A 72089-nucleotide genomic window follows, 5' to 3' on the forward strand; every position below is an offset into this window, starting at 1 on the left:
AGTTTTTAAGATTCACAGGGCTGGGGTGAGTGGAGAGTGCTATGGCTCCATGGGCTCTTGTCTTCATGCTCCTGATGGTGGCCTTTAGTATGGAGTTGCTGTTGGTGGTGATGAGGAAGTCTGATCCTTTCTCCCCAATGATTTCTCCCCTCAGTGATGGCTATGGGGACTGGGCTAGAAAAAGGTCCGGTGATTTGAAAGGCACCATTATCCCCAAGACTCTTAGGTCTAGAGACTGGAGGTTCTGGGCTCAAATCTGACCTCAAACACTTCCTAGCTGTGTGACCCTGGACAAGTCACTTAACCTCCATTGCCTAGTTCTTCTGCCTTAGAACCAACACACAGTATTTGATTCTAAGATGGAAGGTAATGGGTTAAAAAGAAAGAAAAATACCTTGAGGCTTCTTGACAAGCCCAATATGAGTCAGTAGGCATATATTCAGCATACAGTAGACACTTAATAAGTGTTATTACATTATGTTATAATATTATACGAGTAAATGGTATAATGTGGCTGCTTAAAGAGCTAAAACAATCATTGGCTCAGCCTGCTCATGAACAATGAACAGTTTTGAAATTATTTAGATGTCTCTATTTCTATATGCAGTGTTTTTTAACTAAACATTGTTTCAATTACATGTAGAAACACTTTTAAACAATTGTGTTGTGTTCTGACATTTTGAAATAGAAATTCTCTCCTTCCCTCCTTCCCCCCTCTCAGAGATGGTAAATAATCTGATCCAGGTCATACCAATGCTGTCATGCAATACAAATTTTCATATTCCCCTTGCTGAGACAGATGGCACATATCACACATACAATGAGAAGGAAATTTCATGAAGGAAATAAAGTGAAAAATGGTATACTTAGATCTGCAGCCAGACTTCTTTGGCTGTGAAGAGCATTTTTCATCCTGGGTTCCTGGTGGCTATCTTGTGTCCTTACCTTGCTGATAATAGTTTAATCCTTCTTGGTTGGTCACCGTACAATATTTCTCTTACTTGTATACATTGTTCTCCTGGTTCTGTTCACTTACCTTGTGTTGGTTCAGGTATTTTCTGAAATCATCCTGTTTGTCATTTTTTGTGATATAATCCTATTTCATTTCAATCATATGCCACAGCTTGTTTAGCCATCCCCGTTGATGGACATCCCCTCAGTTTCCAATTCTTGGCCACCCCAAAAAGAGCTGCCACAAACGTTTTAATACATCTATATACTTTCTTTTTTCTTTGATCTCTTTGGGACACAGACCTAGTAATGGTATTGCTGGGTCAAAGGCTATGCATAGCTTTATGGCTCTTTGGGTGTGATTCCAGATTGTTCTCTAGAATAGCTGTTTCAGTTCACAGCTCCACCAATAATGTATTAGTGTATAAGAAGTGTTTTATTTCAGATAGCTCTGATGTGCATCTTGGCAGGTAGACACCCATATAGTTTATATTTTCTGTAGTTATTTTAAGTGTAATTTCTCTTTCCATCTTTCCCTGATGAGTTTTATTGGTAATATACAGAAATGCTGATAATTTGTGTAGGTTTATTCTATATTCTGTTATTCCACTGAAGTTGCTATTCATTTCTTCTCCCCACTCCCCACAAACCCTTTCCTACTGTACTACGTATTGCTTCCAAGGCAGAAAAGCCACAAGGAGTAGGCAACTGGGGTCAATTGATTTGCCCAGACTCACTAGCTAGGCAGTGTCTGAGGCTAGATTTGAACCCAGAAGTTCCTCTCTTTAGGCCTGACTCTCTATCCAGCCCTCTATCTAGCTGCTCCAGTTATTAATCATTTCAATTAATTTTTTAGTTGACTCTCGAAGGTTCTCTAAGTAAACTATATCATCTGCATCATAGTGATAATTTTGTTTTTGTAATTGGAAATCTTGTACCTTTGAACTACATTGCCCAGGAGCCCACTCACTTCCTGTCATTATGTGCTGATGTAGACAGAAGAAAATTGGGTGGAGTTCTGTGTTTAGCTCTCTTTCCTGGGTCGGGAGCCTGGAGGAGTGAGCTATTTGAACAAGGTAGATTAACCATTTTATTTTGTTACTTCTAGTGATTATTAGTACATTTTATAAAATACAATACAGAAATTATTATATATTAATTTTAATAGTTTCCTTTTTTGCTCGCAATTATTCCCTCACTTTTTTCTTATTTGATTGCTATAGCCAGAATTTTGAACATTGTCAAATAGCTAGGTGGCTCAGTGGATAGAATACCAGGCCTGGAGTCAGGAAGACTTATCTTCCTGAGTTTGAATCTGGCCTCAGACACTTTTAGCTGTATGACCCTGAGCAAGTCACATAATCCTGTTTGCCTCAGTTTCTCCATTTGAAAAATGAGTTGGAGAAGGAAATGGCAAACCACACTAGTATCTTTGCTGTGAAAACATCAAATGGGGTCACAAAGTCAGACTCAACTGAACAACAATAACATCAAATAGTGAAAGTGAAAATGGACATCCTTGTTTTGCTGTAGATCTTGATTTAAGATCGATACTAATTATATTAACAAAAGATCTATTTATTCTCAAGTTTTCTAGTGTTTTTAACAACAGAAATAGAAACTTTTATCTTCTTAAAAGTTTTTTCTATATCTATTGATATAACAATGATATTTTTATTCCTATATATAGTCAGCTGTCCTTGTAGATTTCTTAATATTGTATTACCCCTATATTCCTGGTTTAAATCCAACCTGCTTATCATGTATAATTTTTGGGATATGTTGCTAGAGTCTCCTTGCTAATATTTCATTTTAAAAAATCGTACCAGTATTCATTAGAGATATTGGCCTCTAGTTTTATTCCTGTTTTGATTTTCCCTCATTGAGGCCATATTTGTATCATAAAAGGAATTTCTTCTTTTCCTATGGGAAAAAAATAACAACTGTATATAATAGTGTTTGATAGACTTTGGATATAAAATACAAGTAGTCCATAGTTTTTTCTTTGAGAGCTCATTTATGACTTGTTCAATTTCTTTTTCTTTTTTGAAATTGAGTAATTTTAAGGCCTCTTGTTATTGTTCTGTTAACCTGGGAATTTTATAGAAGCTACTTACCCTCTGTTTGCCTCAGTTTCCTCATTGTAAAATGGGGGTAATAATAGTACCTACTTACCAGGGTTCTTGTGAGGAACAAATGAGATAATTATTGTAAAGTGCTTAATACAGTGTCTATATGAATGTTGTCATTATTATTTTTATCCATTTCATTGTCAAATAATTGGGCAAATAGTTCCTAATAATTTCCTTTATTTCTTGATTTGCTGTGAATTTATCCTTAGAATTTTTGGCAATTTGGTTTTCTTTCTCTTTCTTTCTTTCTTTCTTTCTTTCTTTCTTTCTTTCTTTCTTTCTTTCTTTCTTTCTTTCTTTCTTTCTTTCTTTCTTTCTTTCTTTCTTTCTTTCTTTCTTTCTTTCTTTCTTTCTTTCTTTCTTTCTTTCTTTCTTTCTTTCTTTCTTTCTTTCTTTCTTTCTTTCTTTCTTTCTTTCTTTCTTTCTTTCTCTCCCCCCCCCCTATTTTTCTCTCTCTCCTTTTTTTTTTTTTAAACTTTTACCTCTGTTTTAAAATTGACTCTAAATATTGATTCCAAAGCAGAAGAGCAGAGAGGGCTAGGCAACAGGGGTTAAGTGACTTACCTGGGGTCACAAAGCTAGAAAGTGTCTGAACCCAGGACCTCCTGTCTCCAGGTCTGGCTCTTTATCCACTGAGCTACCCAGCTGCCTCAGCTCTATTTAAAAAAAAAAAATCAAATTAGCTAATGAGCTTATCTATTTCATTTTATGAAGAAAAAACCCAGCTCCTGATTTTATTTTTTTATTACATTTTTCACTTTTAATTTTATTTTTCTTTTTTAGGATTTGTATTTTGACATATAATAGTTTTTTTAATTGCTGATTTTCAATTTTTTTAAAAAGGTCCATCCCCAAATCATTGACTTCTTTCTCTCTCTTTTTTAATTGACTAAAATGTTAGTGATATAAATTTTCCTCTAAGGATTGTTTTGGTTGTATCACAAAAATTTTGTTTGTTATCTCATTATTGCTATTATCTTTAAATGAAATCACTTATCATTTCCATTATTTGTTTTATCCCTGAATTGTCTTCAATTAATTTTGACAATTTCATCAATGGATCTCTGTTAAATATAATTTTCTTGAATTGTGGTCCATAAAGGATAAGTTTAGTATCTGCCTTTCTGCATTTGTTTATGAGGTTTTTGTGCCCTAATTCAGTCAATTTTTCATGATCAATTTTTATATACAAGCTGAAAAATACAGATTATAATTTATTTACATACATAAATATGTTTATGTAGTACTGTGTATTTTTTTTTTTAGAACCCTTACCTTCTGTCTTAGAAGGCAGAAGAGTGGTAAGGGATAGGCAATGGGGGTCAAGTGACTTGCCCAGGGTCACCCAGTTACGAAGTGTCTGAGGACAGTTTTGAACCCAGGACCTCCCATCTCTGGGCCTGGCTCTCAATCCACTGAGCCACCCAGTTGCCCCCAGTACTGTGTATTTTTTAATACACATGTAACAAACATTTCTGTTCTCACCTAATATTTTCCAGAGAACCATGATATTTAACTTTTCTAAAACTCTGTTCAGGTCTTTAACTTTGTTCTTATTTTTATTTATTTATTTATTTAGCTAGATTTGTCTAGGTAGGAAACAGAAACATTGAAGTCCCCCACTATTACAGTTTACTGTTTATTTCTCTTTGTAACTCACTTAACATTTCATTTAAGTATTTATATGCTGTTGAATTAAGTGCATATATGTATAGTTTCAGTACTAATTTTTTGTCTGGTACCTTTCAGCAAAATATAGTTTCTTAGCTGGAGTACTGTGTTTAATTCAGTGTATCATATTTTAAGAAAAACGTTGACAAAAGTGCATACACAAAGGAAGGACGAGCAGGCTGGTGAAGGGACTTAAAATTATTCTATTTGGGGATCAGCTAAAGGGACCAGGGAATATAAACTTGTAGAAGGGAAGACGTAGGGATGATATGATAGCTACTTTTTTTATTTGAAAAATTTTATTAATTTAGAATATTTTTCCATGGTTACATGATTTATGTTCTTTTCCTCCCCTTCTCCCACCCCTCCCCCCCTCCCCCCATAGCCAATGAGCAAATCCACTGGTCATTGATCAAGATCTATTTCCATATTACTGATACTTGCACAAGGGTGATCATTTAGAGTCTATATCCCCAATCATATCCCCATCAAACCATGTGTGATCAAACAGTTGTTTTTCTTCTGCATTTCTGCTCCCACAGTTCTTTCTCTGGATGTGGGTAGTGTTCTTTCTCATAAGTCCCTCTGGATTTGATTGTACCACAGCGTATCAGTCTCTGTGTACAATGTTCTCCTGGTTCTGCTCCTCTCGCTCTGCATCACTTCCTGGAGGTCGTTCCAGTTCACCTGGAATTCCTCCACTTTATTATTCCTTTGAGCACAATAGTATTCCATCACCAACATATACCACAATTTGTTCAGCCATTCCCCAATTGAAGGGCATCCCCTCGATTTCCAATTTTTTGCCACCACAAAGAGTGCAGCTATGAATATTCTTGTACAAGTCTTTTTCCTTATTACATGATAGCTACTTTTAAGTACTTTGAAGGGCTATCATGTGGAAGAGGGATTATGCTTATCTCGGTTGGACCCAGGAATAACAGAAAAAAGTTTAATCCATATAAGGAAAAGCTTTCTAATGATTAGAACTGTTCAAAACTGCAATGGAATACATTCAGTAGTAATGAGCTTCCCATCCCTGAATGACTTCAATAAGAAGCTGGGGATGTCATATAGGGTTTTCTAGATGAATTCTTAGGTTCCTTCCAGTAGAGAGTTAGATGGCTCAGTGGATAGAGCACCAAGTCTGGAATCAAGAAGATCTGAATTCAAATCTGGCTTCAGATACTTCCTAGTTTGTGACCCTGGCCAAGTCACTTCACATCTGATTGCTTGACAAAAAGACCCACTGGAGAAGGAAGTGGCAAACCACCCCAGTATCCTTGCCAGGAAAACCCCATGGATAAGCTATGATCCATGGAATCACAAATATTCAGACACGAATGGAAGGTCCCTTTCAGGCCTAATATTTAATTTTCTTTTTCTTTCTTATTTAGAAAACACTTTTTATTCACTCATTTTCAAAGAATTCTTAGTTCCAAATTCTTTCCCTCCCTCCAGGCCCTTCCTTTGAGGAAGCAAGCAGTACATGTGAAGTCATGTAAAATACATTGCCAGTAACATCTAATTTTCTAAGTTCTTTTCCAGCCTTGACATTCCTCATTTTTAGACTTTTTCCAGCTCTTACATTGCCTTAATGCATCATCTATAAAATGAAGGGGTTGGACTCAGTGGCTTCTATGGTCCTTTTTAACCCTAAGTCTATGATCTTAGAATTATGATAATAATTCTGATCATTGTGCTGATAAAATCAACACTACACGTACATCGAGTGGGCAATGGAGACAGCTCTTTTTCTCTAGAACTTGGTAATGGTTACTAATAGCCACTTTGGGTGTTACAAGTACTCTTGAATCTTTTGACTAGATTGGTGCCAGACTAGGGAGGAGATCATGTTTGTAGTAGATTTCTTATATGCTATATTTATCTACTATACATATGGTACACATATATACGAGATATAAAATATACATACACATATAATTATATACTTAGCAAATCAATCACTTAATCATTAAACATTCATTAATTGCCTACTATGTCCCAGGCATTGTGCTCGTTCCTGAGGATACAAAAAGAAGCAAAGGATGACCATCTAACGGAGGAGACAACTTTCAAAGAAAAATAGAGGCATGCAATAGAACACGCAATTAAGTGGCTGATATAATATCACCCTGTAGCAAGGGGGATGTCTGAATTGAAATCCCCCTTGTTGCCCCTGGCAACCACTGTACTTGGCAAGAACTGTTCCCATTCAATTCGGTATTTTCTTGGAGTATTGCCCTACAACCGGGGATTTTACATTATTTAACTTTTAATTAATTAACTTAATTAAAAGTAAAAATATTAATAACAAGATTATACTTGAAAATGTTTTAAACTCATTTCCCTTTTCCAGAATATTCCTGAGTGGAACCAATACTTTTATAGCCATTTTATAGCCAAAGAAAGAGGAGAGGAAAAAGATCAAGTGATGTGTCCCACAGCACACACTTTGTGAGCCCTCGGATATAGCTTGAATTGGGCAGGACCTCTGACGTCCAGGCTCTCTTGGTTTTTGGATTGGTAGCTTGAATTAGATAGGAGAATGTCATTAAGATAAAAAAATCTGATCTGTAAATAAATCAAGCGTCTGGAAAATGACAAGTACTCTATGAGAGGCAATGGGTTTGGTGGGGAGTACCAGTTTTTAGATTCAGAAGTACTGAGTGTAGGGGGCAGCTGGGTGGCTCAGTGCATTGAGAGCTAGATCTAGAGATGACAGGTCCTGGGTTCAAATATGGCCTCAGACACTTCCTAGCTGTGTGAATCTGGGCAAGTCACTTGACCCCCATGGCCTAGCCCTTACCACTCTTCTGCCTTGGAGCCAATACACAGTATTGATTCTAAGGCAGAAGGTGAGGGTTTAATAAAAAAAAAAAGTACTGAGTGTGAATCTTGGACCTATCCCGTTCCTGCTTTCCCAGGCTCCATACATTTTATTTTACTTTCTTCCAAGCACTCTATATTCTGGGGACACTAATTAGGCTACTCATTCTTTAAACATGACATCATTACATCTCTGTCTTTTATTTTTTTTTAACTCTTAGCTTCTGTGTCTAAGGCAGAAGATAAGGGCTGAGCAATTGGGATTAAGTGACTTGCCCAGGGTCACATAGCTAGGAAGTGTCTGAGGTCAGATTTGGACCCCAAACCCCATCTCCAGGCCTAGCATTCCATCCACTAAGCCACCTAGTTCTCTTTTCCCAGGCAGTCTCCCCTGTTTGGAATGCTCTTCCCTCCTTCCTCCCCCTCTCAGGGCTTCCCTTAGCAATCACCCTCATTTACACCCTATATATCTTACACGAACAGCTTTTACTTGTCTAGTCTATTAGAATGTAAGTTCCTCGAGTGCAGGGAGAGTGTTTTTGCCTTTATATCCCAGGCGCTTGGCCATTGTCTGGCACCAAGTGTTTCATAAATGTTTGTTGACTGACTTGTTCACAAGGTAAATGGTAGTGGGTTCTAGAAGCAGAACCAGGTATTCTGGGTTAAAGAAACAAGTTGAATTCAGCTCAGCTTACCTCCCCCAAGCATTGCACTAGCCTAAGATTTAGCAATAGAGATTTAGTGCCCGAGAACAAACAAGTCTTGACTTCATCTGTGGCACAGTGGAAAGAATTCTGGATGGAGTCCGAGGGTCTAGGTTAACATTCTGGCTGGTTCACTTCATGGAATGCCACACACTTGAAACTGTTCTTGAATATAATTTTTACTCAGTCAGAGCAGAAATGTCAAACACATAACCCAGGGGGCTGATGTGGCCCATGACAATCCCAAGAGCCCCTGAACCAGGTTAAAATGTAATTGGGAAATATTTAAAAACATAAAAAAAAATTCAGTAAGACAGAAAAAAAAAAGTTCTTGAATAAGTTTCTTTCTCCATCCCGTCCCTGAGCTTGGCCACAACTTTCATCCCCATTTTATATTTAGAGGACAAAACGCCTCTGACCCAAGCCAATGCACACACAGTGCACAAACTCCTAGGCAGAATGAATTGAGGAGGGACCCCAGGTGACCTCAGTCTCTACTGGTTTTTGGAAGGTCATCTTGGAAAAGTCATTTCCTCTCACAGGGTCTCAGAGTCTCCAACTACAAAATGAAGATGTTATTCCAGATAAGTTAGCATTTATTTATGTGCTAGGCACTGTGTTAAGCACTTTACAAGTATTAACTCTTTTGATCCTTCCAACAACCCTGGGAGGTCAATTCTATTATTATCACCTCCATTTTATTGTTATGGAAGCTGAGGCAGGAAGAGGTTAAGTGGCTTGTCCAGGGTCCAGACTCCATGCCCAGCATTCTGCCCATTGTACTCCAGTTGCCTCAGCTAAGCTCTAAAGGCCCTTCCAGACTTAAATCCAGGAACGCAGGAGCAGCTAGGTAGTTCTTCGGTTTGAGAATTATGTCTCCAGATGGAAGGTCCTGGGTTCAAATATGGCCTCAGACTTTTCCTAGCTTTGTGACAAGTCCCTTAACCCCCATAGCTGAGCCTTACTGCTCTTGTGCCTTGGAACTTATACACAGTATTGATTCCAAGATGAAAGATATGGGTTAAAAAAAATGGACAAATCCAGGAACGCTTGGAAATTCAGAGAAACTATGACTATTAATCCAGACAAGAAACATTCCAAACAGGTGAATATTTAGATTGTCTGAGAATGAGACTAGTACAGGCCTTCCCTGGCCCAACCCCTTTGGTACTGGATTTTAGCACTGCCCTTGCAATGAACGTGCTTGGTACACCTCAGCGCACTCCAGCAGTCCTCTTGGGAACTGTGGAATTATTGTAGGAGTTTCGTGAACTCATCAATAAGCAAGCCTATCTCCTATAGCCTCAATAAACACTTGGTATATATGTTACTATTTTCCAAATGTATACGGATGATGTGATGATTAAATGCCAACCCCTTTAAAAGGGCTTTTGAATTTCCAGCTTTTGGCCATTGCTCAAAGAATACAAATAGTATTCTTATCCTGCAGATTGGGGCACTCCATGAAATGTGTTTGTTGTTCTGAAGGGGTCCTTCTACACAAAATGGGTGGAAACCATTCATTTCTCTAAACGTGAGCCGCTGTTAGACTTCATCCCCCCAACCATTCTCAGTTGACAGCATAGCTAAGGCCTCAGGAGTAAATGGCCAACAATGGCTGCTACAAAGCGGGTGATTAGGTTGGTCAGCAGGGGCTGGGGAGACCAAAGGGGAGAGCTGCAAAAGTGAATGAAGCCGAAGCAAGGGAAACGATTCCATCTGGACCCAAATGACTCCTCCAACCATTTCATTGCTACTCTATCCCAAGTGTCATGCTCTAGGCAGGCACCTTCTCTTGAATCAAGAGGCTTACTCTTGCCCCCAGGTCTTTGCTGCCAGTTCTCCCTGCTATCTTTCAAGGCCAGTCCAATGCCCACCTTCTCTATAGCTCAGTAATGAAATCAAATGTTTTAAACTGCAAGAGGCCTTAGAAGTCATTTCCTCCAAATGAGGCTCAGGAAAAGGAAATGAGCTGCCCAAGGTCACATAGGCAATAAATGAAGCACAGGTGACATTTGAACTCAGGGTCTTAGACACTAAATCCATTCAAATTCTAAATTCTCTCACTATCTTCCCAATGTGATTGAAAGATTCTTGAGAGCAGCCCCTCTTATATGGAGCTAATGCTTTAAAAATGTAATTACATTCAAATTCATCAATCATATGAAGGGAACAAAGTTATTTATTGTTATACAGTTTTGTTAAATAAATAGTGGTGTAATTTACTGTATTGAGAAGCACATTTTCGATTTACAAGATGTTAACAAAAGTCCAAGTCCAAGGTTTCTTACAGAATAATGCCAAGTACTCCGCACTGTTTGTCCGTGGCTCAGATTAAAATAGTCCCCTTTTACTTCTGAAGGAATGTAGCTAAAGACAATGCCAAATACTGACTGGAGCATATGACAGAATTACTTGGTAGTTCTACATTTTACTAATCGACAATGGTAAGGCTGACTTTACCTATAGCAGTATTTCACTGTGTGCATAATGAAAATGCCTCCCTCCATGAGTTATCTTTTCACCATATTATATAAAGAACAAGTATGCCATATGCTCATTCTCTCTTTCGAAGAAATAATGCTCGATTACATTTCATTCATATATATTCCATAGTAGTAATCAAAGTTTGAAGGAGGAATAAGTAAAAATCTTGAGGATTAAAAAAAGGCATCCTTTGGCTTCTGAAAGGGGAAATGATTTTGACAAATCACAATACACTCACACACATACACACATACACGAGGATTTGGCAAGAGTCACATATGCAGCATTTTCTGCCAGTTTTGTTTTTACTGAAATGTTTTTTAGTACTTACAAGGGAGTAAGATCTGATCTTAGAAATGTCAATTAATAAAAATGGAAATCTAGTATTAAGGCCAACTCCGTTTCCTAAAATCATGAATAACATCTGAGGATCTCTTTATCCACCCATATAATTTTGCCATTTTTTTTCCTGTTCTTTACTCCAATTTCACAAAAAGCTACCATAGCAACAGTTCTGATGCTATAGGAGATTAGGACTTCAGGAGCTCAAATCAAAGGGATTGCATTTTCAAAAGCAAATAAGTTGTTTTTAAAGGAGCAAAAACAAAAAAAGTTTAGGTAATAAATTTAGAAAAAGCATCTGGAGACAAAGTTTTCCATGATACCATTCATCTATCTGAAAAGTAAACTCTTAAGTCAAATCAGTTAATTACATAAAAGGAAATAGCTGAGGAAGCAGCCTTAAAAGACAAAATAAGTGGAAATTATTTTAGAGGAAAAACAGCAGACTTCCCAACTAGAGGTGTGCTGAGGTATATTCTGAACAGAACCAATTTTAACTGTTAGGATCCAGGTTAGAAGGGATCTCAGAGCCCTCACAAAATCAGAGAGGTAGAGATGGAAGAGACCTCATGCCATCTAGTTCAATGCTTGGGACAGTTTATTAGAAGGCCTTTGTCCTAGATCACAAAATTAGTTGAGAGGTCCTGGGGCTTTAGGGTCCTAGCCTGGAGCTCTTTCCTCTTAGACTATATCTAGCTATCATTTACTGACATCCTTCCCTTGGGGGGAGGTGGGAATAGATATCTATGTAGTTCTAACAGACAATTAATTGCTCTGATTGAACATCCAGACACTACCTCCCTGTACATGTTTATTTCACTCTTGGAAACTCCTAATTGCTAGAAGGTAATTTCTTGAATTCCAATTAAGTTATATATTTTTTTCTAGGCCATTTGAGGGTGGTAGTGACACTATAAACTCTCTAACTCTTTAGTATTTACCTTTTCTAACTTCATAGGGTAAAGTCAAACCTTCTTATTGTTTTTGCTTCTTTGTATATTTGTATTTTATCTTTTCTCTATTTAACTTTAAACATATGGACCCTCTGGAAAAAAGATTAATATACTCATCACATTAGTTTTTTTTTACATGCCTTCAAACTAATTCTTATGTAAAAACAAAAATGGTCAAAACAGTTCTGTCAATTCCTTTTAGCCTTGACCTGTAGCATATTCTAGTTTCTAAAAAACAAAGTTTGATATGGTGATTCCCCCCCCCCCCCCCCCGCCCCCTTTTTGAAACAAACAAACAAACCCACCAGGAACAGATTCATTTAAAATATCCCACTTGTGGTATTCTTGGCATCTGAGTGCAGATTAAGTTCATTGATATAACTCTCTTTTGTGTCCAGAAATTTTTATATTTGTTCCTCACATGAAATAGGTTTATTTCATGGCTGTAGAGAGGTAGCACGGTGTAATGGAAAGAACACTGGACAAGGAGTTCAGAGGTCAGATTGGAGTCCCAACTCTGCTATACTTAATAACTCTGTGTGAGCGTGGGTAAATCACACAATCTCTCCAAGAGCCTATTTCTTCGTTTACAGATTGAAGGTCCTGTTAACAGCTCAGCTGACCTCACAGGTGCCTGTAAGTTTCAAATAAGATAATGAATACAGAGGGCTCTATAACCATAATACCCTATATAGAAAGCTATTCTTTATGGAATGAAAAAGCTGAGAGCCGAGGAAAGGGAAGAAGAGGGAAATAACATCTGCAAAAACATGGTGTGTGGTCAAGATTACTGGATTTGGGGTCCAAGGAACTGTGTTTGCCACTTAATACCCATGTGACCTTTGGCAAATAGCTTATCCTTCCGAGCCCTCAGTTTCCTCATTTGTAAAAATGAGGGTTTGGACTAGAGGAATTTCCTAAGGTCCTCTCCAGGTCTAAATCTATGACCCTAAGAGGTCATAGACTAAAGCATGCTTCTTGAATATGATGGTCCAAATGATTTTTTACTGGTTAGAGTAAAATACCGAATGCTATAAAGTGAACCCTTTTCAAAGATCATTAGGTTCAGTCAACTGTTACAAGTTTTCTCAACGTAGTAAGAGGAGACTGACAATAGGAAAGTACATTGAACACTGTACAAAATAAGTACTAGAAAAAGGAACAATAAATGCAATGGTGCTATAAAGTTTCCCATCCCTTTTGTAAGATTTTGTTAGAAACCACCAAACTGATAAAAAAGATACATTCATTTTCTCGTTCAGATTTATGATCTGAAGTTTTTGCTCTAAATACAAAAGCAATGGCAATTATTTTGAAGAAATTTGTTAGAATTATTTGGATGATCATGCAAGTGAGGAATGCTTAATGTTTTTCAAAAACCAGAAAGAGACTGCATCAAATCCTAGCACAATGCCATGTTGTCTCCAACTGTTTCTGGATTTTAGAGCTTTCTGGTTGATTGCTATAATGCTGTGCTCTAAGCTGAGTTCTTGGGACACAATCCTTGTTTCTGCCCACAACTTTAAGAGTAGTTTTATTCCCACTGTGACTTTTTGAGTAAATATTGCTTTAAGTAGTATAGTCTTCTATCCCAAACATGCTCAACTGCTCTAACTGAGATGCCCAATTTGCATAAGTAGTTGTGTGGGGTAGTGGCTTGGTACTAGGGTATCCATAGTAGATTTTCACACCTCGTTCTAAGACTATATTTTATAGTATGGACTCAAAATTCCCCAAAACATTCATTAAAGGATAAGATTTGTTGTTTTTGGAAAGATAGTTCATAAGTCTTAAAAAGTATTCTCTCAAGATTATAAAAGGTTAGTTAAAATCATTTAATAGGAACAATCTTGGACAAGCAGAAATAGCTTTGATTTTGAAGGTTAGAGCAACATACAACTGGGAAAGAATCCACAGGGATAACTAGACTTGACAGTCTGTATCTCCTCTAGAGATCTTTGTTTTAAAAAGACAACTGCTTAGACACATTGCCTCTTTGAAGCCACATGCCATTTCTTAAAACTGCTGCCTTTCCACACAAGGTATGAGATATTATTCTATTTACATTTAAAAATATTTCTTTTTTCCTCTTCAGTGTAGTGGAAATGCCCATAAATCAGTCAGTGGAATCCCTCCCTAACATAGGTGTAGAACAGCTTTATTGATCTCTGGATTTGTCCAATCATTTCGGATGTCGTCCAGGTGGTTATCAAAATCCACAAGGGTTTCATAAGACCTGCTGTCCAAGAGAGATGCTGAGATTCTCTGGGCTTCTGGCCAGTCTTCACAATAGTCACTACAAGGTCAAACAATTTGGAATTAATAGTCTTTTCAAAATGAAAATAAACTTCATTGACTCTTTCAGTTAAGGGGCATGGGGAAAAACAGCTACAAGCAAAACATTACAAAAAATACACAGGATATTCCACAGAAACAGGGCTGCAGAAAAGTTAAACCCTTCTTCTGAAAAGCTTATTGTAAAGAATAGTAAACAAATATTAAAGAGATACTACATGGATGATTTAAAGAATGAGCTGACAAATTTTAAGTGAAAATGTTGATTTAAGATCAGACTCCACCAGAAACAGGGACTACTAAATGATCCAGAGACAGCCCTGAGAGTGCAAAGTGACTTAGAAAACCACAAATTAACATTATGCAGGATTTATCATATTTAAAAAATTTCATTAACTATTTCCCAATGACATTTTATTCTGGTTTGGGCTGTACTTGGAACTGTTCTGGGCTATGTGATGCTCCTAATTAAGATGACTGTTGAAAAGAAATCGCTCAACCAATGATGAGTGAAAAAACCCAAATGATAATAGTGAGCAAAAGAGACTCCTCAGAAGTGTTGAAATGAGAAGGCTAAAGCTACAAACACTATCTTATATCAATAATGTCAGAAGATTTTGTAAATGGAAACAGGAGGATGATATGTGGGTGGGAGAGTATAAAAAACCCACCTACATTCCAGTAGCTCCTCACATTTATAGACTGCTTTCAGGTTTACAAAGCATTTTCTATGAAACAAATCTGGAAGGCAGGTAGGGTAGGTATTACAGCCTGGGGGAATGCAAGACATGAAATAATGTGAAGTGGCTCTCATTAAGTAGCTAGTTAGTGCTGGTGTCAGAAATGAGACTTGACCCAAGATCTTCGATCAGAGCTCTTTCCAATACATTTTTCTCATTCTGGGAATTAGGAAACCTTGAAATTTATATGGACAGAGTGGAAAACATGCTGAATCATACCATACAGTCTAAAAATAACTTATAAATAAAGTAACATCAAGAACTCACTAGTGTGGATCTCTGCACCTCCATTTGTTTTCATGATGCTCATACACATGAATGGTAGGTTCTATGCACTCCATTGTAAACTTTGTGTTGTCTACCTAAGGTACAAGAATAAAAATACTATTGTGAACAAACATTCAGAACTGGGTATCTAGAAAGTAGCTGTCGTCTTTCGATAAATCTTCTGCTATCTCTTAATATCTCATAAAGTGGCAGTGTAAACAATGACTGAAGGCAAAAATATTCCTCCTAAAAGATGCTGATGCTGAGTATCTGACATGTGGACGTGCAACATAATCCTTCCCAAGATAAACTGTCTACTAGGCAGAAAATATTTACATGAATGAAAGCATTTTTTTGGGATGAGGATTTCTGTTACTATGTTATTTCTATGTTATTGTCAAGCACAGCAATTCTCCTTTAAAATCAGAACTGCCAAACAAGTCTCTTGATGAAGTCTGGTTATTCTGGTGATGTTTGCTTTGTCACAGGTTTCCCCAAATCATGCCTTCTTTTGCCTTTCCTGGGCAACACACTATATTGCCTGTTCTCTTTTGGAGGATTTTTCTGTCTAGAGAGAACTTCCACTGCTCTTGGTAATACAACTTCATGGTAGGAAAAGATGAGGAATCTGGTGTTTAAGTGAAGAAAAACTATTGAAATTGCCTTCAGAAAAGAGAAGTGGGGCCTTGTGCCAAACAACAAAGCTAGATGTAAACCAAAGGTTTAATATTAACCCCATTAACTCCAGGGAAAAAAAAAGATAATCAAATGTTTTATACCATGATGAGCGCGGTGTCATTGAAGCCCTCAGCGATTCTGGAAGCTACCTTCTCAGCAACCTGATTTGGACTAGAGAAGAAAAACCAAATCATTTCTAGTTAGTGTGTGCTATGGCTGTTAAAAACTGACATGACAATAAAAATAGGAATTGAAATAGGCTAGTAAAAGCATGAGTAAAATATTTTTGACCTGAGCCAAATTTTAAAAATTGTATTCATTTACTTTTGGGAAATGGAAAAGAAAAATTGAATCTGAGAGACACTTCTGAGGGAGAGCCAGCAGTGCTGGGATGATAAAGAGAAGGACAGCAATCTCAAACAATTCCAAGGTTTCAGGGCTGAGGGAATGCAAACTATAGGGGAAGTGTGAAAGGAACTTAAAAAAAATGGGAGGAGGATAAGCAAAGTGATAATGAGGTCAATTTTCATGTTAGATTTTAAGTGTTGCTGGGACATCCCAGAGTTGATGATAATACATAGGCTCATTCATTCAATACACATTTACTAAGCATTTAATATATATGTAGTGTACTCCTGGAAAAATGGGACCATGGATCTAGAAAGCGGGTAAAAGATCACATTTGGTCATTTATATTTAAAAGTCATCAAAGTAGCTTGGTGGAGCAGTAGTTGTACAGCTCTAGACCTAAACTCAGGAAGACTTGAATTCCAATCCAGCCCCAGATACTCACAAACTGTATGGCCTTGGCCAAGTCACTCAACATCTATCTGCCTCAGTTTCCTCATCTGCAAAATGGGATCACAGCCCCTATCTCTTAAGGTTGTTGTGAAGATAAAATGAGTTAATAGTTATAAAGTACTTTGCAAATCTTAAAGCACTACCTAATACTAGTTATTATTAGTATTAATATTAGTAGTATTAGAAGTAGTAGTAACAGTAGTATTGTCAAATAGTGAAAATGGGATGAACTCTAGCAGGGAATAAGGATCAAGACAAAAAAGCAGGTAAAAGGTTTTTAGATAGAAAAGAGAGAAGAGCAATCTAAAAAGTCTGTGAGAGAACAGTGACAGAGATCAGCTGAAAGCTAAGACATGGCATCCATGGAAAAAAGGGGTAGTTTAAACAGTTTTCAAGTGGTTGTATTGGTCACTAGGAGCAAATGCTTTTTAATAGGAGAAAATATTTTTAATAACATTTTTTGGGATTATTTTGCCTCCCTTAAATTATCTATTTCAAGGTAACCATTTAGAATAAAAATGTATAAATCTCTGAAGTACTTTTCCATACTTTGTTAGTTTTTATAAATTAAAAGCTCAGGGACAAATTATTGGTATAATCTAAACTATTAATGAACCAATAACCCCATCTTAATCACTCGTATAGGGTGTTTCAATTCCAGACCTTTGAAACTGAAGCATGTTATTAGCTTTTACCTTCATGGGAAAAATTTGAATTAAACATATTAATTTAGAAAAAAGTTAATTCTACTCAATCTGACGGGGGGTGGGGTGGGGGGGACGTTGATGATGATGACAACTTTATCCATTGTTACTGGATATACAAACTTCATTAGCAATGGTGTGGGGTAAAGTTCTTGACTTTGCCTTTCATGCCAAGCTTAAAGAAAGAAACAAGGAACAACTAGGAGATGTGCTTACAAAGAAAGCAGCAGAACCCCCCTGCTCCCCACAAATGTCCAACAGATTAAGAGCCCCCAAATTCTCTCAATTAAAAAAATAAAACAACATATATATTTTTTGGACCCATTTAAGGGATGACATCCTTTCAGAGTGCTCTGTTCCAAAGTATACTTAGCTTACAATAGAGAACAGAAAAGAGGTGTACTGGGAGAAACTTTCTGCTCCAAGTTCATGGGTTGACTAAAATGCATTTCCTAACCATGAGACACTCATGTTAAAATCCAATACAAAAGAGGATTCCAAAGTCAAATATAAATTACTTTTAGGAATTCTTTTTAATTGTCCATGTGACCAGCATTAATGTAAATAACTGAGAACTCAACTGTTTTATTGATTAAAAGAAAAATCTTTGATAATACAGATTTCACATCTTGGAACTACCAAAAACTCCCAAAGAATTTATCAAGAATTAGTCCTCCTAAATGATGTTTCTTGGTAGATTACAAAGTATTAACAAAGATTTTGCATGGTCATACCTGGCGTCTTTTATACGTTCATTAGCTTGATAATAACCAGCAATCACATAGCTATTATCTTTGCACCATGAATCAATCTGAAAGAGGAAAAAAAAAGGAGAAAAATATCAGTGACTTGTTTTCCTGGAAACATTATACCTCAAAATTGCAAATAATCCTTAGCTACTACTCTCCCCTAGCTTTAGCTTAAGTCTTCTTGTTCTGCTCACCAAAAGTAAATAAAGGTAGAACCACATTCAGTACTCCAGAAAGAAGGGTTTAGCTTGCTTTTCACTACATTCATGATCAATTGTGGAGTATGATAGTGCTTCCTCCCACTCTTAGCACAGGACCTCCTGAAAGAGCCAGAAGAGGCAGAACTAGAGAAGAGAATTAATTACAACTTCTCATTCCAGCATTAGATGCTGTATCAAAATTTACAGAACTTCTTTGTACATAGTTATGGGAAGTTGGAGATGAAATAAGAGACAAAGTCCTAATTGTCAAGAAGGTAAGAGGACATTTAAGAGTGTTGTAGAGATGGGAACAGCCACAGAAACATATAAAGCCAATCCTTTTTTGTCTGCTTTAACAGAAAGGAATAGCAGAATCAATGATAAGGAAAATGTAATGTGTAATTATTTCCCCTCACTAAAACAAATTTTATTTTTGGCATCATTCCATTACCACATACTTCACAGTGGACATCAATTTTGCTGTATTGAAATTCTAATATAGTGCTAGAAATCAACTCTGATTTTGTAGGAGTTCTAGATTAAACAGAACTGCTATTTTTGCCAATGGGCAGTGAAATATAGTTAAAAGTGGAAGTGTTATTTTAAAATGACCTTTGTTCTCTTCCTTCAGATTTCTGAATCCTGTTTTGGGTTCCATGACTAAAATCACCTCCAGGGAGGCTAAATGGTTGAAATGGGGGAGGAAGATAAAAGTTGAAAAGTAGTGCTGTTTGTTTGTAAAAACCCTCTAAGATATATATATATATATATATATATATATATATATATATATAAGGTATAGCTAATCTCAGCTGCCTTTTCAGTTATTATTCATATATGAAGAAATTCCTCCCATTAGGAAGGCATATCTTTTGAGCTGTTTTTCAGTGAGTGGTGACAGATTTGCACTAGTCTCTCACTGCTGTCTCCTTTATGACTAACTACATGCAGCACAATAGTTAGTCTATGACTCTAGCACAGTCATTTTCCTTGAACAAGAAATGAGACCCAAACTGCACAGCCTCACCAGAGTATGAGAATGGCAACATTGGGTTAGAACCATGAGAACCATTAGAATCTTGATATCATGATTAAAGAACTCAAAGATCCTAGTTTTTCTTAACACCAATCGTATTTTTCATATTAACAAGTTTATATTAATTTGTATTTACTATTAGTTTATTTGGACCATATCTAAAAATACTCCACTAAATTCTACTTCAATATCTTTTTGTTGCAACTGGCTTCTTAAAGACTAGCAGAATGCTAGCTCTAGCAGATCCTGCCAGTCAGGAAGGCTTCAAGTGTTTCCAATGATGAGATTTCAGTCTATGTCTAAGCAGCAGACTATTTGTCCTCAGAGAGGCTCAGATTAGCCAAAAGTGGATGAACTTTTATTTTTGGTTATAGTACCTATCAAAATTTAACTTATATAGAGTGGCAGTAACTTGCTTTGGAGATAGTGCATATTCTCATAAAATTATAGCTCCTTATTTTCCAAAGCATTCTCTCTTTTTATCATATACAATGTGTTAATCTAATGAGCTCCATAAATTCCTTCTTACTTCAAAGGGTCTGTAATTTCAATGATCTTCACTATTTTAGATCATAATCCCTCATACTTAGCTACTATATACCCCAAGACTCATTATAAAATAAAACCTACACACAAAATATCACTTGATTGTGTTTGTAACGAGGCTCTCTGAATTCCGCTGAAATGGTCATTAGATATCTGACCTGTAGGTCCACTCCCATGGGTCTGTATCTGAAACCTTTCTAGTGTAGTAGGCCTTGCTAGAAATGGTGCTGCACAGGCAGTCTTACATAAGCCAGGGTCACCTTCACATCATGGGGAGGCAATGGGATAAGAAAGACGCTGGAAAAGATAAAAATGGAACAAAGTTCCACTACATGCATGTTTAGGTAGTTTTACTCTATTTGACTATTTTGTTTTAATTCTTAGTGTACATTCGTCTAAAACATACCTCTTCTAAGTCTCAATAATGACATGTGGAACTGAGAATTTAGCTGCAAAGCCAAGCTCTGTTACTCTTAGTAACTCTGCAAAACCCCCTTACCCTCTGGAGATCTCAGTTTCCTCATCTGTAAAGTGAGCGAGTTGAACTAGAGGACCACTAAGATCCCTGCTAGCTCTACATCTATGATACTATGAACTTCCATCCCCTTCTTCCCAAACTTCTGTTTCTGTATTTCTGGTAAGAGCACAATTACTTTTCTAGTAACACAGCTTTCTAACCTTGGAGCCATCCTTGATTCTTCCCTGTTCTTTTCCCCTCCTAATCAACTAGTTGGTAAAACTTGTCAAAATTATTTCTATAATATATTTTGTGTCTATCCTCTCACTCTACTCATACAATCACCATACTAATTGAGGTCCTCCTTGCTTTAAAAATTTTTAATTTAATTTTTCATTATTTTTTATTTCATTAAATATTTTCTAATTACATAAAAATCTTTTTAGCATTAATTTTAAAAAAAAACTGAGCTTTGGGGCAGTTAAGTGGCTCAGTGAATTGAGTCAAGCTCAGAGACAGGAGATCCTGGGTTCAAATCAGACCCCAGACACTTCCTAGCTGTGTGACCCTGGGAAAGTCACTTAACCCCCATTGCCTGGCCCTTACCACTCTTCTGCCTTGGAACCAATTCCAAGTCAGAAGGTAAGGGTTAAAAAAAAATTGAGTTCCAAATTCTTTCATTAACTTTCTGTCCTTTGGTACTCCTCAACATTTTTCACATGGAACTAGTATAACAGACTTAACTGTACTTCCCTGCTTTCAATCTCTCCTCTTTAATACCAACAAGTCTTTATTAAGCACTTAATGTGTTCCAAGAAGTGTGTGCTTAACACTGGGGATACGAAGAAAGGCAAACATCATGTCTCCTAAAGTAATCTAAAAGCACTTTCTTGGTTTAGCAGTACCAGAACTTAAATTGTATTATAAAGCAGTGATCATCAAAACAATATGACACAGCCTAAGAGATAGAAGGGTTTATCAATGGAATCGACCTGGGGTAAATGACCTCAGTAAGCGAGTGTCTGATAAATCCAAAGATCGCAGCTTTTGGGGCAAAAACTGCTGGGAAAATTGGAAAAGTGTGGGAAAAATGTTTAGATCAACATCTCATACCTTATACCAAGATAAATTCAAAACGGGTGACTTAAATATAAAGAGAGAAATTACAAGTAAATTAGGAGAACACAGAATAATTATATACATAGAATACCTGTCAGATCTATGGGAAAGGAAAGAACTTAAGATTGAGCAAGAGATAGAGAACATTACAAGATCTAAAATGAATAATTTTGATTATAGTAAATTAAAAAGGTTTTATACAAACAAAACCAAAATTAGAAGGGAAGCAATAAACTGGGAAAAAAATTTTTATAACAAAACTCTGTCAAAGGTAAATTAGACCTTTATATATATATATAATAATAATAATAATATATATATATATATATATAAGGAACTAAGTCAAATGTACAAGAAATCAAGCCATTTCCCAATTGACAAATGGTCAAGGGATATGAATAGGCAGTTTTCAGATGAAGAAATCAAAACTATCAATAATCACATGAAAAAGTGTTCTAAATCCCTCCTGATTAGAGACATGCAAATCAAAACAATTCTGAGGTACTACATTACACCTAGTAGATTAGCCAATATGATAGTAAAGGAAAATAATAAATGTTGGAGGGAATGTGGCAAAATTGGGACACATGCATTGCTGGTGAGTTGTGAATTGATCCAACCATTCTGGAAGGCAATTTGGAATCAAGCCCAAAGGACTTTAAAAGAATGCAGGCCCTTTGATCCAGCTATACCTCTACTAAGTTTGTACCCCAAATCGATTTTTAAAAAGTTGGCACAAAAATATTTATAGCTGTGCTCTTTGTGGGGGCAAAAGACTGGAAAATGAGGGGGTGTCCCTTGATTGGGGAATGGCTGAAAAAATTGTGGTATATAATGGTGATGGAATACTATTGTGCTATAAGGAATGAATTGGAGGATTTCTATAAAAACTGGGAAGATCTCCATGAAATGATGCAAAGTGAAATGAGCAGAACCAGGAGAACATTGTACATAATAACTGAAGTGTTGTGGGACAATCTAATATGATAGACTTTGCTACTTATAGCAGTGCAATGATCCAGGACAATCCAGAGGGACTTAGGAGAAAGAATACTATCCATATCGAGAGAAAGAACTGTGGGAGGGGGCAGTTGGGCAGATCAGAGGTCCTGGGTGCAAGTCTGGCTTCCTAGCTGATACTTCCTAGCTGATACTTCCTAGCTGTGTGACCCTGGGCAAGTTACTTAACCCCCACTGCCTAACCCTTATCACTCTTCTGAACCAATATGCAATATTGATTCTAAGATGGAAGGTAAGGGTTAAAAAAAAGGGAAGAAAGAACTGTGGGGAAAAAAAGCAGAAGAAAAACATGATTTAGCACTTGTTTATAAGGGCATAGTATTTAGGGTTTTGGTTTTAAAAGATTACTGTTACAGAAATGAATAATATGGAAATAGGTATTGAGTGATAATACATGTATAACCCAGTGGAATTGCTTGTCAGCTCTGGGAGAGGAGATAGAAGAAGGAAGGGAGAGAACATGAATCATGTAACCATGGAAAAATACTAAAAAAAAAAGAAAAAGGAAAAAAAGCATCTTCTTTTGCTAAGAGGCCCAGTAGCTTTCTATTGCTTTTCTGCTCTAGTCCAACTGGCCTGCTAGCTGGTCCTTCAAGTCAACACTCCGTCTTCCTCCTGGCAGCTGGACATTCTGCCTCCTAGGCCTAGAACATGGCCTCTCCTTAAAACAATTTCTTAGAATCTTTGTTTTTCCTTAAAGGCTCAGCTTGGGTGCCATCTCCTCTGGAAGGCTTTCTCTTTTGCTCAGTTGTTAATACTCTCTACATACTCCAATTACCTTGTATTTAGTTCTTTGTCTATATCTTGGATTCCTCTAGTTGAATGTAAGTCTTAAGATAGTGAAGAACTGTTTTATTTTTATTTTAGTAGTCCCAAATACCTACATAAATGATCCATGCATTGTGACATAGTTGTCAAATGGGACATAAAGGGGTTTGGTCCAACGTTCTTAGTTTTCATGTTCATGCTGTTCATAATAACATGCATTTGGGCTACACTTCTATGAATCTAAAATTAGAGGGTAATTGACTGTGGATTTCTCACAACAATTTGCCTTCCTCTCAGTTTTTGATATCTAGAAACCAAAACTTCAAATAGCATTCCAAATTTGGAAAAGTTTGAGATGACATATATTCCTTTGCTTTAAATAAAAATAGACACCATTATCTTTTTTCTCAAATTTTATCTTCTATTTAACTACTTTGTATATTTAATATATTTATGTGATACTTTTTTATTTATGACAGAAACCTCTCCTTTTTTTGTTGTATAAATTTTTATATGAACTTGCTATTGCCTCCTTTAGAAAATAAGCTCAAATCAAATAGGGATTACTTCATTCTCTTTATTGGTATCTCCAGTAAGTAGCTCAGAGCAGGAGCATAATAAATATTTGTCAACTGCTAGCTTGATAAACTTGTAATTGCATATGCTGTCTTTCCCATTTAAATGTTTGCCCCTATTTTTGCCTTTCTTTGTATGCCTAACACTTAGCAAGGTGTCTGGCACATACTGGGCACTTAAGAAATATCTACTGATCAAATAATTGACAAATAATTTGTATAATTTTTTTCTTAAATACTTTACCCTTCCCAAAGTCCTACTCTGATGCTTCAGAGTAGCATGGGGGGTTGGATATCAAAGAGTAAAACAGCAGAATGCAAATTATGACAGGTCCTATCAAGTTGGAAAGGATATGTCTATAGACAGGCACAGATTTTGTTGTCTGGCCCTAAAGAATCAGCCTAGCTAAGAATAAAGAAGTTTATTAGACTAGCCACAAGGTGGTAAATTTTTTCTCCACACTCAATATCATTTAGTAAGATATAGAAGTGTTACAATTGATGTTGTTAAGGTAGGAACTACTGAAGAAACCCAGATCCTTTAAATTAGCTTAACACATGCAATTTATGAAATGCCTATTCATGGCTACACACTCAACAAAGTATTTGTAGAATTTGCTACAAGGAATCTGCAAGAAAAACAATCCTGAACAACAAACAGGATGATCACAATCCATATATCATGGTGTAGAAAGTTTTTACAGAACATTACTTTGTAATGGAACTTGGGATAAAGGGGTTTATATTGGTTGAAGCTACTTTGCTGAAGTTTAAATTTCACTACTACATACCTAGGTTATCATAAGATTCTAGCACAGCAAGAGAATTTCAATCTACCCACGACTGTTCCAACATATGGATCATTGCTTGGTGTTTGGAAATCCCTTTGTTATATGGGATTTGACCTTTATATCAAATAATTAGATTGTATTTGGTAAATACATAGGGAAAGGCTGTCTCAAAATATGCTGGGTAGGGAAAACCCACGAGTATAAAAATTTGTTGTGATTAACACATATATGAAAAATCAAGTGACTATCTAAACCCCGTGATAATTGCATAAACATGTACATAATCAACACATTGTAGAGATTATTTTAGCTGAGGGAAAGTCTAGACTAGGGTGGGAAGAGAAAGTAAGAATAGTTTACAAATGTTGTTTAAAGAGGTTTGGAATTACTTTGGAAAGGTCTTTTTGGAGAAGCCAGTTTTGAAGGAGGTAAGGTATTTGCATTCTGTAAAACAGTAAGTAGATAGGATTAACTGGGATAAAGAATAAAAGCTGATGTATAGAAGATGTGCATGTTTAGGCTGGCAGGAATCACTGCATAATTCTGAAAAGCTATAGTGGGTGTCAAGGGAATGAGGAGTTGTGGTGGCACAGCTAGAAGAGCTCTTCCACTCCCTTGAGAGTAAGGTCAAGAGTTACGTTAGAAGGCAAAAGAAGGGAGAAGTTGTCTTGATCTCTGAATCGCTAGGTGTTCACTCTCTCAAGGCACCTACCCAAGGGGAGGGAGCCGTATTATTTACTTGGTTGGTTGCTATAACTCCTTACTCTGTGCGTGAACACTTGAAGATAATACAGGCACAATCTTTCTAACGTTGTTCATTTGATCATTTGTTTCATGAAAATAAGACAGTAAGTGAAACAACGTAACAAAGGCAGTTAGTTCCACAGGAACAAAGTTATAAATAGGAGATACTTGAAATTTAGGCTACAGAAGCTTTTACAGAGATTCAAGAAAGAATATAACAGCAAAATTGGGCTAAGGTGAAGAAAGGAGGCAGAGCTGCCTGATGTTAGAAGAGGGATAGTCTGACCTGGCCTAGGGCAATTGACAGAAAGAACTTATAGCAAGGTCTTGCAAAACTGTTGAACATGATTGCAAAATGGGAAGGGGAAGAGCAGCAATGTTATATACAGACAAAAGAGATGAACAAGTTACCAAGAAGGACACGCAAATATGAAGATATAAGAAATTTTAGATTCACTTCACAAGAATGACTCTGAAAACAGGTGTCTTCTCAAATTTTGGTTTTCTTCCAATTAACTTTCAATTGTAGGGGGATGAGGCTTTGCTCTTGTATTTTTTCTGTGGACACTGGCTCATGTTCAGTTTTAGCTTTTTCCCTGTTACCAGAAAAGCCTTTAAAGAGTTTACTGTGCCTGAAGAAGCACACAATTAAGAAAGAAACCACCACTCCATCACTTGGTAATATAACATCCTCCCTTCCAATCAGTGAAGCATAAGATATTTACATTTCTTCAAGATTTATACTACAATGTCTGATTTGACATATAGGGTCACAGACTCTGGAACTGGGAGGAACACTTCACTGGTCACTAGTCTAACTTTTTCTTTTACAGATGAACAAAATGAAGTCCAGAGTAGCTAAATAAGTGCTTTGCCTTAGGTGATAAAGGTAGTAAATGACTAGTGAGGTAATGAAAGGAGAGGAGGGTAAAGGTAGTATAAAGGGAATGAAGTAATGGGCCTGGAGTTAGGAAGACCCAAGTTCAAATCCCTCCTCAGACACTTCCTAGCTGTGTGACCCTGAGCAAGTCACTTGACCTCTGAATACCTGACAAAAGGATCCAATGGAGAAGGAAATGGCAAAACTACTCCAGTATCCTTCCCAAGAAAACCCCATGAATAGCTATGGTTCAAAGAGTCATGAAGACTCTGACATGACTCAACAACAAAAGGGATAGTAGTGCTCAAAGCAAATGGTTCCTATCAGGCAGAGCAAATTGAAAGATCACTTAAATAAATGAAAGGGAGGAAAGTTAAGAGGCTAGGACATATTGGACTCATAGCAGGTAGACCTTACCAGCAGAGCACACTGAAAGTGAATGAAGGTCAGAAAAGGAGCAAGAGGCTAAGGTGAGAGGCAGAGGGGGTAAAAGATGACCAAGGGGCCAGATTGGGGAGCAGAATAGAAAAAAATTAAGGACTACACTGAATTCAGGCCAAGAGGCATTTGAGCAGATTAGCACCGTAGAAGCATACAGATTTAGTGGCATGGACACGTATACTTAGAAAATCTGCCTGTAAAAATTATATGGGTTTCTGCTACTGGAATATAATATCTGCTCTACCTATCAGATAGAGATCACAGATGTGATAGCACTTTGAAAAGTACAAAATACATAAAATCCAAGGCATTAGAAAATATAATAATGAAATACTTTATAAAAGTATCAAATAATGACCTTTAGTCAGCTAAATATCAAATCAATCTCTTCCATTTAGCAGAAATAATAACAATATTAAACTCTATAAATAGAAGAAAAGCCATGAGAATAATCCTTCATTTGTAGAGGTTATCATGGATTTAGATATTTTATTAAAATTCTATCTTACACTGTTGCTTTACAGCTAAAGCTAAATTGTTGTCCAATTATAAACTTCTAGGTTTTAGGTCACTGTGTTTTTCATTGCCTTTAGGCTAAAATTTCAGCATTTAAGCTAAAATTCAAAAATACACATTTATTTATTTATTTATTTATTTATTATTTAAGTGCTTTACTTAAAAAAAGTTATTTTTTTTATTCTGAACTTAAACACCAGATAAAGTGGGAATACCCACATACATAGTAGAAACAGTTTGGTGTGTGTGTGAGAGAAATTGCTCATACAGCTTGCATAGCATATATTCTGACTAATGGTATTGTAAGGGAGTGAATGCAGATGATAAAATACAGGAATAATTACTCAAGGAAACGAAAATCTCATACACATTGCTTTGGATATTGCTAAATGATCTAGTTGCATGATGGCTTGAGTGAGGGCTTTGGGAGTCAGAAAGTCCTGAATTAATCCTACTTCACATATGTATAATCTGTTGACCCATGACAAGTAATTTAACTGTTTCAGCTTCAATTTTCTCACCTGGGAAACAAGGATAATCTCACAGGGTTACTGTCTATACAAAGCATTTTGCAAACCTTGAAATACAGAACTACATATAAATGTCAGCTACTATTATTACTGGCAAGTTGATTTAGTTTCAAAATAGTAATGAGGACAAATGAGCAAAGGGACAGTTGAAAAAATAGAGTGCTTCAGTTAGCACATTTCTTTTTCTTTCTTTTTTTTAAACCCTTACCATCTGTCTTGGAATTAATACTGTGTATTGGCTCCAAGAAAGAAGGGCTAGGCAATGGGGGGGGGGGGGGTCAAGTGACTTGCCCAGGGTCACACAGCTGAGAAGTGTCTGAGGCCAGATTTGAACCAGGATCTCCCATCTCTAGGCCTGGCTCTCAATTCACTGAGCTACCCAGTTGTCCCCTTAAATTTAACCTTTACACTAGGCAATGGGGGTCAAGTGACTTGCCCAGGGTCACACAGCTGGGAAGTGTCTGAGTCCAGATTTGAACCTAGGACCCCTGTCTCTAGACCTGGCTCTCAATCCACTGAGCCACCCAGCTGCCCCAGTTAGCACATTTCTTTAAGATGTATATAAAAATATTTTATAAACATGATTTATTCTCACAACTTTTTTTTTTTGTAGAGAAAAATAGGACAGTAGAATCATAGATCTAGAGCCAGAAGGGACCTCAGAGGTCATCTAGTCTAGCCCCCTCATTTTACAGATGACAGAACTCAGACCCTAAGAGCTTCAGTGACTTACCCAGGGTCCAATGATCTATTATTGCAGGTTGTCCAATGCTATACTCAGAAATCTTAGAATTCCTAATTCTCAAGCATTAGCAAGTCTTTATCCTTACCTTCTATCTTGGAATCAATACCTAGGTCACACAGCTAGGAAGAGTCACATTTGAACCCAGGACCTCCTGTCTCGCAATCCATCGAGTCACCTAGCTGGCCCCAGAATTATCAATTCTTTAATACTAGAGAACATACTAAAAAAGACAAGCATTGATGGTGTAGCATTACTCCAATAGCTGTTCAGAAATATGAAGTCACCTTAAGACTTATTTGTGGGGGCATCTGGGTAGCTCAGTGAATTGAAAGCCAGGTCTAGAGATGGGAACTCCTAGGTTCAAATCTGGCCTCAGACGCTTCCTAGGTGTGTGACCCTGGGCAAGTCATTTAACCCTCATTGCCTAGCCCTTACTGTTCTTCTGCCTTGGAACCAATGCACAGTATTGATTCCAAGATGGAAGGTAAGGGTTTAAAAAAAAAAAGACTTATTTGTTCTTGGCCCTAAAGCTTTTCTTAACTACTCAAAATTTTTTGCCAGGGATTCCTTCTGATATGATACATAACTGGATAACTCAGAAATACATTCATTTTCCTTGGAGGGGTATAAGCAAAAAGGAGGGAATTCATGACAAATTTGCAACTTTAACCTTAAAACAATAAAATTTAATAAACCCAATAAAGCTTTTATTATACTGTTACCAAAAATTCCTCTGGTGAAACAGGTCTTAAGAGGCCAACTCTCTTTCTCTACACTATGTCACCATGCCTCTCAGAAATTACTTTCTAATATTTATCTATGACCTTTTTCTAAATATTGCAAATATGAAAATTAGCTGGAAGAGTCCTATTCCAACCAATGAGAGAATGACTCTAATAAATAACAAAATTGGGGCTAGGAGAAAGGAAGTGATTTGCACAACCTCCTAGGGCCAGTAATGGGTGCAGGTCAGAATCTAAATCTACAGTCTGGAGCTACTTCCCACTCACTACTCTACACAATCAACCTTAAACTCTATGATGGATTTTGGAGAGCTTTAAAAAACAAGTCTCGAAACATGACAATTCTGAGAACTATTAAATAAACTTTTAAGTCAGTGATAATTAATAATTAAATATTTAAAACATAATCCAACTCTTGGGATGGTTTAGTGTCATATATAGACAATTATCCAATCAGCAAGTGTAGTATGTTCCAAAGAAGAGGTAGGAGACCAATGCTCCTCTCCTACCCCATAATTTTAAGAAATTCTTTTTGGTCTTCATTAATTATTAATTTGGACAGTTTGAGGCCAGGAAGGTACCCTCAGGTTAAGAAGTTATTTAGTTTAAAGAGTGATTCCAATTATTAAAAAGCATAAGCCATAATCTTCCTACAAAATACTTTTTCAATTATTTTGATTTTCCTACCTGCTTCCTAAGACGTCTTATTTTTAAAAGTATTGCCATGCTTATGGGATTCTAGTTTTTATAAGAGTGTGGGAGTAGTGAACTCTAGTGTAATTTCTATCAGGCAAAATGTTCACAGTAAATTCTATTTATTGCTTAAATAGTCCTAACTTCTCTATCTCCATATGATTTGAAAGACTGCCAAAAAGTGATGGAGATCTCAAAGGCCTTCTAAGAGGTTTCCAACCTTTTCAAGTATGAGGGCTATTTTTAACATAAAAAATTTTAAGGAAAACACACAAACTTAAGTAGAGTTAAACAAAGATCAAAATGGTACAGCCGGGTGTGCATATACATTCAATGACCTGCTATAATTCCAAGACTACTAATCTAGTTCAACCTCTCTCTGGAATGGAATGCCACATGCAACATCCCGAATGAATGGCCATTCAGCCTTGCTAACTGAGAGGGAGCTCTCTATGTACAGAGGGGGCTCATTTCATTTCTGAACAGTTCTCATTTTGAGGGAATATCGGTTCTTTAGAGAGTAGGGTAAAATTATGGAAATACCATGCCGCACTTCGACTCAGAAAGTCTCTATCACTTAACCACAGACCCTAGGCAAGTTATTTCATCTCAAAACGCCGTTTCCCCCATTTTAGTTCCCATGACATTCTGTGCTTCCCTGCAAAGCCCATCCCTTTGTCCTGGTTGCTTATCATTATAGTTATTAAATGAAAAAGCAAAAAAGTAACTAGACATAAGGACTCGGGGTTCAAGTTCTGACTCCGCCACACTCCTGCTGTGTCACTCAACTCTTCAGTGATCTGGGCAACACTCTAAGACCCTAAATTGCCAAGGAAGCGCTGACCTTTAGCACCAGTGCCTGGCACGTAGTAAGCCCAAAACAATTTTATTTTTATATGATATTGATTACGGTAATATTAATAAATGTTCCGTGCTTTGACCCGTATGGGTAGAGTGAGGTGGGAGTTCGAAATAACGAAGGAATCTCTGCTCCAGTCCTAATCTACTATCATTTGAAGGGCTTTTCACTTTTAAAAGCACCAAGACAGAAGACAAACCGGAGGACTTCTCTTCCAGCTACGAGAAATACTTGCATATATGGGGTTACCTGGAGGGATTAGAGTTTAGGTACAAAATCTCGTCCTATGCATACTCCAAGGTGAGCCCCACGAAGCCAAAGAGAGCTTCTCAAGTCCAGGGGAGACCTTGCGAGCCCACCTAAGCCCAGGAGAGCCCTGTAGAGTGCAGACAAGTCCCCTAAGCCAAGGCGAGCCCCGTGAGGTGCAGACGAGCCCTCTAAGCACTGGGGGGATCTCGGAGCCCCCAGAGCCTCAGGCAAGCCTGTGGAGTACTGACGAGCGCTCCTTCCACCCCCACCCGCAGGCTCTTACCAAGGTGAGGGCCACTTCCAGCATGGGGGCCAAGGCCAGGGTGCCATGGAAGAGGGGGATACAGTCCACGAAGAGGGTCTGGTGAGAGCTCAGGCCGCCGTGCGACGGCTGCTCTTTGCGGGGCTTCTGCTTCTCGGCTACAAGGAGTCCGTTGACGGCGCAATGGGGGTATTTGGCCCCGTGCAGCACCATCTTGCAGTAGGCCTGGGTGGTCAGCTTCACGCCGGGCATGGTGAGGCCTGGGCCTCGAGCCCGCGACTCCGGCAGCCGGGTGGCAGCGTCCCAGGCCGGTTTGGCCGGCGGCGAAGTCGACGTTGGTCCGGTCCGGCCCCGTCAGCATAGAGGGACGGGGTCCTCGACCTGGCCCCCGAGGCGCCTCGCCGCCCCTTCTCGTTTCCCGGGGTCCGCCGGATCGTGGGCTGTCAGCGCCTGTGCCGGGATGTGAAAGCGCTCGGCAGCCGCAGCACACCAGTGAGGCCGAACAGCTGCCTGACTCCTATCAGGGGGCCTGCCGCAAAGCGGCGCCGGTCGTAAAGCCGTCCCACGGCGGCTCTTCACGACGGCGAGATCCCGCTCTCCGGCAGGTAGGGGCGGTGGGCGGGGCCTCGTGCTCCCAGGTCCTCCAGTATCCCTAGAGCCTGCGCAGCGTCACGGCCTCTCTCTTCCGGTCGCGGGTTGCCGTAGTGTGGAGGGCAGTAGGAAGAGGCAGCAGCGGCGGCAGCAGCAGCAGCAGGTGAGGCTGCAGCTGTGGCAGCTCGGCCAGACCCCGTTGCTCCTCGGGGCGGCGGAGCGACCGCTCTCTCCTCTGCGTCTGGGACCGGGAGAGGATGGGACGCCCCAGGCCAAAAGCCTGGGGTGACATTGAGCACTAGCGGGCCTGCGGGAACCAGGCCTCTGGGCGGCGGCGCGGCCTGCACACCGGTTCTTGGGCCGAATATGACCTTCAGGCTCTGGCCCAGGGGCGCGGCGAGGCGGAGGTGGATGGGGCGCCCATGCCGGGGCTCGGCGCTGACCGCTGCCGCCGCTTGTCATCCTAGTGACCTTGGGCCGGAAGAGGCCTGTCAGGTCCTCTCAGGCTTTGTTCGTCCTTTTTTCTCCAGGGTGGGGCGCAGGAGCCAGGGAGCGGAGTGAAGGTGGCTGGGGCCGAAAAGTAGTAAAACTGAATTTGGAGCTCAGAAATCTGGGTTCGAGTTCCCCCCTACTCTCTGCGGAATTGCACTGAGTGACCTTGGACAAGACACTGTTCCTCTTTGGGCCTTGGTTTTCTTACTTGTCAGACGAGAAAAGCTAGGTTGGCAGGATAGAGGGTCGCTACTGATATTTCACAGTAATGCTGTATGCTAGGATCAGAAAAGAAAATTATGTCACACCTATATGCCCCTATTTATTCCCTTCCCCATTTGGGTGGGGGGAAACTATAGATTCATAGATAATGCACATGTTTTATAAGAGGAGACATATGCCATATATGTGCATATGCACAAAGGAGACCATAATGTATTTAAGGGGAGACTTGTCGTGTATATATGTGTATATGGGAGACCAGTACTTATAGTCATTCTCGGTCACCGAGAGACTACCACTAACTTCTATAATGCATATATTATGTAAAGAGAGACATGTAATATGTATATTTAGATTGGAAAATATAAAAGGGAAGACAGTTTTGTATAGGTGTATATGTATTGGAGACTACATATATTTTAAAAGAAGAGAGTGTTTTATGTGTATATATGGGAGACTATAATACTTATATAATCTATATTATAAAAGGGGAGATGTTTTACATGTGTATATATGTATATGGGAGGCTAAAATGCTTATGTAATATATAAGAGGAGACATATATGTATGTATGTATGTGGAAGACTATAATACTTATTTATGTAATACTCCTTATCTTTAGGAAAAGCTGTTTACAATCTTTAACTGCCCTAAGCTGATTATTTCTTCATCTGACCCCTTTCCCCAAATTTGTGGCTGTCTCCTTCCCTTCCCACCATCTTTAAACCTCCCTCTCCTTTGGGCATCTTGGCTCTAGATAGAGAGTGAGGACTGCCTGGGGTTGGTGGTAGTAAAGAAAGAAGAAAGGACTCTGTTAATTCATTTAAATAGAAACTTTTCTAAATTCAATCTTACTCCTAAGATTACCTCTTTTGGGGGGTGGGATTTATAACCTGTAAGACAAAAGGAGGATGGGGGTCTGATTTTGTAGTAGGTAGATTGAGCCTACAGAAATAGCCTTTTGTTAGTTGTCTAGTAAAATTGGAAGAGCTGAGTCCATACTGACTATGCTCTTAGATGTGACCTTGGGCAAATCACTTCATCAGATCTGGGCTTCATTTCAGTTTTGCTGATCTGTAAAATGAAGAAGTCTTATTAGGTATATTTAAGGGCTTTTAAAGGACTTTGTAATCCTAGACTTTTAGCTTGTTTTAACCAGTATATCACATTTGCCTTATTTAATAATTTAGAGATAATGATATGATTTATAGCTTGAAGGGTAACTTAGGAGGTCATCTAGCCCAACCCTTCATTTTACAGATGTGGAAATTGCAACCCAGCCCAGGAAGGGCAAAATTACTTGCCCAAAGTCATATCCATGTGAAGGAGCAAACCTAGCTAGGCCATTGTGTTCAGTTGTTTCAGTCCTGTTGGACTCTTTGTGCCCATTTGGAGTTTTCTTGACACAAATATTTGTTTTTTCCTTCTCTAGCTCCTTTTAACAGATGAGGAAACAAGCAGATATGATTAAGTGACTTTCTTAGAGTCAAAGAACTAGGAAGTGTTTGGGTCAAGATTTGAACTTAGGTCTTCCTAACTCCAGATATAGCACTGTATCCACTGTGCCATCTAGATACCTAATTTAAATCTCTTGACCACTAAATTCAGATCTACTACCTTAGGCTGTCTCAAAGGAAGTACTCTTCAACTGTTTGAGGTTATTTTGACACTTTCTCAATCAAGAATAAGCCTACCATAGCCTTTTTGTTACTACCTTAAGCTTTTTTTATGCTTCCTTACATTTAGAGACCTAACTTCCCAAAATATTTATTTTGATACTCCTTTGATTTGTTATAAACACAAAATAGAGTTTAACCACAATTAAGTCACACCATGGTTAAAATTTTGTCTTAGTTGAGAAATTGTGTAATTGACTTTATCCATCATTATTTATTTATAAATTTTTTTCTAGAAATTTATTTAATTGAAGTTATTTTTCCATGGTTCCATGATTCATATTCTTGCCTTTCCCTCCTCCCTTCCTTAGCCAATGAGCAATTCAACTGGGTTTTACATGTATCATTGATCAAATCCTATTTCCATATAATTAATATTTGCAATAGAATGATCACTTAGAGTCTACTTCCCTAATCATATCCCCATCGAACTATGTATTGAGCCACCATTATTGATGGAAGAAACAATTGTACCATCTCCCAAAATATCTGAAGAAAAAGTAGTGTTATTTTTTTATAGGCAAATGTTTCAAATGAACCTGAAACAGGAATTTTGTTTTATTTTCTAACAGAATGTTGGCTACCAGGGTCTTTGGCCTGATTGGCAGGCGTGCTATTTCAACCTCTGCATGTGTTCGATCCCATGGTAGGTACTTTTTTCCTTCCCCCCCTCCCCCTCCAAGTATTTGCATAAATTTCAGGGAAATGTTGTCAGGTAACAATTGGTACAGAGTGTGAATTCCAGCATATACTGCCTTATTTTCACTGGTTCTTGCCCTCCATCTGTCCCTAGTCCTGTGCTCCTTAGATCAGATGGGCCTCCACAAAAAAGCCTTTCCTTGGGAATGCTTAGATTTTTCTGAAATCAATGAAAAATCCTTTGTTCATATTGGACTAAGGGCCTTGTATCAGAGACACAAAAATTTAAATGTTCTTGCTCCCAAAAAGTGTGCCATATTGAAGTAGACATGTATGCTTAATAGCCATTACAAAATATATGCCAAGTAATCTTGAGTATTGGCACTAATAGCTGGGGGAATCAGAAAAAAGGGTTCAAGTCAGAGGTGGCATTTGAGCTGAATTCACAAGGAAAGAAGGAATTTTGAGTTGTAGGTAAGGAGGAAGTTCATCTGAAGTTTGCTACATGAGATGTATTTTTATATATGGAACAGAAAGGAGTCTAGTTTTGTTGGGTTGAAGAGTGAATGAAGGGAAATTGTGCATAATGCAGCTAGGAAGGTGGTAGATTAGACCCAGCTTATTAAAGCTACTTTTGCTTTTAATTTTTAATTTATTACAGAGAAGAGATTTTATTTTTTTAAATACTTTTTTTACTAGTTCTGAATTCTCTCCCACCCAATGAGAAAGCAATAAAAGCAAAGTCTATTATAGAAAAGTACAGTCATGCAAAACTTCTGTATTAACCATGTTTTCCTTGGCTGCTGCACCTACCAGTTCTCTAGCTGGAGGTGGATAATACGATTTAGCATGAATCCTTTGCAATTAGGATGAGTCCATTGTGTTGATCAGAGTTACTAAGTTTTTCAAAGTTGGTTATCTTTAGAATATGTTTGTTACTGTGTAGATTGTTCTTCTGGTTCTGTTCACTTTGCATCAGTTCATACAGGTTTTCCCAGATTTTTCTGAAACATCCTATTTATATGAGAGATTTTAGCTATCAGATAGGAACTTGTCTTTGATCCTAGAGGTAACAACAGAAAATAAACAGTGGAGTTTATTTACCAGTAAGTAAAATAAGCAGTTAGGGAATAAATATTAAGGTAGACCTATCTTGTCCCATCTTTAAGGCCATTAACATCTTAGAATACAGATTTTCAGTTCTAAGGCAGAAGAGTGGTAAGGTCTAGGCAATTGGAATTAAGTGACTTGCCCAGCGTCACACATTTAAGAAGTGTTCAAGGTCAGATTTGAACCCAGGACATCCCATCTCCAAGCATGGCTCTATCACTGAGCCACCAAGCTGTCTCTATAAACACCTTTAAGGCACTACCACCCATAAAGATGCTTTACAGGAAGGCTTCTATTAAAATAGAGGATCTTTGACCTTAAAACTGGAAAGTGACATTGGGAATCATTTAGTCCTCTAGGCCTGCCAACTACTTGAGCTAAGGATTTACAAGTGTAAAGAAATATGTAACTTAATTGAATGTAAATTATAAAAATGTAAATTTATAAAAGTTTTCTGGAGAGCCTCTGCTATAAGTTCGGGTCCATGATCTAGTCCAAGCCTCCCTTTTTCCAAAGGCAAAGAAAATGAAAATAATTTGCCAAAAGTCCCGTGGATAATTAGCAACTGCACAATTTGAACTCAGGTTTTCTAACTCCCTATTTGTCAAAATAAGGGACAGGGAGGCAGAGGAAGGTGAGGGAAGGAAAGTCATCAAGAGATAGAACATTATTCCCGAAAGGAAGATAGAACAATAGCAGAAAAAGCATACTATATTTAAAAATTTTGCCTCAGGCCAGTTGTATCCTAATAGATTTGTCATTATGAGGGTCTGGATGAGTCAGAGAGGAAGGACTCTTTTTCCTTACTTAAACTTAAATCATAAACTACATTGTAGTTTTCTAAAAGAAATGATAAATGAGATTGATAAGCAAAAGGTCATTGATTTTAGGAGAATGAGAGTAAGCACAATTGGAAAAAATCTGTTATCCTGATGTTAAAAAGGATGGAGAATAAAGTCTTCCCCCCTGTAGGTCAGTGAACTTGATTCACTTTCTGTTGATTATAGAATATTATTAATGGGATGGGGGGGAGCATTTAAAAAAGGCAATCAGTGATCAATCATCAAACATTTACTAGGCCCTTAATATGTTCCAGGCAATATACTAAATGTTGACAATACAGAGAAAGGCAGAAATAATTCCTACCCTCAGAAGAGTTTACATTCAGATGGGCAAGACAGCAGGTAAATAAATATGTACAAGATACATTCAGTTAGGTGGAAGGCAACCTTAGAGAGGAAGTCTCTGGTAGTTGGGAAAAACCAGTATAATTTCAGTAGGAATAGATGTCAATGTTTTTTTCAGGTTTTGACTAAGTTACTAAAGTGGCAGATACACACACACACACACACACACACATATGTTTACCTCAATACACGCGTATATATACCCTTATAGTTTATCTAGATTTTTAGCAAAACTTTTGATAAAGTCTGTCATCTTTTTTTTTTTTATAAGATGGAGGATTGATGTCACTTAGGAGGTCTTTGGCAGACTGCCTCCAGAATCTTTATCCCTTTGCTATTTTACATTTATACCAGTGCTAGGACATTAGCCTGGAAAAAGAGGAGTCCTGGGAGAGACATGGTGGATGTCATCAAGTATCTAAAAGATTGTTATAGGAAAGAAGGGTTAGACTTCTTGTGTTCCTTCTCAGGGAGCAGAATAAGAGTGTGACAAGTTGAAATTGTAGAGGGAGATTTAGTTTTGATGTTATGAAGATTTTCTTCATAGCAATTTGATCTAACATTAGAATGACTGGGCTACCTTTGGGAGTAGTGGGTTCCTTCTTATTTGAGCCTTATAAGCTAAAGCTAGATGTCTGTTTGACAGGGAGAGAGTTCTTTCTTGGATATAGGCTGGATTAGATGACTTCTGTGGCCCTCTCCAACTTTCAGTATTATTTTGGTGTCCTTTGTCATATCACTTAAGATCATGTATGTAGAGCATCTAATCTAATTTCCTCATGCTACAGATGAGACAACTGAGACCCAGAAAGCTTTTGGGACAGACAGGAGAAAGTAGCAAAGTAGCATTTGAATCATTCCTGATTGTAAATTTGGTACTATTTTTGTTACCTGCTTTACTAACTTAAAAGGTCAAAGAATTAGAATTCAACTCCACTGTAGGTCAGAAAGGCTTTCATGAGTTAGTCTGCAAACTGAACAATAGTTTATGATGAGTTCATACAATCAACTTGCAAATGTACTTTTGGAACACAACTGTCTTGTCACTTAAGGACTGTCTTAAAATAGCCAAAGGGATGTGGGAAAGACTTGAGATATCTTTTTCTTTTCTCTTTATTGGTATTAGTTTTATTCCAGCATGTCTGAAGTTTTTTAGCTATATTTCATTTCCTTATTTTTTCTGTATTTCCTTCCTTTTAATAATAAGCAGGTGTTGTGAAGACTGAAGATTATAGTCTTCCAAGTTATGTTGATCGTCGTGACTATCCCCTGCCGGATGTGGCCCATGTCAGAAACCTTTCTTCCAGCCAGAAGGCCTTAAAAGAGAAGGAAAAGAAAGCATGGAATGACCTGTCCAATGAAGAAAAAATTGAGTGTAGGTATTTATTAAGTCAATAAACATTTATTAAGCACTTACTTTGTAATAGACACTAAACACTGGGAATACAATTGCAAGAGACAGTTAGACAGTTTTTGTCCTCAAGGAGCTTCTAATCTAATGGAGAAGACAACAAATAATTATGTACAAACAAGCTATAGACAAATAGGAAATAATCAGAAGGAAGGCACTAGAATTAAGAAGAATAGGGAAAAGCTTCCTGTAGAAAGTTAGAGATTTAAGCTGGGACTTGATAGAATCAAAAGGCAGTGATAAAGAGGGAGATAAAGATAAAGAGGGAGAGCATTCCAGATATAGGAGATTTAGCCAGAGAAAAGGTAGGAATGGTGTGTGTGTGTGTGTGTGTGTGTGTGTGTGTGTGTGTGTGTGTGTGTGTGTGTGTGTGTGTGTGTAGTTCTTATGCTAAGCTAGGTTAAGAAAGACTTTAAGCACTATGGTCAATTCATTTTGGCCTTTGTTAACTTTTACCCTTTTAAATGAACTACTTTGAGATCTTCATACACTATTTCTGACATATCACCAGAATTGAAGGAGCTTCCTTGTTCATTAATGACCGTATAGATCCAAATAGATATCATCTACTTTAGGAAAGGTAGGAGAGGCAACCAGCTTAAAGAGAAAGATGGTTCCCATCATCCCTCCCTTATTCGAATCTTCCCACTGTTCTGGAAAGTTGGATAGTGTCTAGTTCTTACAAGGTGTGGATCAATTTTTTATGTTGTAGGTAACCAGAATGTGAGAAATCCCAACTTAAGTGGCACTTCATTTTAGAGTCCTCCAAAATATATCACTATTCTCTTCAATATGGATAGTTGAAAGTTGATTGTAAAGGAATGAGGGAGAAGTAGTTGAGGCAATCATGCTTTTTTTAAGTTCTTAAATCCTTGTAGTCTGGATGGATTAGCTTTAAGTAAAGCTCCTTCCAAAATCCTTTGGAGCTATTTTTTTAATATGGAAATTTACTACCCTTTTACTTTTTCTATAGTGTAGAACACAGTTTCATAGTTTAAGTGTATTAAGGAAATATAAATTATTTTAGCATATTTTCTAGTTTGATATGTTCTATAATGTTTTTTACTCAGAAAAAGGCCTACTCCCAATTTGTTACTATTTTCATAGACCTGAGAATGGATTACCTATTCCTGTCATACAAACAAAATTTTGAAAATAATTAGACTTTGAAGATCTGTTTGCTCATTGGGGTAGGAATTCCCTTCCTAAAGCTTGTCAAAACCCCTCTAAGACTTGGTAGAAAGTCGTTTGGAGTTGTCATTGCTAAAAAATTTACTCTGTGGGCAGCCTAGTCGTGAGCTGCTTAACTTAACCTGAGCTGGTCCTTAGCTTGATATGTTCTATCACAGTTTACTCTCTGTTGGCGTAACTTTTGAAAACTCAGTTTCACTTATCTGCTTCAAAACAACCTTATGGGATCAGTTATATGTGTAATATAAATGTTTGCTAGATGAAGAATCTGAAGCTTGAGTCACAAAACAGATGAATATTAGAGCTGTAACTCAGATTCAAATCTTAATCTGTGTAAAAGAGATTTGTGCATCTTTTAGTCATCTAGATGGAGCACTGGTCCCTTCTGGTTACAGGGATTCAGTTGCCTTGACTGTGTATTCTAACTCTGGGCTTGCTGTTGTTCATAGAAAGGAAAACTGAGAACAAGTAAGCACAATGGAAAAAAAAAACAAGTCTACATGGGTAGACTTATGGACCATATGAGCAATTTTGATTCTTCAGAAATTATAATGTCCAAGATGATGTTTAGAGTATAGCTTGAAACATTGGATATGTTTCACTGTTTCCAGAATCTAGCCCAGTTTATTATCTTATTTGATTCTGGGTCTAGTTGTAGAATTTAAAAATAAATACAATATTAGTCTAGATTCCTATTTTAAAAACAACAACTTTTCTTTCTCTTTTTAGTGTATCACATTAAATTCAACGAGACCTTTGCTAAAATGAATAAACCTACAAATGAATGGAAAACAATTTTAGGAGCTGCAATGTTCTTCATTGGCTTTAGTGCTATAATTGTCATGTGGGAGAAGCGTTTTGGTAAGTAATGAAATGAGATCTTTTCTTTGTTTCGAGCAGAGGTGTTGCACTCATTGCCTGAAATCTAATTGGGAAGTAAATGTACAATGTGTCATAGATAATGTTACTTTGTGGTTTCGAAGTCAGTATGTGACCAAAGGAGTCCTCTCTCAGTTTGGATCCTTGTGCTTTAAGAGCACTCTAAAAGATGGAAACTGATTCTTAACTGCATGAAGATCTGACTTAACTCACATATCTTTCAACAATATGCCTATATCCTTTGCAGTTTTCCACAGCACACATCTTTTTTCACATTGATTTTTCATAAACTATCATGGTAGGTAGACCAAGTGTTATGTCCATTTTATAGAGGAGAAAACTGTGCCTTAGCACCCACCCCATTATACTATGCTGCTGTTGCTAAAGAGGTTGTTTTGTCAATAGGGAGTCAGATATCTTAAATGACCTTTCATCCAGGATAGGATAAATACTCCTGAATTATAGTTGACCAAATACTTTAAGTATTTGCAAAGTGCTTTATATGAAATACTCACTATGCCTTAAAAGGTGGAATGCTTTGTTTCTTAAATAGCCTGATACTTTTATTGGACTATATTAGAACTATCATTAGGAAAAAATCCTTTCTACCTAGAATATGCACAGTGGACTGTGTGTTAAAAAAATTTACACAAAACATTTTACTTCTTTCACTACTGCCCTCAGAAAGCTCTTCAAAATTTCTTAATTGTATGTTTTGAAAAACAAAAGTCATAAATAAAAGGCATTCAAAGAATTCAGAGCTAGTTTTGTTATTTCATGGCTGGACCTGAGTTAATACAAGTTCAAGACAATTTCCAATTGGTATATATGATTTACTTTTCATCTAGATTATATCTTCACTAATTCAAAATCTGGAGAGAGTGGCTTTAAATTTTTTTTTAAACCCTTATTTTCTGTCTTAGGGTTTCAAGGCAAAAGAGTGGAAGGGCTAGACAATTGGGGTTAGGTCATTTGCCCAGAGTTACCCCGCCAGGAAGCTCTCATCTTTTGAGCCACTTAGTTACTCCTTTTTAACTTCTTTTTAAAAAAAAATTCTACAGCTCTCTCACTGCTAAATTCTTTATGGAAAAAGGAATCAAAGATTCCTGTTCCCCCACCCTGCCCAATATATGTCATTGTCTTTAGTGGGCAAAGCTAATATGGCATGATACTGAGAGAACTGACTTCATATTGCCTTGTGGAAATAATAATTTAAATTCATTATCAAAAAACTTTCTCAGACTCTATTTCTACTGTCAGAATGGAAAAATTAAGTCCGTTTTTTCTCTTGAAAATATTTTTAATTTACAGTTTATGGTCCTATTCCACATACCTTTTCTGAAGATTGGGTGGCCATGCAGACTCAGAGAATGCTGGACATGAAGGTTGGTCCCATCCAGGGGTTCTCTTCCAACTGGGACTATGACAAGAAAGAGTGGAAGAAATAGAAGAAATTGGGGATGGTGCCTGCTGTTTATTTGAACCTCTTACTTGTTCTTTCATGTATGTGCAACCCTCAGCATATTTACTGAAACATTCTATGTAAAACATTAAGAAAGAATAAACAACTGATTTAACTTGAAGATGTGGTGTGATCATTTGAAATAGCTGATCTCCATCTATTTAAACACCATGTATATATCTTTAGTAAATATAAAAATCAAATGCAAAAATTTTTTAAACTTGCTAAGTTAAGTAAGCAGTAAGCATTTACATAATTAAATATCAAATGGAAGTATTTTCACTATTGGACTTTCTCTAGTAACTTTTTTAAAAGAGTGTTTTAATCAGGAACCAAAGCTTCAAAAATAATTACATTGTGGGTGCATATCAAATTTATTAGAAGGTATCTCAATTTTTTATTATAAAGTAATATAAATGAAGTGATAGAACATAAACTGTCAGAGCTAGAAAGGTCCTTTGAAGTCATCCAGGCTACCTGCAAAAATAAATTAAGATACAGGCCCCAAAAGGAGAAGTGACTTGCTTTAAATCATATGATATATTAATGGTAGAGTCAGGTTTAGGATCTGTGGTTGGGTCCTAGTTTGATGCATGAACTTCGCTAGATCACCAGATTGACTCCTTTATAGTTAAATTATGGCAATTTTGCTCCAACCTCTTTGTGTAAGATTTGAATGAATATCAGCTCTACCCAATTGAATTCTCATCATCTTAGTCCAACAGTAGGCTTTTACATTTAAAAGTTTGGTGAAGGGTTTTGACAATATAGGTTAGTGTTTCTGTTGGGGGATGGTTGCTGTTTGAGGTGGGAACATGAAAAGCAAGTTGAAAGAAAATTCTTAATTCAGTACTCCTTTTAATGTAAGAGTCTCCAATCTTGATATTAGCTGGATGGGTATTTTTAAGTTATTTGTTGTGTTCATTTGTGGCAGTTTGTGACTCCACTTGGGGTTTTCTTTGCTAAGATACTGTAGTGGTTTGCCATTTCTTTCTCCAGTTCAATTAACATGAGAAAACTGAGGCATGCAGGGTAAAGTGATATATTTTTTTCCCAGGGTCACACAACTGGTACATATCTGAGGCAGGATTTAAATTCAGGTCTTTCTGACTCCAGGCATGGCACTCTGGGCTACCTAGCCTCCCCCAGTTTTTAAACTGGGAAACATGCCAATATTACTTTGTAAATTTATCATCCATAGCTTTAGCTTTTTAAATAAATGTCACCTCTTTTTTTAATTGTCAATCTAACAGTCCCCAATAAAAATTTTAATATTGAAAGAATAGGAAAGAATCAAATGAGAAATTGAACTTCCATTACATAGTATATTTAAGAGACTTATATGTTAAATTTTGTGATATATGGTTACACAGTTGCATTATGAATACCAATTTGAAACATTCTCCAACCATATTTCTTGATAGATATGATTGTCTTTGAAACAAGTCTTGTCAGAATTGTGGAAGTGGGGTTCCATTTTCCCCTTCAATCTTCTAGTACTTTTATAATGTACTTCAGAGACTGAGCAAGTTAATGGTATAGTGAAGAGACATGCAATGGGGAGTGCCCTAGATTTGAGATCAGAGAACATTATTGCTTTTCTTGAAATCACTTTCTCATCTATAAAATGAAGGGGGTTGTACTCTGACCTTTGAGGGTCTTTTCCAACTTAATATCACTAATATGATGAATGCCATGAAAGCAGTACTTACCCCTGGGATGGGTCAGAGGCATGGACTGGGAGGAGGAAAGAAATAATAGTGAAGAATGCAGATCCCTGAGGACACAGTTTGGTTTTCAACCTTAGACCTCAAGGATCCCTGCTCTTGTGTTCCCTCACACAAGGACTCTCAGTTCAATTTTGCTTTTGAGTGAACATCACCAGCTGACCCTGTCCCACAATATTCCTGGACAGTTCTTCCCCCAAGGATTTAGGGACAGCCCCCATCTATTTGGCAGTGACCTTATTAGCAAGGACCTAAGGGATTTACACCTCAACAGTGTAGCCATCCAATATGTGGATGGCATTCTTATCTGCAGCCCTTTTGAGTCCTCACATAGAGATAGTGTCAGGACTCTGAACTTCAGGGAGGGAGGAAATATGAAATCTCAGTAAAAAAGGCCTGGATTTCCCATCAGACAGTCTAATACCTAGGCCATGACCTAACCCTCACCTCCAGATCCCCAATATATGAAAGAAAGAAGGCTGTCCTATCTATCCTTGCCCTAGTGACCAAAGAACAACTTAGGATCTTCCTAGGTATGGCAGGCTTCTGCAGGATCTGGATCCCTAACTGGTATAATAAAGCCACTTATCTGAAGCAACTACAGGTTGATTCCTAGCCTCTGCAGTAGGTTACCAAATCAGCAGTCTGCCTTTGTACCTTAAAGGCCAAGCTCACATGTACCCCAGCATTAGCTTTACCCAACCTTGATAAACCTTTTTTTTTTTTTAAGAAAACCAGAACCTAGAAGGACCTATTTAATATTTTAAAATTTATATAACTTTGGTAGTCTCCTTCCTTTTACCCACCCAAGTAGCAACCTAGTTGATAAACCTAGTTGATGAGAGAAGGGGACCTGCTCTGTGGGTCCTTACTCAGACCCTGGCACCCTGTAGACTACTTTTATAAGCAGCTAGCCCAGGGGTGGCCAACCTGTCTGAGAGCATTTGCAGCCACTGCCATGATGGTAGAGGAGGCTGCCAAACCGACTCTTGGGCAGCCCATTGAAGTTCACACTCCCCTCTGGTCCAGAGTATCCGTGAAACAAAAGGCCTTGAAACAATGGTAGCCTGACCAAGTCTTGCTTTTAGACACACCTGACCTAACCTGGAATGTGAGCCCTACCTTGCCTACTCTCAGATTAACTGTTTGCTTTCCTTGGTTTCCCCTTCTCTTATTTGTGCCCCTATAGACTGTTGGTATACCACAATGAACTCAAAATGCCATTTTCTAGCTCTCTAGTACTGTGGTCCCTGGAGAGAACCTTACCAACTACTGGTTTCAGTTCCAGATGGTGTCTCCCAACCACTGGACACTGCTGCTGTTGCCTTCCATTCCCAGAAGTCTTGTGATGCCCCATGCCCCACCAACTAATACAGGACCACGTGCCCATCCCTAATCCTGTGCCCCTATTCAGCAGGAAGTCGTTCCAGAAGACTGACCTTAGCCCTTATCTTGGTTCTGGGCCCTGTGTTATTTGGAGTGGAGAACCAAGTAGGCTGAATGTGCCACAAACCCTGCCAAGTAGCCAAACATGATCAAAAGAACATAGAAACAAGAACTAGTTGATAAGAATGGGGCCGCTTTTCAGATAAGACTTGGGTTGTTTAGATTCACAGTTATGGGAAAGCTCCTCACATCAGTCTTTAGATATAATCTAGGTTCTTGGTTGGATCTCTGGACAGCAAGTACAAATGGTTCTGTTTCCAGTCACACAGGATTAGGTTCAAACAATGCTTAATTTCCACACTTGCTGCTTAGAATCAGGCAAAAGTAACCCAGAGTTGTCCCAGGGTATTTAACAAATCATTAGGAGCCCATTTACATTGTGGTGTGTTCCTCAAAGAGGACAAACAGAGTGAAGCATGGGTAAAGCCACAGACCCCAGTGGACCCTGGGTAAAGTAGCATCAGTTCCCTGGAGACAGGCAACAAGTGCCTAAACAAATGGCCCCTTCCTTTGTAACTAATCAAGATAAAAAGCCTTATGGAGAGCCCTTGCCTCTCTTTACCTTTTTACTCTCTCCCTCCATTTACCAGACCTTACTTTACCTTAATTACTTATTATACTAGCTTTTCTGGGACTATATTATCTCATAATAAAGCTTGTTTCCTCAAATGGAGTCAGTTTGAGCCATTAATCAACTCTTTGTATGAGACTCAATTAACGTTACCCACATCACTGAGGCATACATATCAAGGTTACCTTGGTTTTGTAGCTGTGAAAAGTGAAACCCAAAAGAAAGGGACATCCCTTGAGTTACCCTAACTTTTAATCCTTAAAAACAAAAACAAAACCAAAGAAAAACCTTTACCTTCCATTTTAGAATCAGTACTGTGTATTGGTTCCAAGGCAGAAAAGCAGTAAGGGCTAGGCAATGGGGGTTAAGTGACTTGTCCAGGGTCACCCAGTGTCCGAGGGCAGACTTGAACCCAACTCCTTCTGTCTCTGGGCTTGGCTCTTAATCCACTGAGTCACTAATCGCCCCCTATTCATCCTATTAAAAGATGTTTCCTTATGGAAACCTGGGCTCAGTTTTAAAAAATAGTACTTATAGACCCTCGTTACACCCCAACCTTTAGTATAGTCTGAATTCTCCCACATTACAGAATTTTTGCTAACACAAACAAAGCACCTACATTGAAAATTCCACTTGACATGACCTTAGACAGAGGCATGCAAAAGAAAATAAATCTTCCCCAACATCATTTTCAGTACCTGTAATCAAATGAACACCTTTATATTTCTGTATCCACTTGCAGAGCAAATGAAGAAGGATTTATTTTCTCTGTTGATTTGCCCAGGCTTTCTTTGCACTGTATCATGTTCAGGTGGAATTACTGAAGGCTACTTTGCATGTGATTTGCCAAACATTTCCATCATGTCAGGAGCAGTAGGTTGTGCCAGTGCTTCGATCAAATGTGGATTTTTACACGTAGCAATTCTGTCCACCACCTTATATGATGCAAACAATCCTTTTTGACATCACATTTAGGATTTTTGAAAAAAATATATTTTTGCTTATTCAGAGCATCTAGTTCTCTGTGGGAATCCTCTTGATAATGTATTCTACATGTCTGCTTTTAAGATATTTTCATTTATTAGGTTTCATGCATAGCATAGCTAAACCACTTGTATAAAACAAACTGTGGTCTTTCTCCATTAACAATAGTACTTATAAGGGGCAGCTGGATTGAGAGTGGATTGAGAGTCAGACCTAGAAATGGGAGGTTCTGGATTAAAATCTGAACTCAGACACTTCCCAGCTATGTGACCCTGGGCAAGTCACTTAACCCCCATTGCCTACTTCTTACCACTCTTCTGCCTTGGAACCAATACACAGTATTAATTCTAAGACAGAAGGTAAGAAGGTTTAAAAAAACAAACAAAAAACCCCAATAGTACTTATGAATCCCTGTGATGTAGGGGATATTTTTTTGACTTGGCTTTTTAATTGTGTATTTCTGCTCAGTAAACTTTCTGTTGCATTTGCTTATATTAGTTTTAGCTGCAGCAATGAACTTAATGCAAATCAATAAAGAATTTCTTTTTTTTTGTGAAAGAACACTTACATTCTCATTAATCAGTGGAGATGAACATTTGAGACAAATTTGTTGACAATTTCAAATGATTATACGATATAATATTGAACATTCAGAATATTGTTAGGCAATAAATTTAAGACAAATTTATGTCAAATCACTGCAAATTTCAAATGTTAAAATTTCTATTTAGAATATCTTGAAAATCATCATATATTATACTTAACCAAAATGAATGACCTACAGAACTATAATAGATAATTTTATAAGTAACATTTTTAATTTTAGCAGGTAGGTGGTGCAGTGGATAGAGTGCTAGGCTTAGAGTCAGGAAGATTTAGGTTTGTGAATTCAACTTTGGCCTAGCTATATGACCTTGGACAAATCACTTTATCCTGTTTGCCTCAGTTTCCTCATCTGTCAAATGAACTGGAGAATGAAATTGCAAATCATTCTAATATCTCTGCTAAGAAAACCTCAAAAGACAGTCATGAGGAGTCAGATATGCCTCAAAAACTAACAAGCTTTTAATTTCCACATGCAGATTATTTAATTTTAGAGTGTCCACACTTCATTCAAACGTGACAAGCAATATAGCGACACAAGTCTCTTGTTGTGAGCCCATGGTGACTGACGGTGCCATTTGCCAACACTGCCATGGGCAGATTTGACATGAGATCCCACTGCTGCAGTTCATCTTTGATCACATTTGCAAATTCCTGATTTATTGTGTTAGTCTGCATTAGTCAATCTTGTTTCATCGACCCTGACTTGATCTTTATTTCCACTAATAGTGACTATATTTATTCAGGTATTAGGTTTGAAGATGGCCAATAACTTTGACCGAGGCATTGTGCTTTCCCTGGATTTATGTTTAGGGATCAGACATCCTTCTCTGTTTGGGAAAACTATCACATTCTCACAGTAACACACAGCCTGGTCAGTGTGCTTTATATAAGAAAAAGATCCAGAGAAAGCCTCCTTAGGAAAAATAAACCTGTACAAGTGTTACCAATGTTTTATACCTGGGGACCAATTGTCTCCTAGAAATAGCTATTACTCTTTAAGTCCTTTATTGCTGTGGATTTTTGCTTCTGGCAAGTAAACCAGACTTGATGTCTACTTTTAAATTGAGTCATTTTTTCCTGGTGAAGGCACTACTGTATGATCCCATGTTAAACCCCCTGGTTTCTAATAGAGATGATTTAATGGGAATTTTAGTCTTTAAGATGTATCTCTAAAAAAAAATCATCTATCTTTCTGTCTGTCTGTCTCTCTATTAGTCTCTCTATCTGCCCATCCATCCATCCATCCATCCATCCATCCACCCATCCACCCATCCATCCATCCATCCATCCATCCATCCATCCATCTATCTATCTATCTATCTATCTATCTATCTATCTATCTATCTATCTATCTATCTATCTATCTATCGGCTATCTATATCTATCTATCTATCTATTTATATATTTGTTCACTTATTTATTTGTTTTTTCATTTATTCACTCATTTATTTATAAACATTTTCCCATAATTACATGGTTCCTGTTCTCTCCCTCCCCTCTTCCCTCCTCCCTCCTGAAGCTGACAAGCAATTCCACTGGGCTATACATGTACTCTATAGCTATTTCTATATTATTCATTTTTGTAATAGAGTAATTTAAGATGTATTTTTAAAAAGATCTCTTTGTAACTCTTGGTAACCAAATTTCCCACCAAATTGAGGGTTTACATTCTCCAAGGCAGTGTGAGTGAGTTTGAGAGTTCTGATTTTGGAATCAGAGACTCTGATTTTGAATCATAACTCTATCATTTATACCTTTGTGACAACAGGCACATTTCTCTGTAGGCATTAGTTTCCTTGTCTATATAATGAAGGAGTTAAGTTGATCATCTTTAAAGCCATTTTCAACTCTTAAACTATGATCCCATGAATACTAATGTTCATTTTATTTTAATTCTTTTGGATATTTATAATGTATTCTTCTCCATCTATAGATTCTATGAAGTACTTTTGATTTAATTGAATGACCCAAGGTTCTTATGAAAATTAACTTACTGGGTTAATAACACTAACTACAGCGTCATAATATAGTGACTTATTATGAAAATTAAGTTGGTGGTTTTTGCTGTAGTAATATGATGATACCCTGAAGACCTGTTGAGATGGTAGATTGTTGTGTTTTTTAAATTCTTTTTAAATTTTTTAAATTCTCACCTTTTAAAAATAATTTTTCTGGCTTCTCCCTTAATGTCAACTGTTGATTCCTTGTGTTTTTAGTGTGTTTGTTTTGTGATTGCTTGTGGCAGCCCATTCTGATTTACTCCTAATTTTCGTTGGCCCAAGAATCCAGATGCCTAAACTGGATTAAATTTTTGGTAAATTAGGAATAAGGATGTGGATGTTGGGCTTCCATATAGGGAGATTCCTTTTCTTTTCTGTTTCCTAAATCCTGGCTATATTTTAGGCAAGCAAGGATGCTGGATGACTGAGTTATATATAAGAGAAGCATTAATGCTTGATTAGTTACCCTTTAAAATACAGTATGTGGAACATTTTTCATTCTAGACATTTATGAACTTTCTGTACCAAATGCGGAAGGTAGAACGTTCTCCTATGTCCATTGATGAAAATTTGTGTTTGCTGCTAAGGGTCAAATTGAGGAAAAGTTGACACACCATCACGACATTTATGTGATGCTTTCTAGTTTTATCGAAGCTTGATTTTTGCTTGAAACACTTCAAGACTCTGAATCAGACACACAACAGACAAAAGACACATTTAATAGATGAAGGAACTAGCTTGGATAACTTGGTAGATATGGAATCAGAGACTCTTAGAATGAGAAGGGATCTTAGAGATGCTTTAGGCCAATCCTCTGATGATAAAGATGAAGACCCCAAGGCACAAAAAGTGAAGTGAAGGTACCTGAATCAGTCAGGCAGCTAAAATAAGTGGTAGAGTCTGAGGTTCAACCATCCTGACTTGATCTCAGTTCTGACTCCAAAGTTTTCTTCTTATTTTTTTTTAAACCCTTACCTTCCATCTTGGAATCAATACTGTGTATTGGCTCCAAGGCAGAAGAGCAATGAGGGCTAGGCAATGGGGGTTAAGTGACTTGCCCAGGGTCACACAGCTAGGAAGGGTCTGAAGTCACATTTGTCTCTAGACTTGGTTCTCAAACCACTGAGTCACCTAGCTGCCTGCTCTGCTCTCCTTGAGAAGAACACTCATGTAAGAGTGCAGCTACAAGGCATATGGCAAGAGGTGGAGTTCTTGGGCTGTCTTGCTGTTTCTGCCCCACAGGAAGAGCACAACACCATTAGGAAGGGGAGACTGGGCTGAAGGGTCTGGGCAGAGAGGGGATTCTGAGTTCCTCCCAGAAAGAGTAGGAAAGGGGGAAACTGAGGTTTGTCTAGGGGAGGAAAAGAGGAAGGGGGCATTGGTAGGGAGTGGGTAGGTAGTTTCACTTAGTCTGAACTCTGTCTCCATGGGGCCCTCATGGGCCCAGGAGAAAGGGGAATCTGGTTTGGAGACAACTGAACTTTGGGACCTCTTAGCCTCTCCTTGCCATGGAGTGATTCCAGGAGAGGAAGTGAAATTTAAACAAAGAAAAACAAAATTATATACAGAATTCAATTGGTAATTTTAAAAGCTCCGTGTGTCTCCTTCCTGTTTTTTTTTTTAACCCTTACCTTCTGTCTTAGCATCAATAATGTGCTCCAAGGCAGAAGAGCAGTAAGGGCTAGGCAATGGGGGTTAAGGGACTTGCCCAGGGTCACACAACTAGGAATTGTCTGAGGCCAAATTTGAAACTGGGACCTCCCATCTCTACTCTCAATCCACTGAGCCAGCCAGCAGCTCCTGTTTGCCTCCTTTCTGAACATTCTTCTGCTACTCTGTTTATTAAAAAAAATTTTCATTGATGGTCTTTTTATTTTTTGGGGTATCATTATAACTTTTGCCCCTTCTAACTTCCTTCTCTAATTCCTCTCTAGATTACCTCCACCTCTATACTTGTAACAAGCCAAGAAAACAAACTAACATATTGTTTCTGTCCAAAAATGCATGTCTCGTTGTGGATCTCTAGTTCATCACCCTTCTATCCAAAGTGGGAAGCAGCTTTCATCATCAGTCTTCCAAAGGCAGACATCACAATTAGTCACTGTATTGATCAGAATTCTCAAGTCTTTTCCAGTCATTTTCTTTTATATTTTCTTTGTAGTCATTGTGTAAATTGTTCCTCCATTTTTTTTTTTGGCTAAAAGGTGTCTCTGAATCAATGAATGAATAAATGAATAAAAAGCATTTGTTAAGGCACAATGGATAGAGCACCATATCTGGGGTCAGGAGGGCCTGGGTTCAAATTTACTGGGTTCAAATTCAGATACTTCTTAGCTGTGTGACCCTGGGCAAGTCACTTAATCCTCATTACCTAGCCCTTACTAATCTGCCTTGGAAACAACATACACAGTACTGATTCTAAGACAGAAGGTAAAGGTTTAAAAAAAGGTTAAAAAAAAACAGAAAGGAGACACCCAGAGCTTTTAAAACTCCCATTGCCTAGCCCTTACCGCTTTTCTGCCTTGGAATCAATACCTAGCATCTAAGACAAAAGGTAAAGGTTTAAAAAGAAAAAAAGAAATCTAGAGTATGGGAGAGAAATTAAGAGAGATTATACAGATTTGGGAGTTATCTGCAGAAAGAGAACTAAATCCACGGCTGCTGATGAGATTAAGGGAGAATGAGTAGAGATAAAAGAGAGGAAGACCTAGAGCAGAGCTTTGGGGGTGACCACATTTTGTGGGCTACAAGAAGAAGGAAAAGTCACTTAATTTTGGGGGGTCTCAGTCTTATCAGCTATCAAACGACAACATGGCGGCTAGGTGGTACAGTGGATAGAGTGATGGTCCTGGGATGAGGAAGACTCACCTTCCTGTGTTGAAATCTGACCTCAGATTCAGGCTGTGTAACACTGGGCAGGTCACTTACCCTCTTTGCCTCAGTTCCTCATCTGTAAAATGAACTGGAGAAGGAAATGGAAGAACAGTCTCGGTCTTTGCCAAGAAAACCCCAAATGGGGTCATGAAGAGTTGGACATGACTGAGCAACAACAATAATATGATGATATTCAGCTCTGTGATCTCTGAGTTCCCTTTGAACTTTCAATCTGTTTCTAGACGATGCTACTGCATCAACTTCCCTAGATGCCCATGGCTATGAAGTCATGGCACCTTGGCCTTCTGCCTTCAAATCCATGGCCGATTTTCTTAAAGTCACGTCAGATGTAAGGGTAGCTGGTGGCAGAGACTCCATTCTAGGGGGAACTAGTGTACTCTGGAACTACGTGGTAGGCTGCCTGCTCCTACTCAAGGAATCAAGACACCATTTTATTCTGCTTATGATGATGAAAATAAGTATAAAATAATGAAACCCTAATTCTAAAAGGAGGACAGAGATTTTAAGTGGGGTGTTTGTTCCCCAAGAATGAAAAGGAAGAATCCAGCAAGACCCCATGTGCTTAGCTTTCTCTCCAAAACTTCGTATTAAATTTCTTTATTTCATAAATTTGGTTGATTCCAGCATTCTGTACAGGTGACAGAATTCGAATGAAGTTCTGCGCCTCTGTGTGATCATCTATTGGGAATTGGTTGGTGCTTGAATGTAGAGCCCTTGTGAGAGTGTGGAAAAATTTGCTGAAAGGTTGAGAAATTACTAGAACATGCTGCGCTTAGTCAGACATTCATGCTGCGCTTAGTCAGACATAGTCAGAATTTGATGTTATCATTGCATGAACACCAAAACCATTGTGTGTGTGTGTGTTCATGATGGTTTTTAATCTATGCAAAAACAATTCTATAATACTTCACACACACACATACATACACACACTTGTTGTCACAGGGAAAATATATATGTAACATCCCTGAATAATTATTAATTGCTTAAGGAATACAATTGTACCTTAGTGCAAATCTTTTGAACTTTGTCACAAACTCTGAAAGCAGTCACAAACCACAAAATGGGAACCATTTTTTAAAGAGTTTTTTTAAACTCTCACCTTCTGTCTTAGAATTAATACTGTGTATTGTCCCAGCAGAAGAGTGGTAAGGGCTAGGCAATGGGGTTAAGTGACTTGCCCAGGGTCACACAGCTAGGAAGGATCTGAAGTCACGTTTGAACCTAGGACCTCCCATCTCCAGGTCTGACTCTGAATATACTGAGCTCTCTAGCTGCCCCTCTTAGCGAGTTTAAAACAAAAAGTTTTAGAGGTCCAGTGAGTAGAAGTAAAAATCACATTTAGGTTGGACTTAACATCTTCTTGTTAGTGAGGACTTCAAAAGTGGAACAGCTTTCTTTTGGGGACAGGAGCTCCCTCTCAGTAGAGGGCTTCAGGCTAGGTGACCATTCGTAGAGTGGTTTTTGTAGATCATCATGGCTTCTGCCAAGAACCCTTCTAAATTTCAAAATATAGGATTGACAAGTCCATAAAGACATTCTGGGCCCATTGAGGCAAAAGCAGCCAGAAAAGATATTTGTAGATCTGCCTCAAATCTTGGCAAGGACTGGTCTTGACCTTGTAGGTCTACAAATTACTATCTAAGAACACCTGGCTTTCTTAATTGGCTCAGAACATCCTGACCAGAACCTGGAGCTCTATCACTGGGACGAGTGGCATTTATGCATATACCCAGCCACAGCCTGGTACCTTTGTACTCCTAAGAAATCCTTATGTCAATGGTGACAGGCCAAAGCTTTGAAGATAACACTGGATGAAGAGTACTCTTAACTGTGGCTGGACACTCTAGTTGGCCCCAAAGATGGATGCTCTTGATATATTATTTTCCTTTGATCATAGAGTTTGGAAACTGCATAAATATTGGACCTGGCTGTTTAATAATGGAATCTGTGATCCCGTTCATGGCCCCTTGACCCTGTCAACTTCTCGTCCACGAGGGATTTTTCTCTCTTTTCTCCCTTTTCCCCCAGAGCTGGTCTCTGGAGAGAACCAGCTCCTATCATAGGATCATAACTGTAGTGCTGAAAGGGACTTTAGAAACCATTGAACCCAAACACTAATTTTACACTCAAGAATATGAAGCTGAGTGAGATTAATTGACTCGCCCAAGCTAGTAAATGTCTGAGGCAAGATTTGAACTTGAATATTTCTGGCTCAGGGGTAGCTAGGTGGCACAGTGGATAAGAGTGATAGATCTGAAGTCAAGAAAACATGAATTCAAACCTGGCCTCAGGTGCTCTGTGATCTTAGGCAAGTCACTTAATTCATTTGCCTAGGGAGCAGCTAGATGGCTCAGTGGATAGAATGCTGGATCTGGAGTCAGGAAGACATAAGTTCAAAATCTGGCCTCAGATACTTACTGGCTGTGTTACCCTGGACAAGTCACTTACTCCTGTTTGCCTTAGTTTCTTCATATGGAAATTGAGCTGGAGAAGGAAATGACAAACTATTCTAGTGTCTTTACTAAGAAGACCCTATGGATGATGATATGAAGAGTGAGACATGACTGAATGATTGAATAACAACAATTTATGACTCCAAGTCTATCCACTCTATCCATTGTGCTACCCAATTGTCTTCTGGGTGATCTGTACTTTTTATCCTGCCCTCCAAGTAAAGTCCTGTTCCACCCCCCACCCTCCCACTCCTCTCCCTTTCCTAGGTTATGATTAAAATTGTCTTGAGAGACTGATTTGGGGCACAAAACATCAGTTTATTGAATATATTTGTTTATTAATGAGGCCAGCATCATGACTGATAAAGTGACCTATGGGTCTATGGCCCTCTTGAATGACCATAGACTCTGAATCCCGGGAAGGCAGCTTAATAAATAGTTTTAGGAATTCTCTATTCAGCCCCTCCCTTGAATATCTCTATTTGAACATCTCTAATTGGTGAATGACTAATTAAAAAGTGGTCCATCAAATCATCACCTCCCCTTTCCACGTGATGGAGAATAGGTCCACAGGAAAAGAATCCTTGAACCTTTCATTTATTAACCAATAAATCCATTAACCAACAAAAGGGAAGGCATTCTTTGGGATTTCTAAGGACAAAAAATATGCAAAAAAGCAGTAGACTGGACAGAATCTCTGATCCAAATCCCAGATACAGGAATATATGACAATTCTCCATAATATAACAGGGCCCTGCAATAGAAAGAAATATAGAATTTAATACAGTATATGAAAAATTATTCTCACACCTAATCTCAGAATGCTACTGAACACTGGATTTTGAGCCATATTACCAGGTTTCCAGTCCTCTTTCCTCCTTATCTGACCTGGAGTAAGTCATCTTAGTATTGTGGATCTCAGTTTCTCCCTCATAAAATGAGAGTTGGACTAGAGAACTTCCTGGATCTCTCCTATCCAAATCAATGAATGATCTGTGTTTGGTCTTGACAGGTATTGGTTTCATACTTGTATTTGTTTAGTTGAAAACTAATCAGATTCTGCCTGGGGAAGATCATAATATAAAGTGGCATAATTCCAAAAACAACTAGGTTTCAGATGTGATATCATTTGGCTAGAAATTTAAGAGATGTAAGTAGTTTCCATGAGCTGTTGGTATTATGGTACCCAAGTAAGGTTAGAATTTCCCAGAAAATGATCCATAGCCAGATCTATGAGGTCAAATGAACTATTAGACATTTTGTTAGTCTAGATCAGTGTTGGCAAATATTTTTGAGTTCGAGTGCCCAAACTGTACCTTCAAGCTGCTTATAAGCCCCCCACATTACCCCAGATAGCAGAGGGAGGAGGTGCTCGCATTGAGTGGCTGGTCAGAGGGGGCCAGGCATGCCAAAATTGTCCTCAGGTGCTGGACAGAGGGGGAACAGAGCAGCCCTCTCTGTGCCGTCCAGGTACTTGTGCCACAGCTTTACCAACATGGAGATGGTGCAGGAGTAAGAGCCTGGACTTGGTGTCAAAACAGCTGTTGAAACCCAGGTTCTTCCCCCTACTCCTTGAGTGATCTTGGGTAGAGTTCTTTTCTGAGCTTTAGTGTCTTCATCTGTAAAAGAGGGACTAGATGGTCTAATTCCTTCCATTTAAGGAAGTCCACTGTTCTCTAGTACACAATTAAGTTTTTGTGTTAGTGTGTGAGTCAATATGCAAATGTGAGCTCAGAGCTCATTTATTTTGGCCAGAAGAGCCTTAGTGGAGATGAGGTAACTGTAATGGAAAAGAGTGCTTAATCTAAAGTCTGAGGACCTTAGTTCACGGGTCCTGCTAAGCCTCCTGATTTGGGGCTAATCAATCACTTTACCTAACTGGGCCAGTTTCCCCCCACCATGAAGGGGCTGGACTAAATGATCTCAGGTTGCTTTTGGCTCGATGAATCTGTGTATCTTTAAAAGAATGGGAAGATTCTTAAAAAGGGGATGTGTAAGATTAAAATTAATGCCCAATAACTCCAATATTTTATAAGATCTATTAGTAATCACTTGAAGTAGAGGAATGTAAAAACAGTGAGTAGAGAGAGACATTTAAGGAGAAGAGAGCAGAGTGGGGGAAAAGGGGGGCTATACAAGCTTTTATCTACAAAACAGAAGGATGCAACATGAGGACAAAAGTAGGAATCTGGGAAGAGTACAAAATTCTAATTACTCAGGTGTAAGGATGTGTGGCACCTGCCTCCCTAGATGGATAGTTACCTTACACTAACCCTTTACCTCACCTAATTCATGACTATACTGGTATGGGAGTACAGGGCCCCTGGATACCCCAAGTCTGTAGAGTACCCCCAGATCAAAAGAGTACGTGAGGAATTTCCCAATCCTGGACCCCCAGACTCCTTGGGTGCTGGAGGTAAAGAAAGCTGGCCCTGGTGCAACTAAAGGGAACAACTGTATAAAAGAGGATTTTCTGAGAGTACATTGCCTTCTGTTTTGGTGCATTTCTCCCTGCCCTCTGATAAAAGTTGCTAGCACAGATATGTACCTCTTGTCTGCATCTCAAACATCACTAGATTCTCTGAGCTATGCAACTCATCCTCCTTTATGAGCAGGATGTAACATGTCATAAACAATGTATACCTGCACTTTTACCCCAGACACCAAGGCGCCTCCCACGGGAATGTCACCTAACCTTCCTTGTTTGTCCCCCTCCCAGGCTTTCGTTCCTGGTCACCCAGGCTCTCTTGCTTTATTTAAGGTACAAAAATCCTGCACCCCTTCTCCTCCGGGAGGCAGGCTTCAGCTGCATCTCAATAAAATCTATTTTTTAAAGATTTGTCAGAGCCTGGTAATTCTTTAAGAGAGCTGCAACCCTCCCCCCCCCCCACATAACCCCCGAATAATATCAAGCTCTCCCACAATGCCTTCATTTTGCTTAAGAGGAAATGGAGACTCAAAGAAGTTAAATGACTTGACTAGGGTCACACAAATCCAAGACTTTCTGATGTTAAACCCAGTGCTTTACAAGACGATCTCATTTTATAATGTATATGTACACATGTGTGTAATATATGTACTATACATGCTCTAGATAATACACATACATATGTATGCATGTGTATATGTATATATACAAAATAGATATGTATATATTTTATAATGTATATGTAATGTACATAGTATGTTTCAGGAACTATACTAGGTCCTGGGGATAGAAAGGCCAAAATGAAAACAGTCCCATATCATCTTATGTTGAAAAGACAGAGGGAGGGGAAAGAGAGACAAGAAATTCTCAGACAGGAATGCAGAATACATGATAGGAATCTCAAAGTAATTTCTGGAGATTGTGATGGTGAGGAGGAGAAGGAAGGGCTAACGATCCAGGGCAAAGGGCAGCTGTCCTTACTCTAGACAGCCTAGGTGACCTTAGGTAAATCACTTCTCTTCTCTTGGCTTCAGAGTCCTAAACTAACTCTTCTATTATTCTATTCTAATATTCTATATAACATATATATATCTATAGTATAACTCTGACTTAGAGGAACCCCTGGAGTTAGGAGTCCTTCACAATTTCCTTTTCTGCTCCAGCCTGGATTCGTTGTTAGGAGAGTCTACTTCTAAGTAGAAGGTTTTGGCTCTTCCTCCTCTCTTACTTCAGCACATTAAAATCACATCAAAATATCTCAGACACGGTTACTTTTTGGTTCAAGGCTACGGCTTTCTTCCAAGAGGGAATTGTTAAAGGACATTTATTCAAGGTTGGCAGCTGGGTGACGCAGCGGGCAGAGTGCCAGACCTGGAGGCAGTAAAACATCTTCTTGAGTTCAAATCTGGCTTCAGACACTGTGTGATTCTGGGCAAATTTCTTAACCCTGTTTGCCTCAGTTTCCTCATCTGTCAAATCTGTCAGAAGGAAATGGCAAATCACTTCAACATCTTTGCCAAGAAAACCCCAAATGGGGTCACAAAGAGTTGGCCAAATTGAGCAACAAAAGTTTATTCAAGGTACAAAATGAATTGGGCAGAGGATAGGTCATTTATTACTACAAAGAAAGTAATGATAACCATAAAAAGAACCATAGCATGTCAACAGAATGATTAGGATAGAATTCAGTAACAGCATGTGACTATTAGTATAATCATTTGGGAGGGTAATATTTAAGCCGTGTTGGGACGTAGAACAATTATAAGGCTGCTGATAAACCCTTTTCAGATCTCTCTTGCAGTGCCTGCACTCCACTGGGGAAAACCTACCATCTAAGAAGCCAAATTAGATCACTCCTTCCTTTCTGGTGGTCATTTTCTCCAACACAGATGCTTCTGCTGTCAGCTACTGCTGCTTGGGTGAGTGCCACTGCTAATACTGACTGATAGGGTTGCTGCTGCTAATACAGACTTCCAGACCTTTCAAAACTCATTAGGTTAATTTTGGGGGCAATTTGGAATTGTACCCAAAGGGCTGTAAAACAATGCGTGACTTTTGATCCAGAATTGCCTCTCTTAGTCCGTATCCCAGAGGGATAAAACATACGGGGAAAGGACCTACGTATACAAAAATATTTATAGCTGCTCTTTTCGTGGTGGCAAAGAATTGGAAATTGAAGGGATGTTCATCAACTGGGCATGGCTGAGCAAATTGTGGGATCTGATGGTGATGAGATACTGCTGTGCTGTAAGAAATGAAGAACAGGATGATTTCAGAAAGAGAGGAAAGACCTTCATGGACTGATGCAGAGTGAAATAAGCAGAACCAGAAGAACACTGTACACAGGAACAGCAATGCTGTGGAATGGTCAACCGTGATGGACTCTGCTCTTATTGGCAATGCAACGATGCAGGACAACTCTGAGGGACTCATGACAAAGAAGGCTCACCACCTCTAGAAAGGACAATTGAAGTCAGGATGCAGATGAAAGCATATGATTTTTCAATTGTTTATCTGGGTTTATGATTTGGGGTTTTGAATTTATAATATATATATAATATTTATGATATATATATATATACTCACTTGTAAAAATGAAAAATATGGAAATATGTTTTGCCTGATACTATATGTATAACTCAGATCAAATGGCTTGCCAGCATTCAGAGAGGAAAGGGAAAGAAAGGAGGAGATTAAGTTCAATCATATAATTTAGAAAAACTTGTATGGGAATTTGTCATTACATGTAATTGGTTTAAAAAGAAAACTCGCAAGGTTACCTTTTTTTTTTTAAACCTTTACCTTCCATCTTGGAATCAAAACTGTGTATTGGTTCCAAGGCAGGAGAGTGGTAAGGGCTAGGCAAATAAGATTACCTTCTTAAGGAAATGCAACAGAAAATAGAGGTAGTTCCATTCTAGGCACAGGTTTACCTAGGCACAACGTGTGTTCATGGCCACATGGCGTCAGATGGAAGACAGGGTTTCCGTCTCTAGCCCACCAGACTCTCTGAATGCAGGTCAGCCTAGTTCTCATGGTTAGAAGGTGGAAGGGAAGAAAGAAGTGGAGGGACAGGTTGTCCCTTTTGTATATCCACTGAATTTCAGCTCAGCAGTCAGTCAGGGGATTTTCCATCATTATAACCTGCAAATAGACCACCCCAAGCTTTTATAGTTGCCTGATGGAGAAGTGGTAGAATCCAGATAAGGAAAATAATTCTATATACTGGAATGGCAAAGATTGTGGGGAATCAAATTCCCTTTTATGAATTTTTCTCTTTGATGCGTTCGTATTTTCAAGTCACAAAAATTCCAGGCTTTAGGGCTACAGTTTCAGACTTGAGAAATTAGCAAATAGGGAGAAGAGGAGAGGCAGGAGAAAGAACCTTCCTGGTTTATGCAGGATAATCCAGAAGCATTACAACATTCATTTTGTACGCCACTAGAGGGCGCTCAGACCTAGACAATATGCAGAACTTGCACACAGTTTTAGTTGACAAAGTTGACAGGCAGGTTTTTACCTGTGATCCTAGCTATAATCCTCCCCCTGGATGGGGATTGCTCTGCCTCATGGCATCTGTGCATTCCACTTTTATGGTAGCTGTGTGGGGTTGAGACTGGAATCTAGGAGACCTGAGTTCAAATTTAGTCTTGCTTATTAGCTGTCTGCCATAGTGGCTAGAGTGCTGGACCTGGAGTCAGGAATGCTTCTTTTCCTGAAATCAAATCTGGCCTCATATACTTCCCAGCTGTGTGAACCTGGGCAAGTTCAATTAGCCCTGCTTCCTCAGATTCCTCATCTGTCAATAGAGCTAGAGAATGAAATTGCAGATGATGCCAGGATTTTTGCCAAGAAAACCCCAAGGGAGGTCACTGAGAGTTGGACATGACTGAAAAATGACTGACCAACAATTGGCTGTGTAATTCTGGGCAAATCAATCACTATTGGCCTCAGTTTCCTCATCTGTAAAAAGAGGATTATAAGAGCACCTCACTCCCAAGGCAATGTGAAGATAAAAGGAGATAATATTTGTAAAGCAAATTTGTCTGGTGCATAGTAGTTGCTTAATAACTACTCTTCTTGTGGAGTTGTGAACAAATCCAACCATTCTGGAGGGCAATTTGGAACTATGCCCAAAGGGCTATAAAACAATGATCCAGGAACACCACTTCTAGGTCTCTATCCAAAAGAGATTAAAAATGTAGGAGAAAGAAAGAAAAAAAAGGAGAAAGAAAAAGACCTTCTTATACATATCTGTTTATAGCAGCTCTTTTTGTGATGGCAAAGAATTGGAAACTGAGGGGATGTCCATCAATTGGGGAATAGCTGAATATATTGTGGCATATAATGGTGAAGGGATACTTTTGTGCTCTAAGAAATGATGAACAGGATGGTTTCAGAAAAAGCTGTACAGACATACATAAATTGATGTAGAATGAAATAAGCAGAACTGGGAAAACACTGTATACAGTAACAGCCATATTGTGGAACGATCAACTGCAAGACAGCTACTCTCAGCGATACAATGATCTAAGACCTTTGTGAGGGACTTATGACAAAGAATGCTATCTATCTGCAGAGAAAGAACTGTTGGAGTCAGATGTAGTTCAAAAGATATAATTTCTCTCTTTAGTTTACTTGTATTTTTATTTTGGGGTTTTGGTCTCATGTGATTTTTCCATTATAAAAATGAACAATATGGAAATATTCTTTGCATGATAATACATGCATGACTCAGTTCAAATTGCTTTACCACCTCTGGGAAGGGGGAGTGAATGGTGAGAGAGAGAAAGTTTGGATCTCATAACTTCAGAAAATTTTTATATAAATTTGTTATTACATGTTATTGGTTTAATAAAATATCTCCATAAAAAATAAATGTTCTTTTTTTCCTTGATCATTGGGCTAAAAGGTAGTCCCAGTGTAGTGAATTTTCTCCGGTAGCTCAAAATTGTAGGTTATTCATATTTAAAACTTTGTAGAGGTGACTTGGTAGTGGAAAAAGCTCTGGGAGACAGGAAGACTTCAGGATCACCCTCTCCATCAGACAGGGAGGCTCTTTTTCCTGCTTTTTCTCTCTGCCTCCCTCTCTCCTGTTCCTCCTTACCCAATAGCTAATTTCTCAAGGCTAAATGGTAATCTTAAAGATTGAAATTGTTACATGAAATTTCTGGACTTTGGCTCTTCTACTTGGAATTTTCCTAACTCTTAAAAATCAGCTCAGCTCCAAAGGGCTCTTGCTACTTGTTTAACAAGAGTTTAGAAAAAGGCAAGTTTTGTGTCTAGGAGTTACAAATGTTTGGGGATGATGATTGCCAAAAGGTGGGAGGCAAGGGGAGGAAACTACCGACACCCATCTGGAATGGAAAGAAAGTTAGGAAATCTACATGGTGATTTGGAACAAGATTAATGGCCAGGACAGACTTCTTTCCCAGGGAGTTCCCAGTGCAATATTAAACTAAGCCTCAGAAAAGTCAGAGAAGAAGGCAGTCAGTTCTTTGGGGCTGATTTATTAAGGTATATCACAAAATCACAACACTATGTTCTCTACCTCTTTTATTTTCACAGGGTGTCCTAAGGATGAAGACATAAGTATCAGAGTTATTCACTGATCTGTTTTAACAGGGATAGCCTGGTATAGTGAATAGGGTAGTAGACTCAGAGTGAAGAGGACTTGGGTTTGAATCTAGTCCCAGATACTTGCAATGTATATCTTTCCATTGGTTCTTTAACATTTTTTCATCTTTGATTCAACCTCGTGTTTTAGCTTATTGAGATAATTTTAGATCTTGATTCAGTCATTCACCATACTTTGTATTATTTGTAAATTCGATAGACATGTCCTCTAGATCTTTATCCAGGTTAAACAACAAAGCACCAGGCACTCATTCATGGGAGACCAAGTTTAATTGGAATTGTTAATAACAAACTCCTAAATGCTTGTTGACTGATTGACTACAGAGGGAATTCATTCCAAGTAGAGAAGATAGCCTGTGCAAAGGTATGATGGTAGAAGCAAGTATCATATGAGAAAATCAGCAAGAAGTTAAATGAGATGGCACAATAGAGTGGGTGGAGAGGAAGGAACAATGAGCCTAAAAATGTAGGTTGAAGCCAGGCTGTGTTGGATTTTAAATGCCAGAGGAATTTGTATTTGCTCCTAGAGGTAATAGGGAGCCACTGAAGTTTATTGAGTAGAGGAGTGATATGGTTAGACTTGCACTTTTGGGACATAATTTTGGCAGCTCCAGATGAAGAAAGAAAAATCAGAATTATAGAAGGGAGTGTTGAGATCATCTAATTCAAGCATTGTTTTCTCTTTCTCCGTCCTCCTTCCTTCCTTCCTTCCTTCCTTCCTTCCTTCCTTTCTTCCTTCCTTCCTTCCTTCCTTCCTTCCTTCCTTCCTTCCTTCCTTCCTTCCTTCCTTCCTTCCTTCCTTCCTTCCTTCCTTCCTTCCTTCCTTCCTTCCTTCCTTCCTTCCTTCCTTCCTTCCTTCCATAAAAGGGATTTTTTTTGTGTATTAATTTTTTATTAGAATTAGGACTAGATTTGAGATAGATGCTTGTTTCCTACCTGAAGGAAATATTTCTCTGTGTGTGTGTGTGTGTGTGTGTGTGTGTGTGCGTGTGTGTGTGTGTGTGTTGTGGCGAGTATTCAACAGCTGGATAATATTCAACATGAGACCGAATTGCTGGCTAACATTTTATCCAACACCTTCACCTAATGATAGGAGAGGCTGAGAAAAACTCTCAGGTTTAATTCCGAAGAGCTGGGTGTCATATTTCATCCAGCCAGTAGGTGGAAGCAAAGATGCATGCATGGTTAGGATGTCTCGGGCTCCTGCTCCTCAGGAATTGAATCTTAGCAAGGGACTGTCATTATGTTCATGTAAAATAACTGGGAGTTCCACAAATGGATCACCATGAGAAAATGTTTGACATGATTGCACATGAAGAATCTATATCAGATTGTTTACCATCTCAGCGGGAGGGAAGTGGGGAAGAAGGAAGGAAGGGAGAGAATTTGAGACTCCAAATAAAAACAAATGTTAAAAATTGCTTTTACCTGTAATTGGGGAAAAATAAACTAGCAAAAAAAAAAAGGATCAATAAAGGCAGAATCAACTCCATTCATTTCCCTTTTCTCATTGAATTATCTACAGAACAAATTCTTTCCTAAGCTCCAAGAGATATTAAAGCCATATGTTGTCTACAAATATGAACTCACTTCAGAGACAGACATTTCATTGGTTCAGAAACTCAGATTATTCTTTCCTCTCCTGTCCTCTCCTCTCCTGTCCTCTCCTCTCCTGTCCTCTCCTGTCCTGTCCTGTCCTGTCCTGTCCTGTCCTGTCCTGTCCTGTCCTGTCCTCTCCTCTCCTCTCCTCTCCTCTCCTCTCCTCTCCTCTCCTCTCCTCTCCTCTCCTCTCCTCTCCTCTCCTCTCCTCTCCTCTCCTCTCCTCTCCTCTCCTTTCTTCCTTTTTTCTTTTCTCTTCAACCTTTACCTTCTATCTTATTGGTTCTAAGGCAGGAAGAGCAGTAAGGACTCAATTGGGGTTAAATTAGTTACCCAGGTTCACACAGTTATGGAGTATCTGAGGTCATATTTGAATCCAGTCCTCTAGGCTTGGCTCTCTTCCACTGAGTCACTTAGTTGCCACTGTTTTTCATGAAATAATTTTTTTGTGCAAACTCCTTGGACTCTTGTTGTGAACCACTAAATAAATGGTAGCTGCTGCTACACTATATTCTCTAGGAATAATAGAAACAATAATAATGTTCTCACCACCTAATTATTTATAAATTGTTTTTGGATATGTTTTAAGATTGAAGCCAGTGAGCCAACAAACATTTATTAATGGCTTACATTGCTAAGTGCCCAGCAGCTAGGTGGTGCAGTGGATAGAGTGCTGGGCTCAGAATTCAAATCTGACCTCAAATACTTATTAACTGTGCAACCCTAGGCAAGTCAGTTAATTCTGCCTTAGTTTTCTCATCTGTGAAATGAGCTAGAGAGGGAAAATGGCAAATCATTCCAATATCTTTGTCAAGTAAATCTCAAATGGTGTCAGGAAGAGTTGGACGTGACTCAAACGACTGAACAAGAAGAAGTTTCTTGATTATGAAAAAAGTTACAAGAAAGCTGGGGATTGGGAAAGAGAAGGGCAATAGCCATAGTGCCACCTAGAGTCTGGCATGACAGAAAAAATGACTGAACAACAACATGCTGAGTGCTGAGGGAGCCAAAAGAGGGAAAAGTCAGTCCTGGTTCTCAAGTTGCTTCCAGGCTAAAAGCGAGACAACATGCAAACAAAAATGTCCAAACAAGAGACTGATAGGCTAAATTGGAGATGATCAGCTCTAGCATTAAGGAGGATTAGGAAAAGCTTCCTGTGGGAGGTAGGATTTGAGCTGGGACTTGAAGGACGTCAAGGAAGCCAGGAGTGGAGCTAAAGCAGAGCTGGAAGAGAATTTATGGATTCTTTTTTACCATTTCTCTCAAAGAACCTCATACTAGCTGGATGACCTTGGATAAGGCTCTCTGAACCTCAGCCTTCTCCTTTGTGAATCCTAAGGAGAGGATCCTGATCGTAGCCCTGCCTACTGCCCAGCCTCATTGTCCAGATGAAATGAGATAAGAGGAAATACTCTGAAAACAGAAGAGTTATAATTGTACATAAATATAAGGGATGGTGAGGTCTTAGTATCAATTCTGAGACAGAAGAGTAACAAGGGCTGGCCAATGGGGGGGGGGTAAGTGATTTGCTCAGTCACAGAGCTAGATGTTACTAATTTTTTTCAATCTCCCAGCAACTTTGTAAATTGTTATAAGGAAAGTTTGTTGAGTTGTTTTCAGTCACATCCAACTCGGTATGCTCCATTTTGGGCAAGCCACTTAACCTTGTTTGCCTCAGTTTCCTCATCTGTCAAATCAGTTGGACAAGCAAATCACGCCAGTATCTTTGCCAAGAAAACCCCCAATGGGGTCACAAAAAGTCTGATATGACTGAAACAACTGAACAACATCAATAAAGCCCCAGGTACTATGAAAATGCCTAGATACAATCTCTGTTCCCAAGAATTTCACAGTCTAATGGGAGAGACATCATGCAAATAATTATACTCAAGCAAGATATAGACAAAAGAAATTAGAGATAATCTCTGAAGGAAGGTAAGGCAGCAGGCTCATCAGCGCATATGCTATGCCACAGGCACTGTGCTAGACACTGGAGTTACAAATAAGAACCAAGGGAAAGGCAGTGCCTGGAGGAAGACCACACAAAAGGGAGCTGAAGAGGAAGTTGAGGTGGGGAGGGTATCCTTTAGGGCCAGGAGCAGAGCCAGGAAGGAAATGAAGGTTGACTGGTCTGGGGCCATCCATAAGTGGAGGTAATGGGAGGAACTCACCAGTGGACTCTGTCCATCCATCCATTATCCATCTTTCCATTTGTCTATCCACCTATTTGTTTCTATCATTTATCTATACACCATTCATTTTTCAACCATCTTCCAATTATCTATCCATCCACCCACCCATGTGTCTAGCTATCTACCTATCACTTGTCACTCTCATTTGAAAGATACAGAGAACCTACCTCTTTCCCTCCCTTCCAAACTTTTTACCCATTAATAGAGTGATGATGCCTATGGTCATAGAACCGACCCATGGAGGAGCTAAGAATGAAGCTTGCATTTTCTAATTTAGCTAGGGTTCTTTCCATGGCACCATGTTGTCTCTCTTAGTTGTGGGTTATATTAGATATCTTCCAAGTTCCCTTTTAATTTTGATATTCTAGGATTCCATCATTCTAACTTATAGACTAGAGACATCTTCCCATTTATTTTCTTGTTATGATTTTATTTTTAAACCCCTAGTTTCTCTCTTTGAATTGATACTAAGTATTGTTTGCAAGGCAGGAGAGTGTCAAGTGTTAGGCAGTTGAGGTTAAGTGACTTGTCAGGTTCACACAACTAGGAAATTCTGAGGCCAAATTTGAACCCAGGACCTCCCATCTCAAGGCCTGGTCATGACCCATCTAGCTGCCTCATTTTCTTGTTATTATTAAGCCTCTTCTACCTTGGATCTTTTTTACCTGCTCCATTCTAGGAAGTTTTCCAACAAGTAACCCTACGTGGCACCCTACCGTTCACACTCCTCTTCTAGTCTGATTCTTGTTTCAAGAAGGGAGGATTGCTATTCCTGTTCTAGAACTTAAAGATGAGATGTCAGTGTCTCCTTTCAACACATCACTACTGGATCTACTGGTCCCTGACCGCTTTAATTCCAAATAGAATATGTTGCTTCCAGATCTCAGAGTGGTTAAAGATGAGCATTTTTCATTGGCCTTGAAATGTTCAAATAGATTGTTGAAATTGGAATCATTTCACCCTAAGCTGGGTATGCCGAAGGGAGATGATCAGATTTAAAGTTGGAAGGCTTGAATTTTAGTCCTAAATCTGCCACTTCACTGATTAGGATGGTTGTGGGCAAGTCAGACAATCTCTTTGAGTCTCTGTTCCATATCTGTGTAATGGAGACAATGATACTAATAAAATTTTTTGCTAATATACTTCAATGGATCCATGTTCTTAGTGATTTGGCTACTCATTGTAATGGTGTATGTTGCAATCCATTTATACTTTAGCATGCTGGCCTCCCATAATTCATCTAGGGGCATTCTACTCAGAGTGCTGGAAAACCTCCTCTGGGTCAGTGGTTTTCCATTCTTTTTATTTAAAAAAATTTACCTATTCATTTATTTTTAACATTATTAAAATTTGTTGAGTTTCAAATTCTTTCTCCCTCTCACTCCTTCTCCACCCGTTTGTCTTCTCGTTGATAGTAGTAGTCTCTCAGTAACCGAGGATGATGATTGTCTTTGTGCATTTTCATCTATGGTGTATAGATGAGTGTGCACAAAGACACTTGTGCGTGAAGGAGATTTAAGTGGAAAAGTCGATGCACAGAGACAGTCCCACTCTCTTGGCGTTGGAAGCCTGGGTCCAATGGCAAGAAAAGTTGTTACACCTGGAGATTTCCTCAGCTGCATTGGATGGCCGTGTTGTCCTTTGTGCTCCAACACGCCCTAAGCACTCCACAGTGCCTTGCTGTATTGCCATCTCAGCCGTTGAACCTTCTTGTTGGTTTCTTCTGCCTGTTCCGCCAAAACAGTCTTCACATGTTGGGTGCGCAAAGCCCTGGTTCACCAGGGGTCGACGACCCGATGGCTACCCTCACAAGGTATATATATATATATATATATATATATATATATAAATTATTTAAGTGAAATGATAAAAATGTATTTCCATATTAGGCATGTTGCAAAAAATAATAAAAATAAAAAACACAAAGAAAGTGAAAAGAGTGTGCTTTAATCTGCGCTCAGATTTCATTAGTTCTCTCTCTGGAAATGGGTAACATTTTTTTTATCATGATCCTTTGGGAATTGTCTTAGATCATTGGCTTGATCAGAGAAGCTAAAATGTTCACAGTTAATTGCCATTATGATATTGCTGTTACTGTGTACAATGTTCTCCTGATTCAGCTCCCTCTACTTTGCACCTGTTTATATAAAACCTCTCCAGGTTTTTCTGAAGGTTTCCAGCATGCTTGTCATTTCTTATAGTTCAACAATATTCCACCATAATTATATACTCCAACTTGTTCAGCCATTCCCCAGTTGATCAGTATCCCCTCTATATCCAGTTCTTTGCTACTATAAAAAGCTGCTATAAATATTTTTGTACACATGGACCCTTTTCCCTTTTTTTTTGAGTTCTTTGGGGTATATACTCAGCTCGGTCAAAAGGCACGTACAGTTTATAGCTCTTTATACTATAGTTCCCAAATGTTCTCCAGAATGGTTGGGGAACTCCAGTAATTTCCTGTTTTCCTCACATCTCTTCTAGTATTTATGAGTTTCCTTTTCTGTTCTGTTAGCTCATCTGATATATGTGAGATTTTAATTAGTATTTCTCTAATAAACAGTAATTTAGAGCATTTTTGTGTGACTATTAATGACTTTGATTTCTTCTTCTGAAAACTGCCTATTCATATGTCTTTTGTCCATTTATCAACTGGGGTATGATTATTATTTTTATAAATTTGGCTTAGTTCCCTATATATTTGAGAATTGAGGCTTTATCAGAAATTTGCTGCAAAATCCCCTCCCTTCCCCCAGTTTCTATTTTTCTTCTAATTTTGGCTGCATGTTTCCATTGTTTTTGAATATGAGGACCCTTATGTGATGGTAGTTATACTGTCATTATCTGTTGATTAAGAAAATCCAGTAGATGGTATTTGTATTCATGATATGAATTCATGAACCCCTTCTAATAATTAATCCTTAGTCCTCCAGGAATTGTGAACTGCATGTTGGGAAACAACTACATTAGACCTTTTAACAATATGTAGGTACCATGGCAGTAGTGAGGATGTTTATCTCTTACATTTAATTTTCTCTACATGGCTTGCTCACAAGGGTGTGCTGGTAAATATTTAACAATTGACTCTGTGAAAAAAAGTATACATAACACATTTTAAAATTTAATTTTCATTATTATCCTTTCCCCATCATTTTCTCTAGTCCAGAAACCAACAAAACTATAACTCAGATCTTGATTTGTACTATTTTCCAGCTTCTGCGATGTAAGTGATCACACTGAAAATTTAACAATTGGGTCTCATAAACAGATTTAAACTGGTTCCAGCACACCCCTGCTTATATTCCTCTTTTTCTGATCACATAATAGCTGAAAAATATCTTATAATATTTCTTACATGCAAGAATTGTATTTCTAATAATATGTGATAGTCTAGTGATGATGAACCTTTTAGATATGGCATGCCCAAATGCCACCCTCAAGCTGCCTGTGGGCTGCCTACATTACCCCAGACAGGGGAGGGAGGAAATGCTTGCATTGTTGGACTGAGAAGAAGGACATGTGAAAAATATCCTCAGGTATTGTGGAGAGGGGGAATGGTGCAGCATCCTCTGGCATGTGTAGGCATGGGTGCCATTAGTTAGTCAATATGGTGTCTGTTTATCCCTACCTTGAATCTTTTTATTGCCCTCTGGATCAGCAGACATTTTGATTCCTCAGAAGTTGGGGTATTCCATAAATTAGAACCAGAGAACACTATTAGAAGAATATAGGTATAAAAAGAATAGTATCTTGTGTGTGGCTTAGGATAAATGAGTGCATTACACTGTTCCCCTGAAGCATTCTAGGTGACCTAGTTAACCCAATGCCTAGCTCATTGTTCATCTGCACTGTCTGGTCAGAATATTGATATTAAGAGACAAGGTCAATAAGCTGCCCATCTTTCTTCATGTCACAGTCTGGACAACTGGTATTCTTTGGCCATTTGTTTTTTCTGTCATGAATTGTGAGGTTAATCCCTTTTGAGGGGTCCTGGATCTTACTGAGGAGGCTCTGGTGTAATCTGGGCATGATGGGATCAACAGAGTGGTATCTGCGAATAGGACCATCAGGAGGACTTTAGCATCTATAGAGAATCTGTCTTCCATCAAGATTCTATGCAGAACAGTCTCCCTGACAGTGATGGAGGGCACTTCTGGAAATTATAACAATAATAGGAGCTAATATTAAGGCTTGCAATGAATTTTATGTTATCTTATTTGCTCTTTACATCAGTTCTATTTAACACAATGGCTGGCACCATGTAAAAAGTTGCTTAATAAATGAACAAATGAATAAATGTTCTCTCTCTGTCTCTGTATCTGTCTCTCTTTCTCTTTGTCTATCTCTGTGTCTCTGTTTCTGTCTCTGTTTCTCTCCTCTGTCATCTACTTATCTGTCCATCTATCATCTATCATCCATCCACCTCTCTCTCTATTTCTTTCTCTCTATTGTCATCTCCATCTCTTTATCCCTCAAGCTCACTTGAAACTGATAACTGTAATAACTGAACAAAGCTGTCTCTGTCTTAATATCTATAGATCATGAGACAATGTATTAAGGCTCTTTGGGAAAACCCCACTGTTACTACTATTATTAGAGTCATCTTACTGACACTATTATTATTGGAGTAATTTTATATTATTTTATATGCATGGAAGGAGACTCATCAAGGCTATATTTTGGTCTATTGAATCAAATGAGTCAGTAGCCATATGGATTAGCTCCACAGACAAATTTCCCCTCCTTTTAAGGTATTTTAAAAAAATACATACTCTCTATCTTAGAAACATAAGAAGGGCAAGAGCTATGCAAAACAGGGTTAAGTGACTTGCCCAAGGTCACACAACTAGGAAGTATCTGAGGTCAAGTTGCAAGTGGTACACAGCTAGGGAGTGCCCAAGGCCAAATTTGAATCCAAGTCCTCCCAACTCCAAGCCTAGCTCTCTATCCATTATGCCACCTAGGTACCCTACTTTCAAGGTATCCTAAAGACAGATACCTTAGGTCTTTCAAACTTTCCCCATGTCTCACAGCTAATAAGTATCAGAATTGAGATTGGATACATAGTACTCTGAGGTAGCTGCCAGGTAGATAGTTGTGAGCATCAAATGAGATAATGCCCAGAGGGTATCTCTTTGACATCCTTCCTTCATTGGAGGCTCAGCTCAGGTTCTTCTTTTTGCATGAAGCCTCTGCTCATCCCTGTCTCCC

At 38.4% G+C, this 72089-nt stretch overlaps 2 protein-coding genes across 7 annotated transcripts; one reads left to right on the forward strand and one right to left on the reverse strand.

The window, feature by feature from the left end:
• Positions 1-10451: 10451 nt before the first annotated feature.
• EMC8 (ER membrane protein complex subunit 8) lies at positions 10452-31766 on the reverse strand. 3 transcript variants are annotated; one of them, XM_056810403.1, is made up of 5 exons: positions 31499-31766; positions 18289-18365; positions 16151-16220; positions 15372-15466; positions 10452-12703 (listed from the first exon to the last, which is right to left on the reverse strand). In XM_056810403.1, coding segments are annotated over exons 1-5 (474 nt in total). In that variant the 5' UTR covers positions 31730-31766; the 3' UTR covers positions 10452-12702. The 3 variants fall into 3 exon arrangements, with proteins under 3 accessions (XP_056666381.1, XP_001365652.1, XP_007477319.1); XM_001365615.3 differs by having other exon boundaries at positions 10452-14365; XM_007477257.2 differs by lacking the exon at positions 15372-15466 and having other exon boundaries at positions 10452-14365.
• Positions 31767-32061: 295 nt separating this feature from the next.
• LOC100018068 (cytochrome c oxidase subunit 4 isoform 1, mitochondrial) lies at positions 32062-42458 on the forward strand. 4 transcript variants are annotated; one of them, XM_007477256.2, is made up of 5 exons: positions 32062-32231; positions 35031-35104; positions 38605-38769; positions 40726-40857; positions 42187-42458. In XM_007477256.2, exons 2-5 carry the CDS (start codon positions 35032-35034, stop codon positions 42321-42323), a joined length of 507 nt encoding a protein of 168 aa, XP_007477318.1. In that variant the 5' UTR covers positions 32062-32231; position 35031; the 3' UTR covers positions 42324-42458. The 4 variants fall into 4 exon arrangements, with proteins under 4 accessions (XP_007477318.1, XP_001365717.1, XP_056666415.1 ...); XM_001365680.4 differs by having other exon boundaries at positions 32066-32231; positions 38602-38769; XM_056810437.1 differs by having other exon boundaries at positions 32171-32563.
• Positions 42459-72089: the final 29631 nt, after the last annotated feature.

This window comes from Monodelphis domestica, chromosome 1, assembly GCF_027887165.1.
Source record: "Monodelphis domestica isolate mMonDom1 chromosome 1, mMonDom1.pri, whole genome shotgun sequence".
NCBI lineage: Eukaryota > Metazoa > Chordata > Mammalia > Didelphimorphia > Didelphidae > Monodelphis > Monodelphis domestica.

What these genes read in the sequence shown, in the direction of transcription:
- LOC100018068 (XM_001365680.4), top strand. Translation starts at nt 35,032, where the DNA reads ATGTTGGCTACCAGGGTCTTTGGCCTGATTGGCAGGCGTGCTATTTCA. An exon ending in TGCATGTGTTCGATCCCATG is followed by an intron (nt 35,105 to 38,601) that starts GTAGGTACTTTT and finishes TTTAATAATAAG; the next exon opens with CAGGTGTTGTGAAGACTGAA. An exon ending in CATGTGGGAGAAGCGTTTTG is followed by an intron (nt 40,858 to 42,186) that starts GTAAGTAATGAA and finishes TTTAATTTACAG; the next exon opens with TTTATGGTCCTATTCCACAT.
- EMC8 (XM_001365615.3), bottom strand. Translation starts at nt 31,729, where the DNA reads ATGCCCGGCGTGAAGCTGACCACCCAGGCCTACTGCAAGATGGTGCTG. An exon ending in GAACGTATAAAAGACGCCAG is followed by an intron (nt 16,221 to 18,288) that starts GTATGACCATGC and finishes TTTCTTCTCTAG; the next exon opens with TCCAAATCAGGTTGCTGAGA. An exon ending in AGGTGCAGAGATCCACACTA is followed by an intron (nt 14,366 to 15,371) that starts GTGAGTTCTTGA and finishes TTGACCTTGTAG; the next exon opens with TGACTATTGTGAAGACTGGC.